Source organism: Vicugna pacos, unplaced genomic scaffold, assembly GCF_048564905.1.
Source record: "Vicugna pacos unplaced genomic scaffold, VicPac4 scaffold_14, whole genome shotgun sequence".
NCBI classification, from domain to species: domain Eukaryota; kingdom Metazoa; phylum Chordata; class Mammalia; order Artiodactyla; family Camelidae; genus Vicugna; species Vicugna pacos.
Genome location: NW_027328735.1, coordinates 5,159,010 through 5,230,040, shown reverse-complemented (window position 1 = coordinate 5,230,040; position 71,031 = coordinate 5,159,010). Strand labels below are relative to the sequence as shown.

Sequence of the window (71,031 nt, the reverse complement as noted above, 5' to 3'; positions counted from 1 at the left end):
ATTGTTCCTGTAATATGGGCACACCCGCAATACATAGCCGTCGGTTGATTTCTGCTGAAACACCCGCATTCACGGGACATCTATCCATTTGTTTCAAGGGGGCTGAAATTCCTAGGAATGATACAATCCCCAATGTGCACTTTACTGCCTGTCTCTTTTGATCTTAGTACACTTTTGCGGAGCTACTTTTCCTTGTTATAGGCTTGTGCCATTTCTTCTCGACGTAGTGTAGAATATGGCATTCATTCATCCTGTTGGAAGACTTGCAAGTCTATATCACGGACTAGGAATCCATTGGATTCCAAATCGGCATTTGGGTTAGGTCACGATATGCTCATATGAATCAATATTTACGAATATAAATGCACGCCTCTGATTTCCGAATACAGGTGTGCTGAGTACATTCAAGCCGCGATACTGGGTCGATGCGTACTGAATGATCCTTGACATCACCTTGAGTAATTTCTTTTGAATATTCATGTTACCCTACCCTTTTTGTGTTGTTTGTTTGTTTGATTCTTTCTTGGTCTGCTTCTCGTTTGCTTTGCAAACACGTCAGGCCATGCATCTCTCCGTTTGCTTCCAACAGAGAGTCATATAAGCTGACTCCCTTAAGATAGTGCTTCCAATCCCCTATGATTTCCTGCTTCCCTCTCCCATCTTTAGGGTTTTGATGTCCTCCTTGCCTTCTTCTTGTTTCTTCTTTTCCACTCATGCTCTTCTTGCATTTCCAATAAGGGTTTTCTTCTTTCCATTTCATCTTGCTGCTTATCCCTTCAGGGGAGAATTCTCAACCTTTCTTTTAGGATAAGTTTCGAACTGCTGAATTCTTTTAAGATTTGCAGGTCTGTGGCATTCTCTAGCTCTGCTGTTATTAGAAATGGTGGTCATGTGGCATAGGCTACCCTAGATGGCAGCATTTTGCCATTCAAGCTATGGTCTATGTCCTGGCACTCCTCCCTGTCCTGCAATATTGCTGCTGAGATAGCAGCTGAAACCCCTCTGGAGGTTCTCTTGTGACTATGTTGCTTTCCTCCAGGCGCATTTTAAATCACTGGGATGCTCATGAACTTTGTTGATTTGGATCATACAGCTGCTGCTAAGTCTATTGGCATTCCACCTCTTTTGGACGCTGTGTACTTCCTGAATTCGCCTAGATGATTCTATCTTGGCTTTCAGCAAGTTTCAGTCTGATTTTTCTACACATAACTTTTCAAACATTGTTTGTTTCTTTATCTCTTGCTTTTCCATCTGGGACTCTTTCGAATTTTAGTCTTTCATGCCTTGTCTTCAACCAGGATTCAACAGCAATGTTTTCATTGGTTTGCACTTGCTTTCCTATGTGTGCTTCTGACCGAGGGATTTCTGTTCCCCTGTCTTCAAAGTCATTCACGCGTCCCTCTGCAATATCTCGTCTGCTTAGGACGGAACGTTAGCCCTGATATTTTCTCATCCACTGAGTTTTCTGAGATTATTTGGCTCGTCTTTAGGCTTTCTCTTCCCCTTTTCTGGTATTCTGCCTTTTGTGATTCTGAGACACTGCTGTTCTTCAGTGTTTCCCTCACCTCCATTTTCAATACTTGCTCTGGAGAGCGTTTTGCAGTCTACTTGTCTGAAAGCTTATCTTTAGGGCCTTCAATCTCTTTGGAACTGAAAATGGTACTTCCTTTTCCTTTTACTGTATTTCTTCATCTCTACTGGTCAGGTAATTTCAGGTATCTAATGTAGACTTCTAGGGCTTGGTTAAGTGAAAACTTTAGACACTTGGCTCTACACAATTGCATGGGATTTCTGTGAGGACAAATTTTCCTAGACATTGATGCCATGTCCTGTTCCTGTGTGTGTTGTCTGGTCTATCTCCAATTGCTGGTGTTGCCTTTGTTGTGATGAACCCCCCATACTATTTCGATTAGGATAACCTCATTTTGATTACGCTTATCTCACAAATCTGAAAGAGCACAGGACACTTCCTCTGGTGGAAATGGAGCTTCTAAAGGTTCTCAGATCTGCATTCTACTCTCTGTTATTTTGGAGTGTTTCCAGAAGAGCAGAGTGTGAGTGCGCTTGTGCTTTGTAGTGCCACGGGAATGTCCCACTGAAACCAGTTCTTCCAAGAGCTTCTCTGTCTATAGAAACACCAGTGGAAGCATATCTATGGATGTCACACATCAGGGCCTGCTGGAATGATCCCACAGCCCGAACTTGGTGTCCTCGCTGCCGAACCGTGCCGGTGCCATCCAAAATGTAGCATCCGCTTTTGAGAGATAAACTGAAGGAAATCCTTCCTCTTCTCACGCTGTGGTCTTGGACCACACTTCCTTGTCCTCTCATCCTTGTGGCACGGGTGCACGAAGCCAACCACAGAGCTGTTGCACATCCGGTGCCTCAAACCAAACCATAATCACAGCCCAGGTTATGAATGTAGCAGATCCTAAGGCTTTTCATTCTGAATTCAAACCCAAGGCCCCCTGGATCCCTCAGACCCGATGCACAATATCTCTGATTCAGCCCCACACATGCTCTATTGGCAAAATGACAAATTGGTCTCTGGTCCTGCAGATGCACTGGGTGTGGCCATGGGACATATCGATAATTTCAACTGCGCGCGCCAGGGTGGTTTCTTGCTCATTGGGGTCCCAGGTCGGTTTGCTCTCTTGATAGGACCCACCACATCCCACAACGCACTCCAGATCCCTGAGACTCAGCGTGTGCCACCATCCGTAGCCCTATCCCTCCCTGAACGCTGCCTCTGCTACCTCAAATTTGGCAGCTCGGAGCTTGGTCTCAGAATCAACTGTGGGGATATTTTGCACTGGATTCTTTGAGTTCTGTCAGCCAAGCATCTGCTGTGCACTCTTCTAACACTCAGCACATCACCTTCAATCCCATGTCTCCTGTCCGCTTGAGAGTGTGCGTCCAAGTTAAAGAGAGTTTCACCTTTACTGCTCCATCAACAGGGCTCAGACCATGCACTGGTATCCATTCCCTGCTTTTCCTTCTCCTGCTTCCAGGTGTTCTGAGGCCTCATCCTGTCTTTGGAAGTAACAGACCTCTCTTCGGCAAGTGTCCGGTGCCAAGGGCTGGGTGAGTGGATGTTTCCATTGCTGTGTTCATGGGAGCGAGTGAGCGCAGGTTGCACTGCTTCTCTGTCAACTGGGCATCGATGAATCAACACTTTCCAGATACATTTCACAGAAATGTGATTTTTTTTTATCTCTTTGTTTCTATACAGCCGTGGTGGGAGGGATTGTCCGAAGACTCCAGTTTTGACATTGTGTTGATATCTCATTTGCAGTCTTTAAAAATTTAATAGAATTGATATAAATGTTTTGGGAGTTATACGAAAATGAAGTTAGTTTCTGAAACATACTAAATCGACCTAGAAGCCAGACTTGTCAATTTCGGTAACATTTTGTCAGCTCTAAGGAAAACATAGACAGATAGAATGCAAACTAGCAGTCCGAACTGTTAAAGGGGTCATGTCAACTCTTTACTGTGGAAGCCTCCGAAACCAACAGGAACCATGAAATAACTAATGGAAACATGAAATAACCCCCAAGCTTGGATTCCCTTGTGCATGTGGTGCCCTTTAGTCCCGATGACACCTACTGGTCAATGTTGGCATTTCAAGGTGTAACATCCCTCTCAAGGAAAATACAAGAGGAAACGAACTAAATATATACATTTAGCTTTGAATCCAAAGAACCTAGAGGCATTATAGCTATGAGAACCCTGCTGCAGCTATGCTAGGCTACTGAGAACCAGGTGTTCTTCTATCAGTGATGAGAACGCTTAATCATCCGATCATGTTGGGTAAAGCACTTGAATGCAACCAAGTCTGCACCCCCATGATAGATTGCCCCCGGGGGCTTGACTCAATTGAAAGACGGTCCACATAAGCTGTGTCTTTCATGTCATTGGCGACTTTTACAGTTCCGTTCACTATCTGACTTCTAATATTTACCTAGACTGTCTTGAAAAACGGAGGCCTAATACAGATTCAAGTTCAGTCAAAGATTCCCCTCACTTACCACACTCCCTTCACCCCAGAGAGGACATAATCCCAGCATTTGCTGAATCTAGCGGAAGGCCATCGTTTCTTTGTGGGAGCTAAGTATTCAATTCCTATCTATTTCATACGAGAGTATTTGACCTTTATGGGGTTCCCTGTTGTTCACAGAGGATGAAGCTAGAGGAACTCTGATTCTAGGAGGGGCTTGCTCTTCTCTTACTGGCTTCATTGCAGCTCAGGTACTGATCCCTCAAAATGGATGCCTGAGTGGAGGGGAGGGAAGAGCAAGTGCTTGATAGCTAGGCCCAAACCTGGGAAAAGGCTTACCTGGGCTTGGTGCACTTTGATCTGAATGGCTTGGAATTGCCCCTTGGGTCGTGTGGATTATCTGACCTCTTTCAAGAACATGAGCGTTTTTATCATCTCTGCCATCTCTTCTCTTTAGACGTCAGGGATCTTGGACCCGTTCTTGGAGCAGAGAATTGAGGAACTTCCTCCAGTCCACGGTGGCCCTCCGTAGGTTTCTGCTAGTATCAGCGAGGTTCAATATGTCTCATGAATGCCTTTCGAGCCTGCTATCCTCTACAGCTGTCTCCAGGCCAGTATTCTCTATTGTAGCAGAACATCTCTCATCAATGTGTTCGCATCTCTCCTCAATCCGTGCAGCCATGTTTTCGGCCAGCTTCTCTTCGTGTCTCCCATAAAGTCGACTTCAACAGGACTGGGCAAGTCTGAAAGGACCTCGGAGCCTCTCCAGTAAGCTGAAGACAGGCAGATCTTCCACTGTCTGCCCTTTCAGGTTCTTGAAACTGACCCGTGAACTCAGGTCTTTGGGCAGCAGCAGTATCTCGAACTGACACAGCTTCCCGGACCAAAGACCTAAGCCAAGCTCCACAGAGGGCGGCAGCCCCTCCATCGCACTGATCCACCCACAGAACTCTGCCCGGTTACCTAGGATCCACCAGCCACAACAAGCCTCGCGGTACACACCAACATTCCACCTGGAATCCAACCGCTAACTGCCATCCCCAATGGCTGCTGCATCTTGTCAGTGTTGGGGGAGGGGCTGCATCCGACGAGAGGTTCCTAAGGTAAATGTGATTCTACCCACTAGCGTCCCATGGGCCTTTGTTCTTCCCTCTTTCCTTTTGTTCAGATCTGTATGCACTGTAGCAACGGAGGGAAGTGTGTCCATTTTCAGTTGAATGTTTCACACGTCTTTAAACTTTCTAACAGTTCACAGTACACAGAGACCCACTAAGGGAAACTATTGTTCCTGTAATATGGGCACACCCGCAATACATAGCCGTCGGTTGATTTCTGCTGAAACACCCGCATTCACGGGACATCTATCCATTTGTTTCAAGGGGGCTGAAATTCCTAGGAATGATACAATCCCCAATGTGCACTTTACTGCCTGTCTCTTTTGATCTTAGTACACTTTTGCGGAGCTACTTTTCCTTGTTATAGGCTTGTGCCATTTCTTCTCGACGTAGTGTAGAATATGGCATTCATTCATCCTGTTGGAAGACTTGCAAGTCTATATCACGGACTAGGAATCCATTGGATTCCAAATCGGCATTTGGGTTAGGTCACGATATGCTCATATGAATCAATATTTACGAATATAAATGCACGCCTCTGATTTCCGAATACAGGTGTGCTGAGTACATTCAAGCCGCGATACTGGGTCGATGCGTACTGAATGATCCTTGACATCACCTTGAGTAATTTCTTTTGAATATTCATGTTACCCTACCCTTTTTGTGTTGTTTGTTTGTTTGATTCTTTCTTGGTCTGCTTCTCGTTTGCTTTGCAAACACGTCAGGCCATGCATCTCTCCGTTTGCTTCCAACAGAGAGTCATATAAGCTGACTCCCTTAAGATAGTGCTTCCAATCCCCTATGATTTCCTGCTTCCCTCTCCCATCTTTAGGGTTTTGATGTCCTCCTTGCCTTCTTCTTGTTTCTTCTTTTCCACTCATGCTCTTCTTGCATTTCCAATAAGGGTTTTCTTCTTTCCATTTCATCTTGCTGCTTATCCCTTCAGGGGAGAATTCTCAACCTTTCTTTTAGGATAAGTTTCGAACTGCTGAATTCTTTTAAGATTTGCAGGTCTGTGGCATTCTCTAGCTCTGCTGTTATTAGAAATGGTGGTCATGTGGCATAGGCTACCCTAGATGGCAGCATTTTGCCATTCAAGCTATGGTCTATGTCCTGGCACTCCTCCCTGTCCTGCAATATTGCTGCTGAGATAGCAGCTGGAACCCCTCTGGAGGTTCTCTTGTGACTATGTTGCTTTCCTCCAGGCGCATTTTAAATCACTGGGATGCTCATGAACTTTGTTGATTTGGATCATACAGCTGCTGCTAAGTCTATTGGCATTCCACCTCTTTTGGACGCTGTGTACTTCCTGAATTCGCCTAGATGATTCTATCTTGGCTTTCAGCAAGTTTCAGTCTGATTTTTCTACACATAACTTTTCAAACATTGTTTGTTTCTTTATCTCTTGCTTTTCCATCTGGGACTCTTTCGAATTTTAGTCTTTCATGCCTTGTCTTCAACCAGGATTCAACAGCAATGTTTTCATTGGTTTGCACTTGCTTTCCTATGTGTGCTTCTGACCGAGGGATTTCTGTTCCCCTGTCTTCAAAGTCATTCACGCGTCCCTCTGCAATATCTCGTCTGCTTAGGACGGAACGTTAGCCCTGATATTTTCTCATCCACTGAGTTTTCTGAGATTATTTGGCTCGTCTTTAGGCTTTCTCTTCCCCTTTTCTGGTATTCTGCCTTTTGTGATTCTGAGACACTGCTGTTCTTCAGTGTTTCCCTCACCTCCATTTTCAATACTTGCTCTGGAGAGCGTTTTGCAGTCTAGTTGTCTGAAAGCTTATCTTTAGGGCCTTCAATCTCTTTGGAACTGAAAATGGTACTTCCTTTTCCTTTTACTGTATTTCTTCATCTCTACTGGTCAGGTAATTTCAGGTATCTAATGTAGACTTCTAGGGCTTGGTTAAGTGAAAACTTTAGACACTTGGCTCTACACAATTGCATGGGATTTCTGTGAGGACAAATTTTCCTAGACATTGATGCCATGTCCTGTTCCTGTGTGTGTTGTCTGGTCTATCTCCAATTGCTGGTGTTGCCTTTGTTGTGATGAACCCCCCATACTATTTCGATTAGGATAACCTCATTTTGATTACGCTTATCTCACAAATCTGAAAGAGCACAGGACACTTCCTCTGGTGGAAATGGAGCTTCTAAAGGTTCTCAGCTCTGCATTCTACTCTCTGTTATTTTGGAGTGTTTCCAGAAGAGCAGAGTGTGAGTGCGCTTGTGCTTTGTAGTGCCACGGGAATGTCCCACTGAAACCAGTTCTTCCAAGAGCTTCTCTGTCTACAGAAACACCAGTGGAAGCATATCTATGGATGTCACACATCAGGGCCTGCTGGAATGATCCCGCAGCCCGAACTTGGTGTCCTCGCTGCCGAACCGTGCCGGTGCCATCCAAAATGTAGCATCCGCTTTTGAGAGATAAACTGAAGGAAATCCTTCCTCTTCTCACGCTGTGGTCTTGGACCACACTTCCTTGTCCTCTCATCCTTGTGGCACGGGTGCACGAAGCCAACCACAGAGCTGTTGCACATCCGGTGCCTCAAACCAAACCATAATCACAGCCCAGGTTATGAATGTAGCAGATCCTAAGGCTTTTCATTCTGAATTCAAACCCAAGGCCCCCTGGATCCCTCAGACCCGATGCACAATATCTCTGATTCAGCCCCACACATGCTCTATTGGCAAAATGACAAATTGGTCTCTGGTCCTGCAGATGCACTGGGTGTGGCCATGGGACATATCGATAATTTCAACTGCGCGCGCCAGGGTGGTTGCTTGCTCATTGGGGTCCCAGGTCGGTTTGCTCTCTTGATAGGACCCACCACATCCCACAACGCACTCCAGATCCCTGAGACTCAGCGTGTGCCACCATCCGTAGCCCTATCCCTCCCTGAACGCTGCCTCTGCTACCTCAAATTTGGCAGCTCGGAGCTTGGTCTCAGAATCAACTGTGGGGATATTTTGCACTGGATTCTTTGAGTTCTGTCAGCCAAGCATCTGCTGTGCACTCTTCTAACACTCAGCGCATCACCTTCAATCCCATGTCTCCTGTCCACTTGAGAGTGTGCGTCCAAGTTAAAGAGAGTTTCACCTTTACTGCTCCATCAACAGGGCTCAGACCATGCACTGGTATCCATTCCCTGCTTTTCCTTCTCCTGCTTCCAGGTGTTCTGAGGCCTCATCCTGTCTTTGGAAGTAACAGACCTCTCTTCGGCAAGTGTCCTGTGCCAAGGGCTGGGTGAGTGGATGTTTCCATTTCTGTGTTCATGGGAGCGAGTGAGCGCAGGTTGCACTGCTTCTCTGTCAACTGGGCATCGATGAATCAACACTTTCCAGATACATTTCACAGAAATGTGATTTCTTTTTATCTCTTTGTTTCTATACAGCCGTGGTGGGAGGGATTGTCCGAAGACTCCAGTTTTGACATTGTGTTGATATCTCATTTGCAGTCTTTAAAAATTTAATAGAATTGATATAAATGTTTTGGGAGTTATACGAAAATGAAGTTAGTTTCTGAAACATACTAAATCGACCTAGAAGCCAGACTTGTCAATTTCGGTAACATTTGGTCAGCTCTAAGGAAAACATAGACAGATAGAATGCAAACTAGCAGTCCGAACTGTTAAAGGGGTCATGTCAGCTCTTTACTGTTGAAGCCTCCGAAACCAACAGGAACCATGAAATAACTAATGGAAACATGAAATAACCCCCAAGCTTGGATTCCCTTGTGCATGTGGTGCCCTTTACTCCCGATGACACCTACTGGTCAATGTTGGCATTTCAAGGTGTAACATCCCTCTCAAGGAAAATACAAGAGGAAACGAACTAAATATATACATTTAGCTTTGAATCCAAAGAACCTAGAGGCATTATAGCTATGAGAACCCTGCTGCAGCTATGCTAGGCTACTGAGAACCAGGTGTTCTTCTATCAGTGATGAGAACGCTTAATCATCCGATCATGTTGGGTAAAGCACTTGAATGCAACCAAGTCTGCACCCCCATGATAGATTGCCCCCGGGGGCTTGACTCAATTGAAAGACGGTCCACATAAGCTGTGTCTTTCATGTCATTGGCGACTTTTACAGTTCCGTTCACTATCTGACTTCTAATATTTACCTAGACTGTCTTGAAAAACGGAGGCCTAATACAGATTCAAGTTCAGTCAAAGATTCCCCTCACTTACCACACTCCCTTCACCCCAGAGAGGACATAATCCCAGCATTTGCTGAATCTAGCGGAAGGCCATCGTTTCTTTGTGGGAGCTAAGTATTCAATTCCTATCTATTTCATACGAGAGTATTTGACCTTTATGGGGTTCCCTGTTGTTCACAGAGGATGAAGCTAGAGGAACTCTGTTTCTAGGAGGGGCTTGCTCTTCTCTTACTGGCTTCATTGCAGCTCAGGTACTGATCCCTCAAAATGGATGCCTGAGTGGAGGGGAGGGAAGAGCAAGTGCTTGATAGCTAGGCCCAAACCTGGGAAAAGGCTTACCTGGGCTTGGTGCACTTTGATCTGAATGGCTTGGAATTGCCCCTTGGGTCGTGTGGATTATCTGACCTCTTTCAAGAACATGAGCGTTTTTATCATCTCTGCCATCTCTTCTCTTTAGACGTCAGGGATCTTGGACCCGTTCTTGGAGCAGAGAATTGAGGAACTTCCTCCAGTCCACGGTGGCCCTCCGTAGGTTTCTGCTAGTATCAGCGAGGTTCAATATGTCTCATGAATGCCTTTCGAGCCTGCTATCCTCTACAGCTGTCTCCAGGCCAGTATTCTCTATTGTAGCAGAACATCTCTCATCAATGTGTTCGCATCTCTCCTCAATCCGTGCAGCCATGTTTTCGGCCAGCTTCTCTTCGTGTCTCCCATAAAGTCGACTTCAACAGGACTGGGCAAGTCTGAAAGGACCTCGGAGCCTCTCCAGTAAGCTGAAGACAGGCAGATCTTCCACTGTCTGCCCTTTCAGGTTCTGGAAACTGACCCGTGAACTCAGGTCTTTGGGCAGCAGCAGTATCTCGAACTGACACAGCTTCCCGGACCAAAGACCTAAGCCAAGCTCCACAGAGGGCGGCAGCCCCTCCATCGCACTGATCCACCCACAGAACTCTGCCCGGTTACCTAGGATCCACCAGCCACAACAAGCCTCGCGGTACACACCAACATTCCACCTGGAATCCAACCGCTAACTGCCATCCCCAATGGCTGCTGCATCTTGTCAGTGTTGGGGGAGGGGCTGCATCCGACGAGAGGTTCCTAAGGTAAATGTGATTCTACCCACTAGCGTCCCATGGGCCTTTGTTCTTCCCTCTTTCCTTTTGTTCAGATCTGTATGCACTGTAGCAACGGAGGGAAGTGTGTCCATTTTCAGTTGAATGTTTCACACGTCTTTAAACTTTCTAACAGTTCACAGTACACAGAGACCCACTAAGGGAAACTATTGTTCCTGTAATATGGGCACACCCGCAATACATAGCCGTCGGTTGATTTCTGCTGAAACACCCGCATTCACGGGACATCTATCCATTTGTTTCAAGGGGGCTGAAATTCCTAGGAATGATACAATCCCCAATGTGCACTTTACTGCCTGTCTCTTTTGATCTTAGTACACTTTTGCGGAGCTACTTTTCCTTGTTATAGGCTTGTGCCATTTCTTCTCGACGTAGTGTAGAATATGGCATTCATTCATCCTGTTGGAAGACTTGCAAGTCTATATCACGGACTAGGAATCCATTGGATTCCAAATCGGCATTTGGGTTAGGTCACGATATGCTCATATGAATCAATATTTACGAATATAAATGCACGCCTCTGATTTCCGAATACAGGTGTGCTGAGTACATTCAAGCCGCGATACTGGGTCGATGCGTACTGAATGATCCTTGACATCACCTTGAGTAATTTCTTTTGAATATTCATGTTACCCTACCCTTTTTGTGTTGTTTGTTTGTTTGATTCTTTCTTGGTCTGCTTCTCGTTTGCTTTGCAAACACGTCAGGCCATGCATCTCTCCGTTTGCTTCCAACAGAGAGTCATATAAGCTGACTCCCTTAAGATAGTGCTTCCAATCCCCTATGATTTCCTGCTTCCCTCTCCCATCTTTAGGGTTTTGATGTCCTCCTTGCCTTCTTCTTGTTTCTTCTTTTCCACTCATGCTCTTCTTGCATTTCCAATAAGGGTTTTCTTCTTTCCATTTCATCTTGCTGCTTATCCCTTCAGGGGAGAATTCTCAACCTTTCTTTTAGGATAAGTTTCGAACTGCTGAATTCTTTTAAGATTTGCAGGTCTGTGGCATTCTCTAGCTCTGCTGTTATTAGAAATGGTGGTCATGTGGCATAGGCTACCCTAGATGGCAGCATTTTGCCATTCAAGCTATGGTCTATGTCCTGGCACTCCTCCCTGTCCTGCAATATTGCTGCTGAGATAGCAGCTGAAACCCCTCTGGAGGTTCTCTTGTGACTATGTTGCTTTCCTCCAGGCGCATTTTAAATCACTGGGATGCTCATGAACTTTGTTGATTTGGATCATACAGCTGCTGCTAAGTCTATTGGCATTCCACCTCTTTTGGACGCTGTGTACTTCCTGAATTCGCCTAGATGATTCTATCTTGGCTTTCAGCAAGTTTCAGTCTGATTTTTCTACACATAACTTTTCAAACATTGTTTGTTTCTTTATCTCTTGCTTTTCCATCTGGGACTCTTTCGAATTTTAGTCTTTCATGCCTTGTCTTCAACCAGGATTCAACAGCAATGTTTTCATTGGTTTGCACTTGCTTTCCTATGTGTGCTTCTGACCGAGGGATTTCTGTTCCCCTGTCTTCAAAGTCATTCACGCGTCCCTCTGCAATATCTCGTCTGCTTAGGACGGAACGTTAGCCCTGATATTTTCTCATCCACTGAGTTTTCTGAGATTATTTGGCTCGTCTTTAGGCTTTCTCTTCCCCTTTTCTGGTATTCTGCCTTTTGTGATTCTGAGACACTGCTGTTCTTCAGTGTTTCCCTCACCTCCATTTTCAATACTTGCTCTGGAGAGCGTTTTGCAGTCTAGTTGTCTGAAAGCTTATCTTTAGGGCCTTCAATCTCTTTGGAACTGAAAATGGTACTTCCTTTTCCTTTTACTGTATTTCTTCATCTCTACTGGTCAGGTAATTTCAGGTATCTAATGTAGACTTCTAGGGCTTGGTTAAGTGAAAACTTTAGACACTTGGCTCTACACAATTGCATGGGATTTCTGTGAGGACAAGTTTTCCTAGACATTGATGCCATGTCCTGTTCCTGTGTGTGTTGTCTGGTCTATCTCCAATTGCTGTTGTTGCCTTTGTTGTGATGAACCCCCCATACTATTTCGATTAGGATAACCTCATTTTGATTACGCTTATCTCACAAATCTGAAAGAGCACAGGACACTTCCTCTGGTGGAAATGGAGCTTCTAAAGGTTCTCAGCTCTGCATTCTACTCTCTGTTATTTTGGAGTGTTTCCAGAAGAGCAGAGTGTGAGTGCGCTTGTGCTTTGTAGTGCCACGGGAATGTCCCACTGAAACCAGTTCTTCCAAGAGCTTCTCTGTCTACAGAAACACCAGTGGAAGCATATCTATGGATGTCACACATCAGGGCCTGCTGGAATGATCCCGCAGCCCGAACTTGGTGTCCTCGCTGCCGAACCGTGCCGGTGCCATCCAAAATGTAGCATCCGCTTTTGAGAGATAAACTGAAGGAAATCCTTCCTCTTCTCACGCTGTGGTCTTGGACCACACTTCCTTGTCCTCTCATCCTTGTGGCACGGGTGCACGAAGCCAACCACAGAGCTGTTGCACATCCGGTGCCTCAAACCAAACCATAATCACAGCCCAGGTTATGAATGTAGCAGATCCTAAGGCTTTTCATTCTGAATTCAAACCCAAGGCCCCCTGGATCCCTCAGACCCGATGCACAATATCTCTGATTCAGCCCCACACATGCTCTATTGGCAAAATGACAAATTGGTCTCTGGTCCTGCAGATGCACTGGGTGTGGCCATGGGACATATCGATAAATTCAACTGCGCGCGCCAGGGTGGTTGCTTGCTCATTGGGGTCCCAGGTCGGTTTGCTCTCTTGATAGGACCCACCACATCCCACAACGCACTCCAGATCCCTGAGACTCAGCGTGTGCCACCATCCGTAGCCCTATCCCTCCCTGAACGCTGCCTCTGCTACCTCAAATTTGGCAGCTCGGTGCTTGGTCTCAGAATCAACTGTGGGGATATTTTGCACTGGATTCTTTGAGTTCTGTCAGCCAAGCATCTGCTGTGCACTCTTCTAACACTCAGCGCATCACCTTCAATCCCATGTCTCCTGTCCGCTTGAGAGTGTGCGTCCAAGTTAAAGAGAGTTTCACCTTTACTGCTCCATCAACAGGGCTCAGACCATGCACTGGTATCCATTCCCTGCTTTTCCTTCTCCTGCTTCCAGGTGTTCTGAGGCCTCATCCTGTCTTTGGAAGTAACAGACCTCTCTTCGGCAAGTGTCCTGTGCCAAGGGCTGGGTGAGTGGATGTTTCCATTGCTGTGTTCATGGGAGCGAGTGAGCGCAGGTTGCACTGCTTCTCTGTCAACTGGGCATCGATGAATCAACACTTTCCAGATACATTTCACAGAAATGTGATTTCTTTTTATCTCTTTGTTTCTATACAGCCGTGGTGGGAGGGATTGTCCGAAGACTCCAGTTTTGACATTGTGTTGATATCTCATTTGCAGTCTTTAAAAATTTAATAGAATTCATATAAATGTTTTGGGAGTTATACGAAAATGAAGTTAGTTTCTGAAACATACTAAATCGACCTAGAAGCCAGACTTGTCAATTTCGGTAACATTTGGTCAGCTCTAAGGAAAACATAGACAGATAGAATGCAAACTAGCAGTCCGAACTGTTAAAGGGGTCATGTCAGCTCTTTACTGTTGAAGCCTCCGAAACCAACAGGAACCATGAAATAACTAATGCAAACATGAAATAACCCCCAAGATTGGATTCCCTTGTGCATGTGGTGCTCTTTAGTCCCGATGACATCTACTGGCCAATGTTGGCATTTCAAGGGGTAACATCCCTCTCTAGGAAAATACAAGAGGAAACAAACCAAATATATACATTTATGTTTGAATCCAAAAGGACCTAGAGGCATTATAGCTAGGAGAACCCTGTTGCAGTTATGCTAGTCTATTGAGAGCCAGGTGTTCTTCTATCAGTGATGAGAACGCTTAATCATTCGATCATGTTGGGTAAAGCCATTTAACGCAACCAAGTCTGCACCCGCATGATATAGAGCCCCCGGGGGCTTGACTCAAGTGAAAGACGATCCACATAAACTGTGTCTTTAATATAATTGGCGAGTTTTACTGTACAGTTCACTTTCTGACTTGTGCTATTTACCTATACTGTCTGGAAAAACTGAGGCCTAATACAGATTCAAGTTCAGTCAAAGATTCCCCTCACTTACCACACTCCCTTCACCCCAGGGAAGACATAAACACAATATTTGCTGAATCTAGCGGAAGGACATCGTTTCTAGGTGTGAGCTAAGTATTCAATTTTATCTATTTCAACCGAGACTATTTGACCTTTAAGGTGTTCACTGTTGTTCACAGAGAGTGAAGCTGGAGGAACTCTGATTCTACGAGGGGCTTGCTCTTCTCGTAATGGCTTCATTGCAGCTCAGGTACTGATCCTTCAAAATGGATGCCTGAGTGGAGGGGAGGCAAGGGCAAGTGCTCACTAGCTAGGCCCAAACCTGGGAAAAGGCTTACCTGGGCTTGTTGAATTTTGGTCTGAATGGCTTGGGAATGCCCCTTGGGACGTGTGGATTCTCACGACCTCTTCCAAGAACAGGAGCGTTTTGATCATCTCTGCCATTTCTTCTCCTTCAGACGTCAGGGACCTTGGACCCGTTATTGGAGAAGAGAATTGAGGAACTTCCTCAAGTCCACGTTGGCACTCCGTATGTTTCTGCCTGTATCAGTGAGTTTCAATATGTCTCATGAATGTCTTTTGAGCCTGGTATCCTCTACAGCTGTCTCCACGCCAGTATTCTCCATTGTAGCAGAACATCTCTCATCCATGTGTTCGCATCTCTCCTCAATCCGTGCAGCCAGCTTATCGGCCAGCTTCTCTTCGTGTCTCCCCTAAAGTTGACTTCACCAGGACTGGGCAAGTCTGAAAGTACCTCGGAGCCTGACCAGTAAGCTGATGACAGGCAGATCTTCCACTGTCTGCCCTTTCAGGTTCTGGAAACTGACCTGTGACCTCAGGTCTTTGGGCAGCAGCAGTATCTCGAACTTACACAGCTTCCCGGACCAAACACCTAAGCCAAGCTCCACAGAGGGCGGCAGCCCCTCCATCACACTGATCCACCCACAGAACTCTGCCCGGTTACCTAGGATCCAACAGCCACAACAAGCCTCGCGGTAAACACCAACATTCCACCTGGAATCCAACCGCTAACTGCCATCCCCAATGGCTGCTGCATCTTGTCAGTGTTGGGGGAGGGGCTGCATCCGACGAGAGGTTCCTAAGGTAAATGTGATTCTACCCACTAGCGTCCCATGGGCCTTTCTTCTTCCCTCTTTCCTTTGGTTCAGAGCTCTATGCACCGTACCAATGGAGGGAAGTGTGTCCCTTTTCAGTTGATGGTTTCACACGTCTTTAAACTTTCTAACAGTTCACAGTACACAGGGACCCACTAAAGGAGACTTATGTTCCTATAATATCCGTACACCCGGAATACATATGCGTCGCCTGATTTCTGCTGAAACACCCACACTCTCAGGACATGGATCCATTGGATTCATGGGGGCTGAAATTTCAAGAAATGAAACCAACCCCAATGTGCACTTTGCTGTCGGTCTCTTTTGCACTTAGTACACTTTGGCAGAGCTACTTGCCTTTGTTATAGGCTTCTTACATTTCTTCTCTACGTAGCCTAGAATATGGCATTCCTTCATCCTGTTGGAAGACATACAAGTCTACATCACGGACTAGGAAACCATTTGATTCCAAATCGGCATTAGTGTTAGGTCACGATATGCTCTTATGAATCAAAATTTACGAATATGAATGCACGCTTCTGATTTCCGAATACAAGTGTGCTGAGTACATGCAAGCCACGATACTGGGTCGATGCGTTCTGAATGACCCTTGACCTCACCTTGAGTATTTTCTTTTGAATAATCATGGTTCCCTTTGTATATGTCAGCCAACCATACCATTTTGGTGCTTGTTTGTTGGTTTGATTCTTTGTTGGTCTTCTTCTCGCTTGTTTTGCAAACACGTCAGGCCATGCATCTCTCCTTTCGCTTCAAACAGAGTCAAATAAGCTGATTCACTTAAGAGAGTGCTTCCAATCACCTATGATTTCCTGCTTCCCTCTCCCATCTTTAGGGTTTTGATGTCCTCCTTAAGTTCTTCTTCTTTCTTCTCTGCCACACATGCTCTTCTTGCATTTCCAATAATGGTTTCTTCTTTCCATTCCATCTTGCTGCTTTTCTATTCAGGGGAGTTTTCTCAACCTTTCTTTTAGAAAAACTTTTGAACTGCTGAATTCTTTTAAGATTTGCCGGTCTGTAGAATTCTCTAGCTCTGCCGTTATTTGAAATGGTGTTCATGTGGCATAGGCTACCCTAGGTGGCAGCATTTGGCCATTCAGGATATGGTCTGTGTCCTGGCACTCCTCCCTGTCCTGCAATATTGCTGCCGAGATATCAGCTGAAAGCCCTCTGGAGGTTTCCTTGTGACTATGTTGTTTCCTCCAGGTGCATTTTAAATCACTCGGATATTCGTGAACTTTGTTGATTTGAATCATACAGCTGCTGGTAGGTCTATTGGGATTCCACCTCCTTCGGATGCTGTGTAATTCCTGAATTCGCATAGATGATTCTTTCTTGGCTTTCAGCAAGTTTCAGTCTGATTTTTCTACAGATAAATTTTCAGACATTTTTTGTTTCTTTATCTCTTGCTTTTCCATCTGGGACTCATGATTTCTATTCTTTCATGCCCTGTCTAAACCCAGGGTTCAACTGCAATGTTTTCATTTGTTTGCACTTGCTTTCCTATGTCTGCTTCTGACCGAGGTTTTTCTCTTCCCCTGTCTTCACAGTCATTCACGCGTCCCTCTGCATTATCTAGTCTGCTAAGGACTGAATTTTAGCCCTGATATTATCACAACCATTGAGTTTCCTGATATTTTTGGCTCGTGTTGAGACTTTCTCTTCCCCTTTTCTGGTATTCTGCCTTTTGTGATTCTGAGACACTGGTGTTCTTCAGTGTTTTCCTGACCTTCATTTTCAACACTTGTTCTGGATAGCGTTTTGCAGACTAGTTGTTTGAAAGCTTATCTTTTGCGCCTTCAATATCTTTGGAACTGAAAATGGTACTTCCTGTTTCTTTTACTGTTCTTCTTCATCTCTACTGGTCAGGTAATATCAGGTATCTAATGTAGACTTCTAGGGCTTTGTTAATTGAAAATTTTAGACTCTTGTCTCTACGCAATTCCATGGGATTTCTGTGAGGACAATTTCTCCTAGGCATTGATGCCATAACCTGTACCTGTGTGTGTTGTTTGGTATATCTCCAATTGCTGGTGTTGCATTAGTTGTGATGAACAACCCATTCTACTTCGATTAGCATAACTTCATTTTGATTATACTTATCTCACACTTCTGAAAGTGCACAGGACACTTCCTCTTGTGGAAATGAAGCTTCTAAAAGTTCTCAGCTCTGCATTCTTCTCTATGTCATTTTGGAGTGTTTCCAAAACAGCAAACTGAGAGTGCTCTTCTGCTTTTTATTGCCACGGGAATGTCCCAATGAAATCAGTTCTTTCCAGAGCTTCTCTGTCTACAGAAACAGCAGTGGAAGCATATCTATGGATGTCACATATCAGGGCCTGCTGGAATGATCCCGCAGACCTTCCTTGTTGTCCTAGGTGCCGTACCGTGCCGGTGCCATCCAAAATGTAGCATCCGCTTTTGGGAGATAGTGCTGAAGGGAATGCTTCCTCTTCTTGCGCTGTGGACTTGGACCACTCTTCCTTGTCCTCTCATCCTTGTGGCACGGGTGCACGAAGGCAACCACAGAGTTGTTGCGCATCCTGTGACTCAAACCAAACCATAATCCCAGCCCAGGTTATGAATGTAGCATATCCTAAGGCTTTTCATTCTGATTTCAAATTCAAGGCCCCCTGGATCCCTCAGACCAGATGCACGATATCTCTGATTCAGCCCCACACGTGCTCTATTGGCAAAATTCCCAATTGGTCCCTGGTCCTGCAGATGTACTGGGTGTGGCCATGGGACATATCGGTAATCGCAACCGCGCGAACAGTGTGGTTGATTTATTATTGGTACACAGTTCGGTTTGCTCTCTTGATTCGACCCACCACATCCCACAACGCACTCCAGATCCCTGAGACTCAGCGTGTGCCATCATCCGTAGCTCTATGCCTCACTGACCATTGCCTCTGCTACCTCAAATTTGGCAGCTGGGATCTTGGTCTCAGAATTAACTGTGGGGATAATTTGCGCTGGTTTCTTTGAGTTCTCTCAGCCAAGCATCTGCTGTGCACTCTTGTAAATCTCAGCACATCACCTTCAAACCCATGTCTCCTGTCCGCTTGAGAGTGTGCGTCCAAGTTAAACAGAGTTTCACCCTTGTTGCTCCATCACCAGGGGCCGAACCTGCACTGGTTTCCATTCCCTGCTTTGCATTCTCCTGCTTCCAGGTGTCCTGAGGCCTCATCCTGTCTTTGGGAGTAACAGACCTCTCTTCGGCCAGTGTCCTATGCTAAGGGCTGGGTGAGTGGATGTTTCCATTGCTCTGTACATGGGAGCGAGTGAGTGCAGGTTGCACTTCTTCTCTGCCAACTGGGCATCGATGAATCAACACTATCCAGATACATTTCACAGAAATGTGATATTTGCTTAGCTCTTTGTTTCTATACAGCCGTGGTGGGAGGGATTGTCCGAAGACAACTATTTTGACATTGTGTTGATATCCCATTTGCAGTCTTTAAGAAGTTTAACAGAACTCATTTACATGTTTTGGGAGTTATACGAAAATGGAGTTATTTTTTGAAACACACTCAATCGACCTAGAAGACAGACTTGTCAATTTTGGTAACATTGTGTCAGCTCGACGGAAAAGCTAGACAGATAGAATGCAAACTAGCAGTCCAAAGTGTTCAAGGGGTCATGTCAGCTCTTTAAGGTTGAAGCCTCCGAAACCAACAGGAACCATGAAATAACTTTTGGAAACATGGAATAACCCCCAACCTTGGATACACTTGTGCATGTGGTGCCCTGTATCCCAATGACACCTACTGGCCAATGTTGGCATTTCAAGGGGTAACATCCCTCTCTAGGAAAATACAAGAGGAAACAAACCAAATATATACATTTAGGTTTGAATCCAAAAGCACCTAGAGGCATTCTAGCTAGGAGAATCCTGCTGCAGTTATGCTAGTCTATTGAGAACCAGGTGTTTTTCTATCAGTGTTGAGAACGCTTAATCATCCGATCCTGTAGTTTAAAGCCATTTAACGCAACCAAGTCTGCACCCCCATGATATAGTGCCCCCGGGGGCTTGACTCAAGTGAAAGACGATCCACATAAGCTGTGTCTTTAATGTCATTGGCGACTTTTACAGTTCAGTTCACTTTCTGACTTGTACTATTTACCTTCACTGTCTTGAAAAACTGAAGCCTAATACAGATTCATGTTCAGTCAAAGATTCCCCTCACTTACCACACTCCCTTCACCCCAGGGAAGACATAAACACAACATTTGCTGAATCTAGCGGAAGGACATCATTTCTAGGTGTGAGCTAAGTATTCAATTTTATCTATTTCAGCCGAGACTATTTGACCTTTAAGGTGTTCACTGTTGTTCACAGAGAGTGAAGCTGGAGGAACTCTGATTCTACGAGGGGCTTGCTCTTCTCGTAATGGCTTCATTGCAGCTCAGGTACTGATCCTTCAAAATGGATGCCTGAGTGGAGGGGAGGCAAGGGCAAGTGCTCACTAGCTAGGCCCAAACCTGGGAAAAGGCTTACCTGGGCTTGTTGAATTTTGGTCTGAATGGCTTGGGAATGCCCCTTGGGACGTGTGGATTCTCACGACCTCTTCCAAGAACAGGAGCGTTTTGATCATCTCTGCCATTTCTTCTCCTTCAGACGTCAGGGACCTTGGACCCGTTATTGGAGAAGAGAATTGAGGAACTTCCTCAAGTCCACGTTGGCACTCCGTATGTTTCTGCCTGTATCAGTGAGTTTCAATATGTCTCATGAATGTCTTTTGAGCCTGGTATCCTCTACAGCTGTCTCCACGCCAGTATTCTCCATTGTAGCAGAACATCTCTCATCCATGTGTTCGCATCTCTCCTCAATCCGTGCAGCCAGCTTATCGGCCAGCTTCTCTTCGTGTCTCCCCTAAAGTCGACTTCACCAGGACTGGGCAAGTCTGAAAGTACCTCGGAGCCTGACCAGTAAGCTGATGACAGGCAGATCTTCCACTGTCTGCCCTTTCAGGTTCTGGAAACTGACCTGTGACCTCAGGTCTTTGGGCAGCAGCAGTATCTCGAACTTACACAGCTTCCCGGACCAAACACCTAAGCCAAGCTCCACAGAGGGCGGCAGCCCCTCCATCACACTGATCCACCCACAGAACTCTGCCCGGTTACCTAGGATCCAACAGCCACAACAAGCCTCGCGGTAAACACCAACATTCCACCTGGAATCCAACCGCTAACTGCCATCCCCAATGGCTGCTGCATCTTGTCAGTGTTGGGGGAGGGGCTGCATCCGACGAGAGGTTCCTAAGGTAAATGTGATTCTACCCACTAGCGTCCCATGGGCCTTTCTTCTTCCCTCTTTACTTTTGTTCAGAGCTCTATGCACCGTACCAATGGAGGGAAGTGTGTCCCTTTTCAGTTGATGGTTTCACACGTCTTTAAACTTTCTAACAGTTCACAGTACACAGGGACCCACTAAAGGAGACTTATGTTCCTATAATATCCGTACACCCGGAATACATATGCGTCGCCTGATTTCTGCTGAAACACCCACACTCTCAGGACATGGATCCATTGGATTCATGGGGGCTGAAATTTCAAGAAATGAAACCAACCCCAATGTGCACTTTGCTGTCGGTCTCTTTTGCACTTAGTACACTTTGGCAGAGCTACTTGCCTTTGTTATAGGCTTCTTACATTTCTTCTCTACGTAGCCTAGAATATGGCATTCCTTCATCCTGTTGGAAGACATACAAGTCTACATCACGGACTAGGAAACCATTTGATTCCAAATCGGCATTAGTGTTAGGTCACGATATGCTCTTATGAATCAAAATTTACGAATATGAATGCACGCTTCTGATTTCCGAATACAAGTGTGCTGAGTACATGCAAGCCACGATACTGGGTCGATGCGTTCTGAATGACCCTTGACCTCACCTTGAGTATTTTCTTTTGAATAATCATGGTTCCCTTTGTATATGTCAGCCAACCATACCATTTTGGTGCTTGTTTGTTGGTTTGATTCTTTGTTGGTCTTCTTCTCGCTTGTTTTGCAAACACGTCAGGCCATGCATCTCTCCTTTCGCTTCAAACAGAGTCAAATAAGCTGATTCACTTAAGAGAGTGCTTCCAATCACCTATGATTTCCTGCTTCCCTCTCCCATCTTTAGGGTTTTGATGTCCTCCTTAAGTTCTTCTTCTTTCTTCTCTGCCACACATGCTCTTCTTGCATTTCCAATAATGGTTTCTTCTTTCCATTCCATCTTGCTGCTTTTCTATTCAGGGGAGTTTTCTCAACCTTTCTTTTAGAAAAACTTTTGAACTGCTGAATTCTTTTAAGATTTGCCGGTCTGTAGAATTCTCTAGCTCTGCCGTTATTTGAAATGGTGTTCATGTGGCATAGGCTACCCTAGGTGGCAGCATTTGGCCATTCAGGATATGGTCTGTGTCCTGGCACTCCTCCCTGTCCTGCAATATTGCTGCCGAGATATCAGCTGAAAGCCCTCTGGAGGTTTCCTTGTGACTATGTTGTTTCCTCCAGGTGCATTTTAAATCACTTGGATATTCGTGAACTTTGTTGATTTGAATCATACAGCTGCTGGTAGGTCTATTGGGATTCCACCTCCTTCGGATGCTGTGTAATTCCTGAATTCGCATAGATGATTCTTTCTTGGCTTTCAGCAAGTTTCAGTCTGATTTTTCTACAGATAAATTTTCAGACACTTTTTGTTTCTTTATCTCTTGCTTTTCCATCTGGGACTCATGATTTCTATTCTTTCATGCCCTGTCTTAACCCAGGGTTCAACTGCAATGTTTTCATTTGTTTGCACTTGCTTTCCTATGTCTGCTTCTGACCGAGGTTTTTCTCTTCCCCTGTCTTCACAGTCATTCACGCGTCCCTCTGCATTATCTAGTCTGCTAAGGACTGAATTTTAGCCCTGATATTATCACAACAATTGAGTTTCCTGATATTTTTGGCTCGTGTTGAGACTTTCTCTTCCCCTTTTCTGGTATTCTGCCTTTTGTGATTCTGAGACACTGGTGTTCTTCAGTGTTTTCCTGACCTTCATTTTCAACACTTGTTCTGGATAGCGTTTTGCAGACTAGTTGTTTGAAAGCTTATCTTTTGCGCCTTCAATATCTTTGGAACTGAAAATGGTACTTCCTGTTTCTTTTACTGTTCTTCTTCATCTCTACTGGTCAGGTAATATCAGGTATCTAATGTAGACTTCTAGGGCTTTGTTAATTGAAAATTTTAGACTCTTGTCTCTACGCAATTCCATGGGATTTCTGTGAGGACAATTTCTCCTAGGCATTGATGCCATAACCTGTACCTGTGTGTGTTGTTTGGTATATCTCCAATTGCTGGTGTTGCATTAGTTGTGATGAACAACCCATTCTACTTCGATTAGCATAACTTCATTTTGATTATACTTATCTCACACTTCTGAAAGTGCACAGGACACTTCCTCTTGTGGAAATGAAGCTTCTAAAAGTTCTCAGCTCTGCATTCTTCTCTATGTCATTTTGGAGTGTTTCCAAAACAGCAAACTGAGAGTGCTCTTCTGCTTTTTATTGCCACGGGAATGTCCCAATGAAATCAGTTCTTTCCAGAGCTTCTCTGTCTACAGAAACAGCAGTGGAAGCATATCTATGGATGTCACATATCAGGGCCTGCTGGAATGATCCCGCAGACCTTCCTTGTTGTCCTAGGTGCCGTACCGTGCCGGTGCCATCCAAAATGTAGCATCCGCTTTTGGGAGATAGTGCTGAAGGGAATGCTTCCTCTTCTCGCGCTGTGGACTTGGACCACTCTTCCTTGTCCTCTCATCCTTGTGGCACGGGTGCACGAAGGCAACCACAGAGTTGTTGCACATCCTGTGACTCAAACCAAACCATAATCCCAGCCCAGGTTATGAATGTAGCATATCCTAAGGCTTTTCATTCTGATTTCAAATTCAAGGCCCCCTGGATCCCTCAGACCAGATGCACGATATCTCTGATTCAGCCCCACACGTGCTCTATTGGCAAAATTCCCAATTGGTCCCTGGTCCTGCAGATGTACTGGGTGTGGCCATGGGACATATCGGTAATCGCAACCGCGCGAACAGTGTGGTTGATTTATTATTGGTACACAGTTCGGTTTGCTCTCTTGATTCGACCCACCACATCCCACAACGCACTCCAGATCCCTGAGACTCAGCGTGTGCCATCATCCGTAGCTCTATGCCTCACTGACCATTGCCTCTGCTACCTCAAATTTGGCAGCTGGGATCTTGGTCTCAGAATTAACTGTGGGGATAATTTGCGCTGGTTTCTTTGAGTTCTCTCAGCCAAGCATCTGCTGTGCACTCTTGTAAATCTCAGCACATCACCTTCAAACCCATGTCTCCTGTCCGCTTGAGAGTGTGCGTCCAAGTTAAACAGAGTTTCACCCTTGTTGCTCCATCACCAGGGGCCGAACCTGCACTGGTTTCCATTCCCTGCTTTGCATTCTCCTGCTTCCAGGTGTCCTGAGGCCTCATCCTGTCTTTGGGAGTAACAGACCTCTCTTCGGCCAGTGTCCTATGCTAAGGGCTGGGTGAGTGGATGTTTCCATTGCTCTGTACATGGGAGCGAGTGAGTGCAGGTTGCACTTCTTCTCTGCCAACTGGGCATCGATGAATCAACACTATCCAGATACATTTCACAGAAATGTGATATTTGCTTAGCTCTTTGTTTCTATACAGCCGTGGTGGGAGGGATTGTCCGAAGACAACTATTTTGACATTGTGTTGATATCCCATTTGCAGTCTTTAAGAAGTTTAACAGAACTCATTTACATGTTTTGGGAGTTATACGAAAATGGAGTTATTTTTTGAAACACACTCAATCGACCTAGAAGCCAGACTTGTCAATTTTGGTAACATTGTGTCAGCTCGACGGAAAAGCTAGACAGATAGAATGCAAACTAGCAGTCCAAAGTGTTCAAGGGGTCATGTCAGCTCTTTAAGGTTGAAGCCTCCGAAACCAACAGGAACCATGAAATAACTTTTGGAAACATGGAATAACCCCCAACCTTGGATACACTTGTGCATGTGGTGCCCTGTATCCCAATGACACCTACTGGCCAATGTTGGCATTTCAAGGGGTAACATCCCTCTCTAGGAAAATACAAGAGGAAACAAACCAAATATATACATTTAGGTTTGAATCCAAAAGCACCTAGAGGCATTCTAGCTAGGAGAATCCTGCTGCAGTTATGCTAGTCTATTGAGAACCAGGTGTTTTTCTATCAGTGTTGAGAACGCTTAATCATCCGATCCTGTAGTTTAAAGCCATTTAACGCAACCAAGTCTGCACCCCCATGATATAGTGCCCCCGGGGGCTTGACTCAAGTGAAAGACGATCCACATAAGCTGTGTCTTTAATGTCATTGGCGACTTTTACAGTTCAGTTCACTTTCTGACTTGTACTATTTACCTTCACTGTCTTGAAAAACTGAAGCCTAATACAGATTCATGTTCAGTCAAAGATTCCCCTCACTTACCACACTCCCTTCACCCCAGGGAAGACAGAAACACAACATTTGCTGAATCTAGCGGAAGGACATCGTTTCTAGGTGTGAGCTAAGTATTCAATTTTATCTATTTCAGCCGAGACTATTTGACCTTTAAGGTGTTCACTGTTGTTCACAGAGAGTGAAGCTGGAGGAACTCTGATTCTACGAGGGGCTTGCTCTTCTCGTAATGGCTTCATTGCAGCTCAGGTACTGATCCTTCAAAATGGATGCCTGAGTGGAGGGGAGGCAAGGGCAAGTGCTCACTAGCTAGGCCCAAACCTGGGAAAAGGCTTACCTGGGCTTGTTGAATTTTGGTCTGAATGGCTTGGGAATGCCCCTTGGGACGTGTGGATTCTCACGACCTCTTCCAAGAACAGGAGCGTTTTGATCATCTCTGCCATTTCTTCTCCTTCAGACGTCAGGGACCTTGGACCCGTTATTGGAGAAGAGAATTGAGGAACTTCCTCAAGTCCACGTTGGCACTCCGTATGTTTCTGCCTGTATCAGTGAGTTTCAATAGGTCTCATGAATGTCTTTTGAGCCTGGTATCCTCTACAGCTGTCTCCACGCCAGTATTCTCCATTGTAGCAGAACATCTCTCATCCATGTGTTCGCATCTCTCCTCAATCCGTGCAGCCAGCTTATCGGCCAGCTTCTCTTCGTGTCTCCCCTAAAGTCGACTTCACCAGGACTGGGCAAGTCTGAAAGTACCTCGGAGCCTGACCAGTAAGCTGATGACAGGCAGATCTTCCACTGTCTGCCCTTTCAGGTTCTGGAAACTGACCTGTGACCTCAGGTCTTTGGGCAGCAGCAGTATCTCGAACTTACACAGCTTCCCGGACCAAACACCTAAGCCAAGCTCCACAGAGGGCGGCAGCCCCTCCATCACACTGATCCACCCACAGAACTCTGCCCGGTTACCTAGGATCCAACAGCCACAACAAGCCTCGCGGTAAACACCAACATTCCACCTGGAATCCAACCGCTAACTGCCATCCCCAATGGCTGCTGCATCTTGTCAGTGTTGGGGGAGGGGCTGCATCCGACGAGAGGTTCCTAAGGTAAATGTGATTCTACCCACTAGCGTCCCATGGGCCTTTCTTCTTCCCTCTTTACTTTTGTTCAGAGCTCTATGCACCGTACCAATGGAGGGAAGTGTGTCCCTTTTCAGTTGATGGTTTCACACGTCTTTAAACTTTCTAACAGTTCACAGTACACAGGGACCCACTAAAGGAGACTTATGTTCCTATAATATCCGTACACCCGGAATACATATGCGTCGCCTGATTTCTGCTGAAACACCCACACTCTCAGGACATGGATCCATTGGATTCATGGGGGCTGAAATTTCAAGAAATGAAACCAACCCCAATGTGCACTTTGCTGTCGGTCTCTTTTGCACTTAGTACACTTTGGCAGAGCTACTTGCCTTTGTTATAGGCTTCTTACATTTCTTCTCTACGTAGCCTAGAATATGGCATTCCTTCATCCTGTTGGAAGACATACAAGTCTACATCACGGACTAGGAAACCATTTGATTCCAAATCGGCATTAGTGTTAGGTCACGATATGCTCTTATGAATCAAAATTTACGAATATGAATGCACGCTTCTGATTTCCGAATACAAGTTTGCTGAGTACATGCAAGCCACGATACTGGGTCGATGCGTTCTGAATGACCCTTGACCTCACCTTGAGTATTTTCTTTTGAATAATCATGGTTCCCTTTGTATATGTCAGCCAACCATACCATTTTGGTGCTTGTTTGTTGGTTTGATTCTTTGTTGGTCTTCTTCTCGCTTGTTTTGCAAACACGTCAGGCCATGCATCTCTCCTTTCGCTTCAAACAGAGTCAAATAAGCTGATTCACTTAAGAGAGTGCTTCCAATCACCTATGATTTCCTGCTTCCCTCTCCCATCTTTAGGGTTTTGATGTCCTCCTTAAGTTCTTCTTCTTTCTTCTCTGCCACACATGCTCTTCTTGCATTTCCAATAATGGTTTCTTCTTTCCATTCCATCTTGCTGCTTTTCTATTCAGGGGAGTTTTCTCAACCTTTCTTTTAGAAAAACTTTTGAACTGCTGAATTCTTTTAAGATTTGCCGGTCTGTAGAATTCTCTAGCTCTGCCGTTATTTGAAATGGTGTTCATGTGGCATAGGCTACCCTAGGTGGCAGCATTTGGCCATTCAGGATATGGTCTGTGTCCTGGCACTCCTCCCTGTCCTGCAATATTGCTGCCGAGATATCAGCTGAAAGCCCTCTGGAGGTTTCCTTGTGACTATGTTGTTTCCTCCAGGTGCATTTTAAATCACTTGGATATTCGTGAACTTTGTTGATTTGAATCATACAGCTGCTGGTAGGTCTATTGGGATTCCACCTCCTTCGGATGCTGTGTAATTCCTGAATTCGCATAGATGATTCTTTCTTGGCTTTCAGCAAGTTTCAGTCTGATTTTTCTACAGATAAATTTTCAGACATTTTTTGTTTCTTTATCTCTTGCTTTTCCATCTGGGACTCATGATTTCTATTCTTTCATGCCCTGTCTTAACCCAGGGTTCAACTGCAATGTTTTCATTTGTTTGCACTTGCTTTCCTATGTCTGCTTCTGACCGAGGTTTTTCTCTTCCCCTGTCTTCACAGTCATTCACGCGTCCCTCTGCATTATCTAGTCTGCTAAGGACTGAATTTTAGCCCTGATATTATCACAACCATTGAGTTTCCTGATATTTTTGGCTCGTGTTGAGACTTTCTCTTCCCCTTTTCTGGTATTCTGCCTTTTGTGATTCTGAGACACTGGTGTTCTTCAGTGTTTTCCTGACCTTCATTTTCAACACTTGTTCTGGATAGCGTTTTGCAGACTAGTTGTTTGAAAGCTTATCTTTTGCGCCTTCAATATCTTTGGAACTGAAAATGGTACTTCCTGTTTCTTTTACTGTTCTTCTTCATCTCTACTGGTCAGGTAATATCAGGTATCTAATGTAGACTTCTAGGGCTTTGTTAATTGAAAATTTTAGACTCTTGTCTCTACGCAATTCCATGGGATTTCTGTGAGGACAATTTCTCCTAGGCATTGATGCCATAACCTGTACCTGTGTGTGTTGTTTGGTATATCTCCAATTGCTGGTGTTGCATTAGTTGTGATGAACAACCCATTCTACTTCGATTAGCATAACTTCATTTTGATTATACTTATCTCACACTTCTGAAAGTGCACAGGACACTTCCTCTTGTGGAAATGAAGCTTCTAAAAGTTCTCAGCTCTGCATTCTTCTCTATGTCATTTTGGAGTGTTTCCAAAACAGCAAACTGAGAGTGCTCTTCTGCTTTTTATTGCCACGGGAATGTCCCAATGAAATCAGTTCTTTCCAGAGCTTCTCTGTCTACAGAAACAGCAGTGGAAGCATATCTATGGATGTCACATATCAGGGCCTGCTGGAATGATCCCGCAGACCTTCCTTGTTGTCCTAGGTGCCGTACCGTGCCGGTGCCATCCAAAATGTAGCATCCGCTTTTGGGAGATAGTGCTGAAGGGAATGCTTCCTCTTCTCGCGCTGTGGACTTGGACCACTCTTCCTTGTCCTCTCATCCTTGTGGCACGGGTGCACGAAGGCAACCACAGAGTTGTTGCGCATCCTGTGACTCAAACCAAACCATAATCCCAGCCCAGGTTATGAATGTAGCATATCCTAAGGCTTTTCATTCTGATTTCAAATTCAAGGCCCCCTGGATCCCTCAGACCAGATGCACGATATCTCTGATTCAGCCCCACACGTGCTCTATTGGCAAAATTCCCAATTGGTCCCTGGTCCTGCAGATGTACTGGGTGTGGCCATGGGACATATCGGTAATCGCAACCGCGCGAACAGTGTGGTTGATTTATTATTGGTACACAGTTCGGTTTGCTCTCTTGATTCGACCCACCACATCCCACAACGCACTCCAGATCCCTGAGACTCAGCGTGTGCCATCATCCGTAGCTCTATGCCTCACTGACCATTGCCTCTGCTACCTCAAATTTGGCAGCTGGGATCTTGGTCTCAGAATTAACTGTGGGGATAATTTGCGCTGGTTTCTTTGAGTTCTCTCAGCCAAGCATCTGCTGTGCACTCTTGTAAATCTCAGCACATCACCTTCAAACCCATGTCTCCTGTCCGCTTGAGAGTGTGCGTCCAAGTTAAACAGAGTTTCACCCTTGTTGCTCCATCACCAGGGGTCCGAACCTGCACTGGTTTCCATTCCCTGCTTTGCATTCTCCTGCTTCCAGGTGTCCTGAGGCCTCATCCTGTCTTTGGGAGTAACAGACCTCTCTTCGGCCAGTGTCCTATGCTAAGGGCTGGGTGAGTGGATGTTTCCATTGCTCTGTACATGGGAGCGAGTGAGTGCAGGTTGCACTTCTTCTCTGCCAACTGGGCATCGATGAATCAACACTATCCAGATACATTTCACAGAAATGTGATATTTGCTTAGCTCTTTGTTTCTATACAGCCGTGGTGGGAGGGATTGTCCGAAGACAACTATTTTGACATTGTGTTGATATCCCATTTGCAGTCTTTAAGAAGTTTAACAGAACTCATTTACATGTTTTGGGAGTTATACGAAAATGGAGTTATTTTTTGAAACACACTCAATCGACCTAGAAGCCAGACTTGTCAATTTTGGTAACATTGTGTCAGCTCGACGGAAAAGCTAGACAGATAGAATGCAAACTAGCAGTCCAAAGTGTTCAAGGGGTCATGTCAGCTCTTTAAGGTTGAAGCCTCCGAAACCAACAGGAACCATGAAATAACTTTTGGAAACATGGAATAACCCCCAACCTTGGATACACTTGTGCATGTGGTGCCCTGTATCCCAATGACACCTACTGGCCAATGTTGGCATTTCAAGGGGTAACATCCCTCTCTAGGAAAATACAAGAGGAAACAAACCAAATATATACATTTAGGTTTGAATCCAAAAGCACCTAGAGGCATTCTAGCTAGGAGAATCCTGCTGCAGTTATGCTAGTCTATTGAGAACCAGGTGTTTTTCTATCAGTGTTGAGAACGCTTAATCATCCGATCCTGTAGTTTAAAGCCATTTAACGCAACCAAGTCTGCACCCCCATGATATAGTGCCCCCGGGGGCTTGACTCAAGTGAAAGACGATCCACATAAGCTGTGTCTTTAATGTCATTGGCGACTTTTACAGTTCAGTTCACTTTCTGACTTGTACTATTTACCTTCACTGTCTTGAAAAACTGAAGCCTAATACAGATTCATGTTCAGTCAAAGATTCCCCTCACTTACCACACTCCCTTCACCCCAGGGAAGACAGAAACACAACATTTGCTGAATCTAGCGGAAGGACATCGTTTCTAGGTGTGAGCTAAGTATTCAATTTTATCTATTTCAGCCGAGACTATTTGACCTTTAAGGTGTTCACTGTTGTTCACAGAGAGTGAAGCTGGAGGAACTCTGATTCTAGGAGGGGCTTGCTCTTCTCGTAATGGCTTCATTGCAGCTCAGGTACTGATCCTTCAAAATGGATGCCTGAGTGGAGGGGAGGCAAGGGCAAGTGCTCACTAGCTAGGCCCAAACCTGGGAAAAGGCTTACCTGGGCTTGTTGAATTTTGGTCTGAATGGCTTGGGAATGCCCCTTGGGACGTGTGGATTCTCACGACCTCTTCCAAGAACAGGAGCGTTTTGATCATCTCTGCCATTTCTTCTCCTTCAGACGTCAGGGACCTTGGACCCGTTATTGGAGAAGAGAATTGAGGAACTTCCTCAAGTCCACGTTGGCACTCCGTATGTTTCTGCCTGTATCAGTGAGTTTCAATAGGTCTCATGAATGTCTTTTGAGCCTGGTATCCTCTACAGCTGTCTCCACGCCAGTATTCTCCATTGTAGCAGAACATCTCTCATCCATGTGTTCGCATCTCTCCTCAATCCGTGCAGCCAGCTTATCGGCCAGCTTCTCTTCGTGTCTCCCCTAAAGTCGACTTCACCAGGACTGGGCAAGTCTGAAAGTACCTCGGAGCCTGACCAGTAAGCTGATGACAGGCAGATCTTCCACTGTCTGCCCTTTCAGGTTCTGGAAACTGACCTGTGACCTCAGGTCTTTGGGCAGCAGCAGTATCTCGAACTTACACAGCTTCCCGGACCAAACACCTAAGCCAAGCTCCACAGAGGGCGGCAGCCCCTCCATCACACTGATCCACCCACAGAACTCTGCCCGGTTACCTAGGATCCAACAGCCACAACAAGCCTCGCGGTAAACACCAACATTCCACCTGGAATCCAACCGCTAACTGCCATCCCCAATGGCTGCTGCATCTTGTCAGTGTTGGGGGAGGGGCTGCATCCGACGAGAGGTTCCTAAGGTAAATGTGATTCTACCCACTAGCGTCCCATGGGCCTTTCTTCTTCCCTCTTTCCTTTGGTTCAGAGCTCTATGCACCGTACCAATGGAGGGAAGTGTGTCCCTTTTCAGTTGATGGTTTCACACGTCTTTAAACTTTCTAACAGTTCACAGTACACAGGGACCCACTAAAGGAGACTTATGTTCCTATAATATCCGTACACCCGGAATACATATGCGTCGCCTGATTTCTGCTGAAACACCCACACTCTCAGGACATGGATCCATTGGATTCATGGGGGCTGAAATTCCAAGAAATGAAACCAACCCCAATGTGCACTTTGCTGTCGGTCTCTTTTGCACTTAGTACACTTTGGCAGAGCTACTTGCCTTTGTTATAGGCTTCTTACATTTCTTCTCTACGTAGCCTAGAATATGGCATTCCTTCATCCTGTTGGAAGACATACAAGTCTACATCACGGACTAGGAAACCATTTGATTCCAAATCGGCATTAGTGTTAGGTCACGATATGCTCTTATGAATCAAAATTTACGAATATGAATGCACGCTTCTGATTTCCGAATACAAGTGTGCTGAGTACATGCAAGCCACGATACTGGGTCGATGCGTTCTGAATGACCCTTGACCTCACCTTGAGTATTTTCTTTTGAATAATCATGGTTCCCTTTGTATATGTCAGCCAACCATACCATTTTGGTGCTTGTTTGTTGGTTTGATTCTTTGTTGGTCTTCTTCTCGCTTGTTTTGCAAACACGTCAGGCCATGCATCTCTCCTTTCGCTTCAAACAGAGTCAAATAAGCTGATTCACTTAAGAGAGTGCTTCCAATCACCTATGATTTCCTGCTTCCCTCTCCCATCTTTAGGGTTTTGATGTCCTCCTTAAGTTCTTCTTCTTTCTTCTCTGCCACACATGCTCTTCTTGCATTTCCAATAATGGTTTCTTCTTTCCATTCCATCTTGCTGCTTTTCTATTCAGGGGAGTTTTCTCAACCTTTCTTTTAGAAAAACTTTTGAACTGCTGAATTCTTTTAAGATTTGCCGGTCTGTAGAATTCTCTAGCTCTGCCGTTATTTGAAATGGTGTTCATGTGGCATAGGCTACCCTAGGTGGCAGCATTTGGCCATTCAGGATATGTTCTGTGTCCTGGCACTCCTCCCTGTCCTGCAATATTGCTGCCGAGATATCAGCTGAAACCCCTCTGGAGGTTTCCTTGTGACTATGTTGTTTCCTCCAGGTGCATTTTAAATCACTCGGATATTCGTGAACTTTGTTGATTTGAATCATACAGCTGCTGGTAGGTCTATTGGGATTCCACCTCCTTCGGATGCTGTGTAATTCCTGAATTCGCATAGATGATTCTTTCTTGGCTTTCAGCAAGTTTCAGTCTGATTTTTCTACAGATAAATTTTCAGACACTTTTTGTTTCTTTATCTCTTGCTTTTCCATCTGGGACTCATGATTTCTATTCTTTCATGCCCTGTCTTAACCCAGGGTTCAACTGCAATGTTTTCATTTGTTTGCACTTGCTTTCCTATGTCTGCTTCTGACCGAGGTTTTTCTCTTCCCCTGTCTTCACAGTCATTCACGCGTCCCTCTGCATTATCTAGTCTGCTAAGGACTGAATTCTAGCCCTGATATTATCACAACCATTGAGTTTCCTGATATTTTTGGCTCGTGTTGAGACTTTCTCTTCCCCTTTTCTGGTATTCTGCCTTTTGTGATTCTGAGACACTGGTGTTCTTCAGTGTTTTCCTGACCTTCATTTTCAACACTTGTTCTGGATAGCGTTTTGCAGACTAGTTGTTTGAAAGCTTATCTTTTGCGCCTTCAATATCTTTGGAACTGAAAATGGTACTTCCTGTTTCTTTTACTGTTCTTCTTCATCTCTACTGGTCAGGTAATATCAGGTATCTAATGTAGACTTCTAGGGCTTTGTTAATTGAAAATTTTAGACTCTTGTCTCTACGCAATTCCATGGGATTTCTGTGAGGACAATTTCTCCTAGGCATTGATGCCATAACCTGTACCTGTGTGTGTTGTTTGGTATATCTCCAATTGCTGGTGTTGCATTAGTTGTGATGAACAACCCATTCTACTTCGATTAGCATAACTTCATTTTGATTATACTTATCTCACACTTCTGAAAGTGCACAGGACACTTCCTCTTGTGGAAATGAAGCTTCTAAAAGTTCTCAGCTCTGCATTCTTCTCTATGTCATTTTGGAGTGTTTCCAAAACAGCAAACTGAGAGTGCTCTTCTGCTTTTTATTGCCACGGGAATGTCCCAATGAAATCAGTTCTTTCCAGAGCTTCTCTGTCTACAGAAACAGCAGTGGAAGCATATCTATGGATGTCACATATCAGGGCCTGCTGGAATGATCCCGCAGACCTTCCTTGTTGTCCTAGGTGCCGTACCGTGCCGGTGCCATCCAAAATGTAGCATCCGCTTTTGGGAGATAGTGCTGAAGGGAATGCTTCCTCTTCTCACGCTGTGGACTTGGACCACTCTCCCTTGTCCTCTCATCCTTGTGGCACGGGTGCACGAAGGCAACCACAGAGTTGTTGCGCATCCTGTGACTCAAACCAATCCATAATCCCAGCCCAGGTTATGAATGTAGCATATCCTAAGGCTTTTCATTCTGATTTCAAATTCAAGGCCCCCTGGATCCCTCAGACCAGATGCACGATATCTCTGATTCAGCCCCACACGTGCTCTATTGGCAAAATTCCCAATTGGTCCCTGGTCCTGCAGATGTACTGGGTGTGGCCATGGGACATATCGGTAATCGCAACCGCGCGACCAGTGTGGTTGATTTATTATTGGTACACAGTTCGGTTTGCTCTCTTGATTCGACCCACCACATCCCACAACGCACTCCAGATCCCTGAGACTCAACGTGTGCCATCATCCGTAGCTCTATGCCTCACTGACCGTTGCCTCTGCTACCTCAAATTTGGCAGCTGGGATCTTGGTCTCAGAATTAACTGTGGGGATATTTTGCGCTGGTTTCTTTGAGTTCTCTCAGCCAAGCATCTGCTGTGCACTCTTGTAAATCTCAGCACATCACCTTCAAACCCATGTCTCCTGTCCGCTTGAGAGTGTGCGTCCAAGTTAAACAGAGTTTCACCCTTGTTGCTCCATCACCAGGGGTCCGAACCTGCACTGGTTTCCATTCCCTGCTTTGCATTCTCCTGCTTCCAGGTGTCCTGAGGCCTCATCCTGTCTTTGGGAGTAACAGACCTCTCTTCGGCCAGTGTCCTATGCTAAGGGCTGGGTGAGTGGATGTTTCCATTGCTCTGTACATGGGAGCGAGTGAGTGCAGGTTGCACTTCTTCTCTGCCAACTGGGCATCGATGAATCAACACTATCCAGATACATTTCACAGAAATGTGATATTTGCTTAGCTCTTTGTTTCTATACAGCCGTGGTGGGAGGGATTGTCCGAAGACAACTATTTTGACATTGTGTTGATATCCCATTTGCAGTCTTTAAGAAGTTTAACAGAACTCATTTACATGTTTTGGGAGTTATACGAAAATGGAGTTATTTTTTGAAACACACTCAATCGACCTAGAAGCCAGACTTGTCAATTTTGGTAACATTGTGTCAGCTCTACGGAAAAGCTAGACAGATAGAATGCAAACTAGCAGTCCAAAGTGTTCAAGGGGTCATGTCAGCTCTTTAAGGTTGAAGCCTCCGAAACCAACAGGAACCATGAAATAACTTTTGGAAACATGGAATAACCCCCAACCTTGGATACACTTGTGCATGTGGTGCCCTGTATCCCAATGACACCTACTGGCCAATGTTGGCATTTCAAGGGGTAACATCCCTCTCTAGGAAAATACAAGAGGAAACAAACCAAATATATACATTTAGGTTTGAATCCAAAAGCACCTAGAGGCATTCTAGCTAGGAGAATCCTGCTGCAGTTATGCTAGTCTATTGAGAACCAGGTGTTTTTCTATCAGTGTTGAGAACGCTTAATCATCCGATCCTGTAGTTTAAAGCCATTTAACGCAACCAAGTCTGCACCCCCATGATATAGTGCCCCCGGGGGCTTGACTCAAGTGAAAGACGATCCACATAAGCTGTGTCTTTAATGTCATTGGCGACTTTTACAGTTCAGTTCACTTTCTGACTTGTACTATTTACCTTCACTGTCTTGAAAAACTGAAGCCTAATACAGATTCATGTTCAGTCAAAGATTCCCCTCACTTACCACACTCCCTTCACCCCAGGGAAGACATAAACACAACATTTGCTGAATCTAGCGGAAGGACATCGTTTCTAGGTGTGAGCTAAGTATTCAATTTTATCTATTTCAGCCGAGACTATTTGACCTTTAAGGTGTTCACTGTTGTTCACAGAGAGTGAAGCTGGAGGAACTCTGATTCTAGGAGGGGCTTGCTCTTCTCGTAATGGCTTCATTGCAGCTCAGGTACTGATCCTTCAAAATGGATGCCTGAGTGGAGGGGAGGCAAGGGCAAGTGCTCACTAGCTAGGCCCAAACCTGGGAAAAGGCTTACCTGGGCTTGTTGAATTTTGGTCTGAATGGCTTGGGAATGCCCCTTGGGACGTGTGGATTCTCACGACCTCTTCCAAGAACAGGAGCGTTTTGATCATCTCTGCCATTTCTTCTCCTTCAGACGTCAGGGACCTTGGACCCGTTATTGGAGAAGAGAATTGAGGAACTTCCTCAAGTCCACGTTGGCACTCCGTATGTTTCTGCCTGTATCAGTGAGTTTCGATAGGTCTCATGAATGTCTTTTGAGCCTGGTATCCTCTACAGCTGTCTCCACGCCAGTATTCTCCATTGTAGCAGAACATCTCTCATCCATGTGTTCGCATCTCTCCTCAATCCGTGCAGCCAGCTTATCGGCCAGCTTCTCTTCGTGTCTCCCCTAAAGTCGACTTCACCAGGACTGGGCAAGTCTGAAAGTACCTCGGAGCCTGACCAGTAAGCTGATGACAGGCAGATCTTCCACTGTCTGCCCTTTCAGGTTCTGGAAACTGACCTGTGACCTCAGGTCTTTGGGCAGCAGCAGTATCTCGAACTTACACAGCTTCCCGGACCAAACACCTAAGCCAAGCTCCACAGAGGGCGGCAGCCCCTCCATCACACTGATCCACCCACAGAACTCTGCCCGGTTACCTAGGATCCAACAGCCACAACAAGCCTCGCGGTAAACACCAACATTCCACCTGGAATCCAACCGCTAACTGCCATCCCCAATGGCTGCTGCATCTTGTCAGTGTTGGGGGAGGGGCTGCATCCGACGAGAGGTTCCTAAGGTAAATGTGATTCTACCCACTAGCGTCCCATGGGCCTTTCTTCTTCCCTCTTTCCTTTGGTTCAGAGCTCTATGCACCGTACCAATGGAGGGAAGTGTGTCCCTTTTCAGTTGATGGTTTCACACGTCTTTAAACTTTCTAACAGTTCACAGTACACAGGGACCCACTAAAGGAGACTTATGTTCCTATAATATCCGTACACCCGGAATACATATGCGTCGCCTGATTTCTGCTGAAACACCCACACTCTCAGGACATGGATCCATTGGATTCATGGGGGCTGAAATTCCAAGAAATGAAACCAACCCCAATGTGCACTTTGCTGTCGGTCTCTTTTGCACTTAGTACACTTTGGCAGAGCTACTTGCCTTTGTTATAGGCTTCTTACATTTCTTCTCTACGTAGCCTAGAATATGGCATTCCTTCATCCTGTTGGAAGACATACAAGTCTACATCACGGACTAGGAAACCATTTGATTCCAAATCGGCATTAGTGTTAGGTCACGATATGCTCTTATGAATCAAAATTTACGAATATGAATGCACGCTTCTGATTTCCGAATACAAGTGTGCTGAGTACATGCAAGCCACGATACTGGGTCGATGCGTTCTGAATGACCCTTGACCTCACCTTGAGTATTTTCTTTTGAATAATCATGGTTCCCTTTGTATATGTCAGCCAACCATACCATTTTGGTGCTTGTTTGTTGGTTTGATTCTTTGTTGGTCTTCTTCTCGCTTGTTTTGCAAACACGTCAGGCCATGCATCTCTCCTTTCGCTTCAAACAGAGTCAAATAAGCTGATTCACTTAAGAGAGTGCTTCCAATCACCTATGATTTCCTGCTTCCCTCTCCCATCTTTAGGGTTTTGATGTCCTCCTTAAGTTCTTCTTCTTTCTTCTCTGCCACACATGCTCTTCTTGCATTTCCAATAATGGTTTCTTCTTTCCATTCCATCTTGCTGCTTTTCTATTCAGGGGAGTTTTCTCAACCTTTCTTTTAGAAAAACTTTTGAACTGCTGAATTCTTTTAAGATTTGCCGGTCTGTAGAATTCTCTAGCTCTGCCGTTATTTGAAATGGTGTTCATGTGGCATAGGCTACCCTAGGTGGCAGCATTTGGCCATTCAGGATATGGTCTGTGTCCTGGCACTCCTCCCTGTCCTGCAATATTGCTGCCGAGATATCAGCTGAAAGCCCTCTGGAGGTTTCCTTGTGACTATGTTGTTTCCTCCAGGTGCATTTTAAATCACTCGGATATTCGTGAACTTTGTTGATTTGAATCATACAGCTGCTGGTAGGTCTATTGGGATTCCACCTCCTTCGGATGCTGTGTAATTCCTGAATTCGCATAGATGATTCTTTCTTGGCTTTCAGCAAGTTTCAGTCTGATTTTTCTACAGATAAATTTTCAGACATTTTTTGTTTCTTTATCTCTTGCTTTTCCATCTGGGACTCATGATTTCTATTCTTTCATGCCCTGTCTTAACCCAGGGTTCAACTGCAATGTTTTCATTTGTTTGCACTTGCTTTCCTATGTCTGCTTCTGACCGAGGTTTTTCTCTTCCCCTGTCTTCACAGTCATTCACGCGTCCCTCTGCATTATCTAGTCTGCTAAGGACTGAATTTTAGCCCTGATATTATCACAACCATTGAGTTTCCTGATATTTTTGGCTCGTGTTGAGACTTTCTCTTCCCCTTTTCTGGTATTCTGCCTTTTGTGATTCTGAGACACTGGTGTTCTTCAGTGTTTTCCTGACCTTCATTTTCAACACTTGTTCTGGATAGCGTTTTGCAGACTAGTTGTTTGAAAGCTTATCTTTTGCGCCTTCAATATCTTTGGAACTGAAAATGGTACTTCCTGTTTCTTTTACTGTTCTTCTTCATCTCTACTGGTCAGGTAATATCAGGTATCTAATGTAGACTTCTAGGGCTTTGTTAATTGAAAATTTTAGACTCTTGTCTCTACGCAATTCCATGGGATTTCTGTGAGGACAATTTCTCCTAGGCATTGATGCCATAACCTGTACCTGTGTGTGTTGTTTGGTATATCTCCAATTGCTGGTGTTGCATTAGTTGTGATGAACAACCCATTCTACTTCGATTAGCATAACTTCATTTTGATTATACTTATCTCACACTTCTGAAAGTGCACAGGACACTTCCTCTTGTGGAAATGAAGCTTCTAAAAGTTCTCAGCTCTGCATTCTTCTCTATGTCATTTTGGAGTGTTTCCAAAACAGCAAACTGAGAGTGCTCTTCTGCTTTTTATTGCCACGGGAATGTCCCAATGAAATCAGTTCTTTCCAGAGCTTCTCTGTCTACAGAAACAGCAGTGGAAGCATATCTATGGATGTCACATATCAGGGCCTGCTGGAATGATCCCGCAGACCTTCCTTGTTGTCCTAGGTGCCGTACCGTGCCGGTGCCATCCAAAATGTAGCATCCGCTTTTGGGAGATAGTGCTGAAGGGAATGCTTCCTCTTCTCGCGCTGTGGACTTGGACCACTCTTCCTTGTCCTCTCATCCTTGTGGCACGGGTGCACGAAGGCAACCACAGAGTTGTTGCGCATCCTGTGACTCAAACCAAACCATAATCCCAGCCCAGGTTATGAATGTAGCATATCCTAAGGCTTTTCATTCTGATTTCAAATTCAAGGCCCCCTGGATCCCTCAGACCAGATGCACGATATCTCTGATTCAGCCCCACACGTGCTCTATTGGCAAAATTCCCAATTGGTCCCTGGTCCTGCAGATGTACTGGGTGTGGCCATGGGACATATCGGTAATCGCAACCGCGCGAACAGTGTGGTTGATTTATTATTGGTACACAGTTCGGTTTGCTCTCTTGATTCGACCCACCACATCCCACAACGCACTCCAGATCCCTGAGACTCAGCGTGTGCCATCATCCGTAGCTCTATGCCTCACTGACCATTGCCTCTGCTACCTCAAATTTGGCAGCTGGGATCTTGGTCTCAGAATTAACTGTGGGGATAATTTGCGCTGGTTTCTTTGAGTTCTCTCAGCCAAGCATCTGCTGTGCACTCTTGTAAATCTCAGCACATCACCTTCAAACCCATGTCTCCTGTCCGCTTGAGAGTGTGCGTCCAAGTTAAACAGAGTTTCACCCTTGTTGCTCCATCACCAGGGGCCGAACCTGCACTGGTTTCCATTCCCTGCTTTGCATTCTCCTGCTTCCAGGTGTCCTGAGGCCTCATCCTGTCTTTGGGAGTAACAGACCTCTCTTCGGCCAGTGTCCTATGCTAAGGGCTGGGTGAGTGGATGTTTCCATTGCTCTGTACATGGGAGCGAGTGAGTGCAGGTTGCACTTCTTCTCTGCCAACTGGGCATCGATGAATCAACACTATCCAGATACATTTCACAGAAATGTGATATTTGCTTAGCTCTTTGTTTCTATACAGCCGTGGTGGGAGGGATTGTCCGAAGACAACTATTTTGACATTGTGTTGATATCCCATTTGCAGTCTTTAAGAAGTTTAACAGAACTCATTTACATGTTTTGGGAGTTATACGAAAATGGAGTTATTTTTTGAAACACACTCAATCGACCTAGAAGACAGACTTGTCAATTTTGGTAACATTGTGTCAGCTCGACGGAAAAGCTAGACAGATAGAATGCAAACTAGCAGTCCAAAGTGTTCAAGGGGTCATGTCAGCTCTTTAAGGTTGAAGCCTCCGAAACCAACAGGAACCATGAAATAACTTTTGGAAACATGGAATAACCCCCAACCTTGGATACACTTGTGCATGTGGTGCCCTGTATCCCAATGACACCTACTGGCCAATGTTGGCATTTCAAGGGGTAACATCCCTCTCTAGGAAAATACAAGAGGAAACAAACCAAATATATACATTTAGGTTTGAATCCAAAAGCACCTAGAGGCATTCTAGCTAGGAGAATCCTGCTGCAGTTATGCTAGTCTATTGAGAACCAGGTGTTTTTCTATCAGTGTTGAGAACGCTTAATCATCCGATCCTGTAGTTTAAAGCCATTTAACGCAACCAAGTCTGCACCCCCATGATATAGTGCCCCCGGGGGCTTGACTCAAGTGAAAGACGATCCACATAAGCTGTGTCTTTAATGTCATTGGCGACTTTTACAGTTCAGTTCACTTTCTGACTTGTACTATTTACCTTCACTGTCTTGAAAAACTGAAGCCTAATACAGATTCATGTTCAGTCAAAGATTCCCCTCACTTACCACACTCCCTTCACCCCAGGGAAGACATAAACACAACATTTGCTGAATCTAGCGGAAGGACATCATTTCTAGGTGTGAGCTAAGTATTCAATTTTATCTATTTCAGCCGAGACTATTTGACCTTTAAGGTGTTCACTGTTGTTCACAGAGAGTGAAGCTGGAGGAACTCTGATTCTACGAGGGGCTTGCTCTTCTCGTAATGGCTTCATTGCAGCTCAGGTACTGATCCTTCAAAATGGATGCCTGAGTGGAGGGGAGGCAAGGGCAAGTGCTCACTAGCTAGGCCCAAACCTGGGAAAAGGCTTACCTGGGCTTGTTGAATTTTGGTCTGAATGGCTTGGGAATGCCCCTTGGGACGTGTGGATTCTCACGACCTCTTCCAAGAACAGGAGCGTTTTGATCATCTCTGCCATTTCTTCTCCTTCAGACGTCAGGGACCTTGGACCCGTTATTGGAGAAGAGAATTGAGGAACTTCCTCAAGTCCACGTTGGCACTCCGTATGTTTCTGCCTGTATCAGTGAGTTTCAATATGTCTCATGAATGTCTTTTGAGCCTGGTATCCTCTACAGCTGTCTCCACGCCAGTATTCTCCATTGTAGCAGAACATCTCTCATCCATGTGTTCGCATCTCTCCTCAATCCGTGCAGCCAGCTTATCGGCCAGCTTCTCTTCGTGTCTCCCCTAAAGTCGACTTCACCAGGACTGGGCAAGTCTGAAAGTACCTCGGAGCCTGACCAGTAAGCTGATGACAGGCAGATCTTCCACTGTCTGCCCTTTCAGGTTCTGGAAACTGACCTGTGACCTCAGGTCTTTGGGCAGCAGCAGTATCTCGAACTTACACAGCTTCCCGGACCAAACACCTAAGCCAAGCTCCACAGAGGGCGGCAGCCCCTCCATCACACTGATCCACCCACAGAACTCTGCCCGGTTACCTAGGATCCAACAGCCACAACAAGCCTCGCGGTAAACACCAACATTCCACCTGGAATCCAACCGCTAACTGCCATCCCCAATGGCTGCTGCATCTTGTCAGTGTTGGGGGAGGGGCTGCATCCGACGAGAGGTTCCTAAGGTAAATGTGATTCTACCCACTAGCGTCCCATGGGCCTTTCTTCTTCCCTCTTTCCTTTTGTTCAGAGCTCTATGCACCGTACCAATGGAGGGAAGTGTGTCCCTTTTCAGTTGATGGTTTCACACGTCTTTAAACTTTCTAACAGTTCACAGTACACAGGGACCCACTAAAGGAGACTTATGTTCCTATAATATCCGTACACCCGGAATACATATGCGTCGCCTGATTTCTGCTGAAACACCCACACTCTCAGGACATGGATCCATTGGATTCATGGGGGCTGAAATTCCAAGAAATGAAACCAACCCCAATGTGCACTTTGCTGTCGGTCTCTTTTGCACTTAGTACACTTTGGCAGAGCTACTTGCCTTTGTTATAGGCTTCTTACATTTCTTCTCTACGTAGCCTAGAATATGGCATTCCTTCATCCTGTTGGAAGACATACAAGTCTACATCACGGACTAGGAAACCATTTGATTCCAAATCGGCATTAGTGTTAGGTCACGATATGCTCTTATGAATCAAAATTTACGAATATGAATGCACGCTTCTGATTTCCGAATACAAGTGTGCTGAGTACATGCAAGCCACGATACTGGGTCGATGCGTTCTGAATGACCCTTGACCTCACCTTGAGTATTTTCTTTTGAATAATCATGGTTCCCTTTGTATATGTCAGCCAACCATACCATTTTGGTGCTTGTTTGTTGGTTTGATTCTTTGTTGGTCTTCTTCTCGCTTGTTTTGCAAACACGTCAGGCCATGCATCTCTCCTTTCGCTTCAAACAGAGTCAAATAAGCTGATTCACTTAAGAGAGTGCTTCCAATCACCTATGATTTCCTGCTTCCCTCTCCCATCTTTAGGGTTTTGATGTCCTCCTTAAGTTCTTCTTCTTTCTTCTCTGCCACACATGCTCTTCTTGCATTTCCAATAATGGTTTCTTCTTTCCATTCCATCTTGCTGCTTTTCTATTCAGGGGAGTTTTCTCAACCTTTCTTTTAGAAAAACTTTTGAACTGCTGAATTCTTTTAAGATTTGCCGGTCTGTAGAATTCTCTAGCTCTGCCGTTATTTGAAATGGTGTTCATGTGGCATAGGCTACCCTAGGTGGCAGCATTTGGCCATTCAGGATATGGTCTGTGTCCTGGCACTCCTCCCTGTCCTGCAATATTGCTGCCGAGATATCAGCTGAAAGCCCTCTGGAGGTTTCCTTGTGACTATGTTGTTTCCTCCAGGTGCATTTTAAATCACTCGGATATTCGTGAACTTTGTTGATTTGAATCATACAGCTGCTGGTAGGTCTATTGGGATTCCACCTCCTTCGGATGCTGTGTAATTCCTGAATTCGCATAGATGATTCTTTCTTGGCTTTCAGCAAGTTTCAGTCTGATTTTTCTACAGATAAATTTTCAGACATTTTTTGTTTCTTTATCTCTTGCTTTTCCATCTGGGACTCATGATTTCTATTCTTTCATGCCCTGTCTTAACCCAGGGTTCAACTGCAATGTTTTCATTTGTTTGCACTTGCTTTCCTATGTCTGCTTCTGACCGAGGTTTTTCTCTTCCCCTGTCTTCACAGTCATTCACGCGTCCCTCTGCATTATCTAGTCTGCTAAGGACTGAATTTTAGCCCTGATATTATCACAACCATTGAGTTTCCTGATATTTTTGGCTCGTGTTGAGACTTTCTCTTCCCCTTTTCTGGTATTCTGCCTTTTGTGATTCTGAGACACTGGTGTTCTTCAGTGTTTTCCTGACCTTCATTTTCAACACTTGTTCTGGATAGCGTTTTGCAGACTAGTTGTTTGAAAGCTTATCTTTTGCGCCTTCAATATCTTTGGAACTGAAAATGGTACTTCCTGTTTCTTTTACTGTTCTTCTTCATCTCTACTGGTCAGGTAATATCAGGTATCTAATGTAGACTTCTAGGGCTTTGTTAATTGAAAATTTTAGACTCTTGTCTCTACGCAATTCCATGGGATTTCTGTGAGGACAATTTCTCCTAGGCATTGATGCCATAACCTGTACCTGTGTGTGTTGTTTGGTATATCTCCAATTGCTGGTGTTGCATTAGTTGTGATGAACAACCCATTCTACTTCGATTAGCATAACTTCATTTTGATTATACTTATCTCACACTTCTGAAAGTGCACAGGACACTTCCTCTTGTGGAAATGAAGCTTCTAAAAGTTCTCAGCTCTGCATTCTTCTCTATGTCATTTTGGAGTGTTTCCAAAACAGCAAACTGAGAGTGCTCTTCTGCTTTTTATTGCCACGGGAATGTCCCAATGAAATCAGTTCTTTCCAGAGCTTCTCTGTCTACAGAAACAGCAGTGGAAGCATATCTATGGATGTCACATATCAGGGCCTGCTGGAATGATCCCGCAGACCTTCCTTGTTGTCCTAGGTGCCGTACCGTGCCGGTGCCATCCAAAATGTAGCATCCGCTTTTGGGAGATAGTGCTGAAGGGAATGCTTCCTCTTCTCGCGCTGTGGACTTGGACCACCCTTCCTTGTCCTCTCATCCTTGTGGCACGGGTGCACGAAGGCAACCACAGAGTTGTTGCGCATCCTGTGACTCAAACCAAACCATAATCCCAGCCCAGGTTATGAATGTAGCATATCCTAAGGCTTTTCATTCTGATTTCAAATTCAAGGCCCCCTGGATCCCTCAGACCAGATGCACGATATCTCTGATTCAGCCCCACACGTGCTCTATTGGCAAAATTCCCAATTGGTCCCTGGTCCTGCAGATGTACTGGGTGTGGCCATGGGACATATCGGTAATCGCAACCGCGCGAACAGTGTGGTTGATTTATTATTGGTACACAGTTCGGTTTGCTCTCTTGATTCGACCCACCACATCCCACAACGCACTCCAGATCCCTGAGACTCAGCGTGTGCCATCATCCGTAGCTCTATGCCTCACTGACCATTGCCTCTGCTACCTCAAATTTGGCAGCTGGGATCTTGGTCTCAGAATTAACTGTGGGGATAATTTGCGCTGGTTTCTTTGAGTTCTCTCAGCCAAGCATCTGCTGTGCACTCTTGTAAATCTCAGCACATCACCTTCAAACCCATGTCTCCTGTCCGCTTGAGAGTGTGCGTCCAAGTTAAACAGAGTTTCACCCTTGTTGCTCCATCACCAGGGGTCCGAACCTGCACTGGTTTCCATTCCCTGCTTTGCATTCTCCTGCTTCCAGGTGTCCTGAGGCCTCATCCTGTCTTTGGGAGTAACAGACCTCTCTTCGGCCAGTGTCCTATGCTAAGGGCTGGGTGAGTGGATGTTTCCATTGCTCTGTACATGGGAGCGAGTGAGTGCAGGTTGCACTTCTTCTCTGCCAACTGGGCATCGATGAATCAACACTATCCAGATACATTTCACAGAAATGTGATATTTGCTTAGCTCTTTGTTTCTATACAGCCGTGGTGGGAGGGATTGTCCGAAGACAACTATTTTGACATTGTGTTGATATCCCATTTGCAGTCTTTAAGAAGTTTAACAGAACTCATTTACATGTTTTGGGAGTTATACGAAAATGGAGTTACTTTTTGAAACACACTCAATCGACCTAGAAGCCAGACTTGTCAATTTTGGTAACATTGTGTCAGCTCGACGGAAAAGCTAGACAGATAGAATGCAAACTAGCAGTCCAAAGTGTTCAAGGGGTCATGTCAGCTCTTTAAGGTTGAAGCCTCCGAAACCAACAGGAACCATGAAATAACTTTTGGAAACATGGAATAACCCCCAACCTTGGATACACTTGTGCATGTGGTGCCCTGTATCCCAATGACACCTACTGGCCAATGTTGGCATTTCAAGGGGTAACATCCCTCTCTAGGAAAATACAAGAGGAAACAAACCAAATATATACATTTAGGTTTGAATCCAAAAGCACCTAGAGGCATTCTAGCTAGGAGAATCCTGCTGCAGTTATGCTAGTCTATTGAGAACCAGGTGTTTTTCTATCAGTGTTGAGAACGCTTAATCATCCGATCCTGTAGTTTAAAGCCATTTAACGCAACCAAGTCTGCACCCCCATGATATAGTGCCCCCGGGGGCTTGACTCAAGTGAAAGACGATCCACATAAGCTGTGTCTTTAATGTCATTGGCGACTTTTACAGTTCAGTTCACTTTCTGACTTGTACTATTTACCTTCACTGTCTTGAAAAACTGAAGCCTAATACAGATTCATGTTCAGTCAAAGATTCCCCTCACTTACCACACTCCCTTCACCCCAGGGAAGACATAAACACAACATTTGCTGAATCTAGCGGAAGGACATCATTTCTAGGTGTGAGCTAAGTATTCAATTTTATCTATTTCAGCCGAGACTATTTGACCTTTAAGGTGTTCACTGTTGTTCACAGAGAGTGAAGCTGGAGGAACTCTGATTCTACGAGGGGCTTGCTCTTCTCGTAATGGCTTCATTGCAGCTCAGGTACTGATCCTTCAAAATGGATGCCTGAGTGGAGGGGAGGCAAGGGCAAGTGCTCACTAGCTAGGCCCAAACCTGGGAAAAGGCTTACCTGGGCTTGTTGAATTTTGGTCTGAATGGCTTGGGAATGCCCCTTGGGACGTGTGGATTCTCACGACCTCTTCCAAGAACAGGAGCGTTTTGATCATCTCTGCCATTTCTTCTCCTTCAGACGTCAGGGACCTTGGACCCGTTATTGGAGAAGAGAATTGAGGAACTTCCTCAAGTCCACGTTGGCACTCCGTATGTTTCTGCCTGTATCAGTGAGTTTCAATATGTCTCATGAATGTCTTTTGAGCCTGGTATCCTCTACAGCTGTCTCCACGCCAGTATTCTCCATTGTAGCAGAACATCTCTCATCCATGTGTTCGCATCTCTCCTCAATCCGTGCAGCCAGCTTATCGGCCAGCTTCTCTTCGTGTCTCCCCTAAAGTCGACTTCACCAGGACTGGGCAAGTCTGAAAGTACCTCGGAGCCTGACCAGTAAGCTGATGACAGGCAGATCTTCCACTGTCTGCCCTTTCAGGTTCTGGAAACTGACCTGTGACCTCAGGTCTTTGGGCAGCAGCAGTATCTCGAACTTACACAGCTTCCCGGACCAAACACCTAAGCCAAGCTCCACAGAGGGCGGCAGCCCCTCCATCACACTGATCCACCCACAGAACTCTGCCCGGTTACCTAGGATCCAACAGCCACAACAAGCCTCGCGGTAAACACCAACATTCCACCTGGAATCCAACCGCTAACTGCCATCCCCAATGGCTGCTGCATCTTGTCAGTGTTGGGGGAGGGGCTGCATCCGACGAGAGGTTCCTAAGGTAAATGTGATTCTACCCACTAGCGTCCCATGGGCCTTTCTTCTTCCCTCTTTCCTTTGGTTCAGAGCTCTATGCACCGTACCAATGGAGGGAAGTGTGTCCCTTTTCAGTTGATGGTTTCACACGTCTTTAAACTTTCTAACAGTTCACAGTACACAGGGACCCACTAAAGGAGACTTATGTTCCTATAATATCCGTACACCCGGAATACATATGCGTCGCCTGATTTCTGCTGAAACACCCACACTCTCAGGACATGGATCCATTGGATTCATGGGGGCTGAAATTCCAAGAAATGAAACCAACCCCAATGTGCACTTTGCTGTCGGTCTCTTTTGCACTTAGTACACTTTGGCAGAGCTACTTGCCTTTGTTATAGGCTTCTTACATTTCTTCTCTACGTAGCCTAGAATATGGCATTCCTTCATCCTGTTGGAAGACATACAAGTCTACATCACGGACTAGGAAACCATTTGATTCCAAATCGGCATTAGTGTTAGGTCACGATATGCTCTTATGAATCAAAATTTACGAATATGAATGCACGCTTCTGATTTCCGAATACAAGTGTGCTGAGTACATGCAAGCCACGATACTGGGTCGATGCGTTCTGAATGACCCTTGACCTCACCTTGAGTATTTTCTTTTGAATAATCATGGTTCCCTTTGTATATGTCAGCCAACCATACCATTTTGGTGCTTGTTTGTTGGTTTGATTCTTTGTTGGTCTTCTTCTCGCTTGTTTTGCAAACACGTCAGGCCATGCATCTCTCCTTTCGCTTCAAACAGAGTCAAATAAGCTGATTCACTTAAGAGAGTGCTTCCAATCACCTATGATTTCCTGCTTCCCTCTCCCATCTTTAGGGTTTTGATGTCCTCCTTAAGTTCTTCTTCTTTCTTCTCTGCCACACATGCTCTTCTTGCATTTCCAATAATGGTTTCTTCTTTCCATTCCATCTTGCTGCTTTTCTATTCAGGGGAGTTTTCTCAACCTTTCTTTTAGAAAAACTTTTGAACTGCTGAATTCTTTTAAGATTTGCCGGTCTGTAGAATTCTCTAGCTCTGCCGTTATTTGAAATGGTGTTCATGTGGCATAGGCTACCCTAGGTGGCAGCATTTGGCCATTCAGGATATGGTCTGTGTCCTGGCACTCCTCCCTGTCCTGCAATATTGCTGCCGAGATATCAGCTGAAAGCCCTCTGGAGGTTTCCTTGTGACTATGTTGTTTCCTCCAGGTGCATTTTAAATCACTCGGATATTCGTGAACTTTGTTGATTTGAATCATACAGCTGCTGGTAGGTCTATTGGGATTCCACCTCCTTCGGATGCTGTGTAATTCCTGAATTCGCATAGATGATTCTTTCTTGGCTTTCAGCAAGTTTCAGTCTGATTTTTCTACAGATAAATTTTCAGACATTTTTTGTTTCTTTATCTCTTGCTTTTCCATCTGGGACTCATGATTTCTATTCTTTCATGCCCTGTCTTAACCCAGGGTTCAACTGCAATGTTTTCATTTGTTTGCACTTGCTTTCCTATGTCTGCTTCTGACCGAGGTTTTTCTCTTCCCCTGTCTTCACAGTCATTCACGCGTCCCTCTGCATTATCTAGTCTGCTAAGGACTGAATTTTAGCCCTGATATTATCACAACCATTGAGTTTCCTGATATTTTTGGCTCGTGTTGAGACTTTCTCTTCCCCTTTTCTGGTATTCTGCCTTTTGTGATTCTGAGACACTGGTGTTCTTCAGTGTTTTCCTGACCTTCATTTTCAACACTTGTTCTGGATAGCGTTTTGCAGACTAGTTGTTTGAAAGCTTATCTTTTGCGCCTTCAATATCTTTGGAACTGAAAATGGTACTTCCTGTTTCTTTTACTGTTCTTCTTCATCTCTACTGGTCAGGTAATATCAGGTATCTAATGTAGACTTCTAGGGCTTTGTTAATTGAAAATTTTAGACTCTTGTCTCTACGCAATTCCATGGGATTTCTGTGAGGACAATTTCTCCTAGGCATTGATGCCATAACCTGTACCTGTGTGTGTTGTTTGGTATATCTCCAATTGCTGGTGTTGCATTAGTTGTGATGAACAACCCATTCTACTTCGATTAGCATAACTTCATTTTGATTATACTTATCTCACACTTCTGAAAGTGCACAGGACACTTCCTCTTGTGGAAATGAAGCTTCTAAAAGTTCTCAGCTCTGCATTCTTCTCTATGTCATTTTGGAGTGTTTCCAAAACAGCAAACTGAGAGTGCTCTTCTGCTTTTTATTGCCACGGGAATGTCCCAATGAAATCAGTTCTTTCCAGAGCTTCTCTGTCTACAGAAACAGCAGTGGAAGCATATCTATGGATGTCACATATCAGGGCCTGCTGGAATGATCCCGCAGACCTTCCTTGTTGTCCTAGGTGCCGTACCGTGCCGGTGCCATCCAAAATGTAGCATCCGCTTTTGGGAGATAGTGCTGAAGGGAATGCTTCCTCTTCTCGCGCTGTGGACTTGGACCACTCTTCCTTGTCCTCTCATCCTTGTGGCACGGGTGCACGAAGGCAACCACAGAGTTGTTGCGCATCCTGTGACTCAAACCAAACCATAATCCCAGCCCAGGTTATGAATGTAGCATATCCTAAGGCTTTTCATTCTGATTTCAAATTCAAGGCCCCCTGGATCCCTCAGACCAGATGCACGATATCTCTGATTCAGCCCCACACGTGCTCTATTGGCAAAATTCCCAATTGGTCCCTGGTCCTGCAGATGTACTGGGTGTGGCCATGGGACATATCGGTAATCGCAACCGCGCGAACAGTGTGGTTGATTTATTATTGGTACACAGTTCGGTTTGCTCTCTTGATTCGACCCACCACATCCCACAACGCACTCCAGATCCCTGAGACTCAGCGTGTGCCATCATCCGTAGCTCTATGCCTCACTGACCATTGCCTCTGCTACCTCAAATTTGGCAGCTGGGATCTTGGTCTCAGAATTAACTGTGGGGATAATTTGCGCTGGTTTCTTTGAGTTCTCTCAGCCAAGCATCTGCTGTGCACTCTTGTAAATCTCAGCACATCACCTTCAAACCCATGTCTCCTGTCCGCTTGAGAGTGTGCGTCCAAGTTAAACAGAGTTTCACCCTTGTTGCTCCATCACCAGGGGCCGAACCTGCACTGGTTTCCATTCCCTGCTTTGCATTCTCCTGCTTCCAGGTGTCCTGAGGCCTCATCCTGTCTTTGGGAGTAACAGACCTCTCTTCGGCCAGTGTCCTATGCTAAGGGCTGGGTGAGTGGATGTTTCCATTGCTCTGTACATGGGAGCGAGTGAGTGCAGGTTGCACTTCTTCTCTGCCAACTGGGCATCGATGAATCAACACTATCCAGATACATTTCACAGAAATGTGATATTTGCTTAGCTCTTTGTTTCTATACAGCCGTGGTGGGAGGGATTGTCCGAAGACAACTATTTTGACATTGTGTTGATATCCCATTTGCAGTCTTTAAGAAGTTTAACAGAACTCATTTACATGTTTTGGGAGTTATACGAAAATGGAGTTATTTTTTGAAACACACTCAATCGACCTAGAAGCCAGACTTGTCAATTTTGGTAACATTGTGTCAGCTCGACGGAAAAGCTAGACAGATAGAATGCAAACTAGCAGTCCAAAGTGTTCAAGGGGTCATGTCAGCTCTTTAAGGTTGAAGCCTCCGAAACCAACAGGAACCATGAAATAACTTTTGGAAACATGGAATAACCCCCAACCTTGGATACACTTGTGCATGTGGTGCCCTGTATCCCAATGACACCTACTGGCCAATGTTGGCATTTCAAGGGGTAACATCCCTCTCTAGGAAAATACAAGAGGAAACAAACCAAATATATACATTTAGGTTTGAATCCAAAAGCACCTAGAGGCATTCTAGCTAGGAGAATCCTGCTGCAGTTATGCTAGTCTATTGAGAACCAGGTGTTTTTCTATCAGTGTTGAGAACGCTTAATCATCCGATCCTGTAGTTTAAAGCCATTTAACGCAACCAAGTCTGCACCCCCATGATATAGTGCCCCCGGGGGCTTGACTCAAGTGAAAGACGATCCACATAAGCTGTGTCTTTAATGTCATTGGCGACTTTTACAGTTCAGTTCACTTTCTGACTTGTACTATTTACCTTCACTGTCTTGAAAAACTGAAGCCTAATACAGATTCATGTTCAGTCAAAGATTCCCCTCACTTACCACACTCCCTTCACCCCAGGGAAGACATAAACACAACATTTGCTGAATCTAGCGGAAGGACATCATTTCTAGGTGTGAGCTAAGTATTCAATTTTATCTATTTCAGCCGAGACTATTTGACCTTTAAGGTGTTCACTGTTGTTCACAGAGAGTGAAGCTGGAGGAACTCTGATTCTACGAGGGGCTTGCTCTTCTCGTAATGGCTTCATTGCAGCTCAGGTACTGATCCTTCAAAATGGATGCCTGAGTGGAGGGGAGGCAAGGGCAAGTGCTCACTAGCTAGGCCCAAACCTGGGAAAAGGCTTACCTGGGCTTGTTGAATTTTGGTCTGAATGGCTTGGGAATGCCCCTTGGGACGTGTGGATTCTCACGACCTCTTCCAAGAACAGGAGCGTTTTGATCATCTCTGCCATTTCTTCTCCTTCAGACGTCAGGGACCTTGGACCTGTTATTGGAGAAGAGAATTGAGGAACTTCCTCAAGTCCACGTTGGCACTCCGTATGTTTCTGCCTGTATCAGTGAGTTTCAATATGTCTCATGAATGTCTTTTGAGCCTGGTATCCTCTACAGCTGTCTCCACGCCAGTATTCTCCATTGTAGCAGAACATCTCTCATCCATGTGTTCGCATCTCTCCTCAATCCATGCAGCCAGCTTATCGGCCAGCTTCTCTTCGTGTCTCCCCTAAAGTCGACTTCACCAGGACTGGGCAAGTCTGAAAGTACCTCGGAGCCTGACCAGTAAGCTGATGACAGGCAGATCTTCCACTGTCTGCCCTTTCAGGTTCTGGAAACTGACCTGTGACCTCAGGTCTTTGGGCAGCAGCAGTATCTCGAACTTACACAGCTTCCCGGACCAAACACCTAAGCCAAGCTCCACAGAGGGCGGCAGCCCCTCCATCACACTGATCCACCCACAGAACTCTGCCCGGTTACCTAGGATCCAACAGCCACAACAAGCCTCGCGGTAAACACCAACATTCCACCTGGAATCCAACCGCTAACTGCCATCCCCAATGGCTGCTGCATCTTGTCAGTGTTGGGGGAGGGGCTGCATCCGACGAGAGGTTCCTAAGGTAAATGTGATTCTACCCACTAGCGTCCCATGGGCCTTTCTTCTTCCCTCTTTCCTTTGGTTCAGAGCTCTATGCACCGTACCAATGGAGGGAAGTGTGTCCCTTTTCAGTTGATGGTTTCACACGTCTTTAAACTTTCTAACAGTTCACAGTACACAGGGACCCACTAAAGGAGACTTATGTTCCTATAATATCCGTACACCCGGAATACATATGCGTCGCCTGATTTCTGCTGAAACACCCACACTCTCAGGACATGGATCCATTGGATTCATGGGGGCTGAAATTCCAAGAAATGAAACCAACCCCAATGTGCACTTTGCTGTCGGTCTCTTTTGCACTTAGTACACTTTGGCAGAGCTACTTGCCTTTGTTATAGGCTTCTTACATTTCTTCTCTACGTAGCCTAGAATATGGCATTCCTTCATCCTGTTGGAAGACATACAAGTCTACATCACGGACTAGGAAACCATTTGATTCCAAATCGGCATTAGTGTTAGGTCACGATATGCTCTTATGAATCAAAATTTACGAATATGAATGCACGCTTCTGATTTCCGAATACAAGTGTGCTGAGTACATGCAAGCCACGATACTGGGTCGATGCGTTCTGAATGACCCTTGACCTCACCTTGAGTATTTTCTTTTGAATAATCATGGTTCCCTTTGTATATGTCAGCCAACCATACCATTTTGGTGCTTGTTTGTTGGTTTGATTCTTTGTTGGTCTTCTTCTCGCTTGTTTTGCAAACACGTCAGGCCATGCATCTCTCCTTTCGCTTCAAACAGAGTCAAATAAGCTGATTCACTTAAGAGAGTGCTTCCAATCACCTATGATTTCCTGCTTCCCTCTCCCATCTTTAGGGTTTTGATGTCCTCCTTAAGTTCTTCTTCTTTCTTCTCTGCCACACATGCTCTTCTTGCATTTCCAATAATGGTTTCTTCTTTCCATTCCATCTTGCTGCTTTTCTATTCAGGGGAGTTTTCTCAACCTTTCTTTTAGAAAAACTTTTGAACTGCTGAATTCTTTTAAGATTTGCCGGTCTGTAGAATTCTCTAGCTCTGCCGTTATTTGAAATGGTGTTCATGTGGCATAGGCTACCCTAGGTGGCAGCATTTGGCCATTCAGGATATGGTCTGTGTCCTGGCACTCCTCCCTGTCCTGCAATATTGCTGCCGAGATATCAGCTGAAAGCCCTCTGGAGGTTTCCTTGTGACTATGTTGTTTCCTCCAGGTGCATTTTAAATCACTCGGATATTCGTGAACTTTGTTGATTTGAATCATACAGCTGCTGGTAGGTCTATTGGGATTCCACCTCCTTCGGATGCTGTGTAATTCCTGAATTCGCATAGATGATTCTTTCTTGGCTTTCAGCAAGTTTCAGTCTGATTTTTCTACAGATAAATTTTCAGACATTTTTTGTTTCTTTATCTCTTGCTTTTCCATCTGGGACTCATGATTTCTATTCTTTCATGCCCTGTCTTAACCCAGGGTTCAACTGCAATGTTTTCATTTGTTTGCACTTGCTTTCCTATGTCTGCTTCTGACCGAGGTTTTTCTCTTCCCCTGTCTTCACAGTCATTCACGCGTCCCTCTGCATTATCTAGTCTGCTAAGGACTGAATTTTAGCCCTGATATTATCACAACCATTGAGTTTCCTGATATTTTTGGCTCGTGTTGAGACTTTCTCTTCCCCTTTTCTGGTATTCTGCCTTTTGTGATTCTGAGACACTGGTGTTCTTCAGTGTTTTCCTGACCTTCATTTTCAACACTTGTTCTGGATAGCGTTTTGCAGACTAGTTGTTTGAAAGCTTATCTTTTGCGCCTTCAATATCTTTGGAACTGAAAATGGTACTTCCTGTTTCTTTTACTGTTCTTCTTCATCTCTACTGGTCAGGTAATATCAGGTATCTAATGTAGACTTCTAGGGCTTTGTTAATTGAAAATTTTAGACTCTTGTCTCTACGCAATTCCATGGGATTTCTGTGAGGACAATTTCTCCTAGGCATTGATGCCATAACCTGTACCTGTGTGTGTTGTTTGGTATATCTCCAATTGCTGGTGTTGCATTAGTTGTGATGAACAACCCATTCTACTTCGATTAGCATAACTTCATTTTGATTATACTTATCTCACACTTCTGAAAGTGCACAGGACACTTCCTCTTGTGGAAATGAAGCTTCTAAAAGTTCTCAGCTCTGCATTCTTCTCTATGTCATTTTGGAGTGTTTCCAAAACAGCAAACTGAGAGTGCTCTTCTGCTTTTTATTGCCACGGGAATGTCCCAATGAAATCAGTTCTTTCCAGAGCTTCTCTGTCTACAGAAACAGCAGTGGAAGCATATCTATGGATGTCACATATCAGGGCCTGCTGGAATGATCCCGCAGACCTTCCTTGTTGTCCTAGGTGCCGTACCGTGCCGGTGCCATCCAAAATGTAGCATCCGCTTTTGGGAGATAGTGCTGAAGGGAATGCTTCCTCTTCTCGCGCTGTGGACTTGGACCACTCTTCCTTGTCCTCTCATCCTTGTGGCACGGGTGCACGAAGGCAACCACAGAGTTGTTGCGCATCCTGTGACTCAAACCAAACCATAATCCCAGCCCAGGTTATGAATGTAGCATATCCTAAGGCTTTTCATTCTGATTTCAAATTCAAGGCCCCCTGGATCCCTCAGACCAGATGCACGATATCTCTGATTCAGCCCCACACGTGCTCTATTGGCAAAATTCCCAATTGGTCCCTGGTCCTGCAGATGTACTGGGTGTGGCCATGGGACATATCGGTAATCGCAACCGCGCGAACAGTGTGGTTGATTTATTATTGGTACACAGTTCGGTTTGCTCTCTTGATTCGACCCACCACATCCCACAACGCACTCCAGATCCCTGAGACTCAGCGTGTGCCATCATCCGTAGCTCTATGCCTCACTGACCATTGCCTCTGCTACCTCAAATTTGGCAGCTGGGATCTTGGTCTCAGAATTAACTGTGGGGATAATTTGCGCTGGTTTCTTTGAGTTCTCTCAGCCAAGCATCTGCTGTGCACTCTTGTAAATCTCAGCACATCACCTTCAAACCCATGTCTCCTGTCCGCTTGAGAGTGTGCGTCCAAGTTAAACAGAGTTTCACCCTTGTTGCTCCATCACCAGGGGCCGAACCTGCACTGGTTTCCATTCCCTGCTTTGCATTCTCCTGCTTCCAGGTGTCCTGAGGCCTCATCCTGTCTTTGGGAGTAACAGACCTCTCTTCGGCCAGTGTCCTATGCTAAGGGCTGGGTGAGTGGATGTTTCCATTGCTCTGTACATGGGAGCGAGTGAGTGCAGGTTGCACTTCTTCTCTGCCAACTGGGCATCGATGAATCAACACTATCCAGATACATTTCACAGAAATGTGATATTTGCTTAGCTCTTTGTTTCTATACAGCCGTGGTGGGAGGGATTGTCCGAAGACAACTATTTTGACATTGTGTTGATATCCCATTTGCAGTCTTTAAGAAGTTTAACAGAACTCATTTACATGTTTTGGGAGTTATACGAAAATGGAGTTATTTTTTGAAACACACTCAATCGACCTAGAAGCCAGACTTGTCAATTTTGGTAACATTGTGTCAGCTCGACGGAAAAGCTAGACAGATAGAATGCAAACTAGCAGTCCAAAGTGTTCAAGGGGTCATGTCAGCTCTTTAAGGTTGAAGCCTCCGAAACCAACAGGAACCATGAAATAACTTTTGGAAACATGGAATAACCCCCAACCTTGGATACACTTGTGCATGTGGTGCCCTGTATCCCAATGACACCTACTGGCCAATGTTGGCATTTCAAGGGGTAACATCCCTCTCTAGGAAAATACAAGAGGAAACAAACCAAATATATACATTTAGGTTTGAATCCAAAAGCACCTAGAGGCATTCTAGCTAGGAGAATCCTGCTGCAGTTATGCTAGTCTATTGAGAACCAGGTGTTTTTCTATCAGTGTTGAGAACGCTTAATCATCCGATCCTGTAGTTTAAAGCCATTTAACGCAACCAAGTCTGCACCCCCATGATATAGTGCCCCCGGGGTCTTGACTCAAGTGAAAGACGATCCACATAAGCTGTGTCTTTAATGTCATTGGCGACTTTTACAGTTCAGTTCACTTTCTGACTTGTACTATTTACCTTCACTGTCTTGAAAAACTGAAGCCTAATACAGATTCATGTTCAGTCAAAGATTCCCCTCACTTACCACACTCCCTTCACCCCAGGGAAGACATAAACACAACATTTGCTGAATCTAGCGGAAGGACATCATTTCTAGGTGTGAGCTAAGTATTCAATTTTATCTATTTCAGCCGAGACTATTTGACCTTTAAGGTGTTCACTGTTGTTCACAGAGAGTGAAGCTGGAGGAACTCTGATTCTACGAGGGGCTTGCTCTTCTCGTAATGGCTTCATTGCAGCTCAGGTACTGATCCTTCAAAATGGATGCCTGAGTGGAGGGGAGGCAAGGGCAAGTGCTCACTAGCTAGGCCCAAACCTGGGAAAAGGCTTACCTGGGCTTGTTGAATTTTGGTCTGAATGGCTTGGGAATGCCCCTTGGGACGTGTGGATTCTCACGACCTCTTCCAAGAACAGGAGCGTTTTGATCATCTCTGCCATTTCTTCTCCTTCAGACGTCAGGGACCTTGGACCCGTTATTGGAGAAGAGAATTGAGGAACTTCCTCAAGTCCACGTTGGCACTCCGTATGTTTCTGCCTGTATCAGTGAGTTTCAATATGTCTCATGAATGTCTTTTGAGCCTGGTATCCTCTACAGCTGTCTCCACGCCAGTATTCTCCATTGTAGCAGAACATCTCTCATCCATGTGTTCGCATCTCTCCTCAATCCGTGCAGCCAGCTTATCGGCCAGCTTCTCTTCGTGTCTCCCCTAAAGTCGACTTCACCAGGACTGGGCAAGTCTGAAAGTACCTCGGAGCCTGACCAGTAAGCTGATGACAGGCAGATCTTCCACTGTCTGCCCTTTCAGGTTCTGGAAACTGACCTGTGACCTCAGGTCTTTGGGCAGCAGCAGTATCTCGAACTTACACAGCTTCCCGGACCAAACACCTAAGCCAAGCTCCACAGAGGGCGGCAGCCCCTCCATCACACTGATCCACCCACAGAACTCTGCCCGGTTACCTAGGATCCAACAGCCACAACAAGCCTCGCGGTAAACACCAACATTCCACCTGGAATCCAACCGCTAACTGCCATCCCCAATGGCTGCTGCATCTTGTCAGTGTTGGGGGAGGGGCTGCATCCGACGAGAGGTTCCTAAGGTAAATGTGATTCTACCCACTAGCGTCCCATGGGCCTTTCTTCTTCCCTCTTTCCTTTGGTTCAGAGCTCTATGCACCGTACCAATGGAGGGAAGTGTGTCCCTTTTCAGTTGATGGTTTCACACGTCTTTAAACTTTCTAACAGTTCACAGTACACAGGGACCCACTAAAGGAGACTTATGTTCCTATAATATCCGTACACCCGGAATACATATGCGTCGCCTGATTTCTGCTGAAACACCCACACTCTCAGGACATGGATCCATTGGATTCATGGGGGCTGAAATTCCAAGAAATGAAACCAACCCCAATGTGCACTTTGCTGTCGGTCTCTTTTGCACTTAGTACACTTTGGCAGAGCTACTTGCCTTTGTTATAGGCTTCTTACATTTCTTCTCTACGTAGCCTAGAATATGGCATTCCTTCATCCTGTTGGAAGACATACAAGTCTACATCACGGACTAGGAAACCATTTGATTCCAAATCGGCATTAGTGTTAGGTCACGATATGCTCTTATGAATCAAAATTTACGAATATGAATGCACGCTTCTGATTTCCGAATACAAGTGTGCTGAGTACATGCAAGCCACGATACTGGGTCGATGCGTTCTGAATGACCCTTGACCTCACCTTGAGTATTTTCTTTTGAATAATCATGGTTCCCTTTGTATATGTCAGCCAACCATACCATTTTGGTGCTTGTTTGTTGGTTTGATTCTTTGTTGGTCTTCTTCTCGCTTGTTTTGCAAACACGTCAGGCCATGCATCTCTCCTTTCGCTTCAAACAGAGTCAAATAAGCTGATTCACTTAAGAGAGTGCTTCCAATCACCTATGATTTCCTGCTTCCCTCTCCCATCTTTAGGGTTTTGATGTCCTCCTTAAGTTCTTCTTCTTTCTTCTCTGCCACACATGCTCTTCTTGCATTTCCAATAATGGTTTCTTCTTTCCATTCCATCTTGCTGCTTTTCTATTCAGGGGAGTTTTCTCAACCTTTCTTTTAGAAAAACTTTTGAACTGCTGAATTCTTTTAAGATTTGCCGGTCTGTAGAATTCTCTAGCTCTGCCGTTATTTGAAATGGTGTTCATGTGGCATAGGCTACCCTAGGTGGCAGCATTTGGCCATTCAGGATATGGTCTGTGTCCTGGCACTCCTCCCTGTCCTGCAATATTGCTGCCGAGATATCAGCTGAAAGCCCTCTGGAGGTTTCCTTGTGACTATGTTGTTTCCTCCAGGTGCATTTTAAATCACTCGGATATTCGTGAACTTTGTTGATTTGAATCATACAGCTGCTGGTAGGTCTATTGGGATTCCACCTCCTTCGGATGCTGTGTAATTCCTGAATTCGCATAGATGATTCTTTCTTGGCTTTCAGCAAGTTTCAGTCTGATTTTTCTACAGATAAATTTTCAGACATTTTTTGTTTCTTTATCTCTTGCTTTTCCATCTGGGACTCATGATTTCTATTCTTTCATGCCCTGTCTTAACCCAGGGTTCAACTGCAATGTTTTCATTTGTTTGCACTTGCTTTCCTATGTCTGCTTCTGACCGAGGTTTTTCTCTTCCCCTGTCTTCACAGTCATTCACGCGTCCCTCTGCATTATCTAGTCTGCTAAGGACTGAATTTTAGCCCTGATATTATCACAACCATTGAGTTTCCTGATATTTTTGGCTCGTGTTGAGACTTTCTCTTCCCCTTTTCTGGTATTCTGCCTTTTGTGATTCTGAGACACTGGTGTTCTTCAGTGTTTTCCTGACCTTCATTTTCAACACTTGTTCTGGATAGCGTTTTGCAGACTAGTTGTTTGAAAGCTTATCTTTTGCGCCTTCAATATCTTTGGAACTGAAAATGGTACTTCCTGTTTCTTTTACTGTTCTTCTTCATCTCTACTGGTCAGGTAATATCAGGTATCTAATGTAGACTTCTAGGGCTTTGTTAATTGAAAATTTTAGACTCTTGTCTCTACGCAATTCCATGGGATTTCTGTGAGGACAATTTCTCCTAGGCATTGATGCCATAACCTGTACCTGTGTGTGTTGTTTGGTATATCTCCAATTGCTGGTGTTGCATTAGTTGTGATGAACAACCCATTCTACTTCGATTAGCATAACTTCATTTTGATTATACTTATCTCACACTTCTGAAAGTGCACAGGACACTTCCTCTTGTGGAAATGAAGCTTCTAAAAGTTCTCAGCTCTGCATTCTTCTCTATGTCATTTTGGAGTGTTTCCAAAACAGCAAACTGAGAGTGCTCTTCTGCTTTTTATTGCCACGGGAATGTCCCAATGAAATCAGTTCTTTCCAGAGCTTCTCTGTCTACAGAAACAGCAGTGGAAGCATATCTATGGATGTCACATATCAGGGCCTGCTGGAATGATCCCGCAGACCTTCCTTGTTGTCCTAGGTGCCGTACCGTGCCGGTGCCATCCAAAATGTAGCATCCGCTTTTGGGAGATAGTGCTGAAGGGAATGCTTCCTCTTCTTGCGCTGTGGACTTGGACCACTCTTCCTTGTCCTCTCATCCTTGTGGCACGGGTGCACGAAGGCAACCACAGAGTTGTTGCGCATCCTGTGACTCAAACCAAACCATAATCCCAGCCCAGGTTATGAATGTAGCATATCCTAAGGCTTTTCATTCTGATTTCAAATTCAAGGCCCCCTGGATCCCTCAGACCAGATGCACGATATCTCTGATTCAGCCCCACACGTGCTCTATTGGCAAAATTCCCAATTGGTCCCTGGTCCTGCAGATGTACTGGGTGTGGCCATGGGACATATCGGTAATCGCAACCGCGCGAACAGTGTGGTTGATTTATTATTGGTACACAGTTCGGTTTGCTCTCTTGATTCGACCCACCACATCCCACAACGCACTCCAGATCCCTGAGACTCAGCGTGTGCCATCATCCGTAGCTCTATGCCTCACTGACCATTGCCTCTGCTACCTCAAATTTGGCAGCTGGGATCTTGGTCTCAGAATTAACTGTGGGGATATTTTGCGCTGGTTTCTTTGAGTTCTCTCAGCCAAGCATCTGCTGTGCACTCTTGTAAATCTCAGCACATCACCTTCAAACCCATGTCTCCTGTCCGCTTGAGAGTGTGCGTCCAAGTTAAACAGAGTTTCACCCTCGTTGCTCCATCACCAGGGGTCCGAACCTGCACTGGTTTCCATTCCCTGCTTTGCATTCTCCTGCTTCCAGGTGTCCTGAGGCCTCATCCTGTCTTTGGGAGTAACAGACCTCTCTTCGGCCAGTGTCCTATGCTAAGGGCTGGGTGAGTGGATGTTTCCATTGCTCTGTACATGGGAGCGAGTGAGTGCAGGTTGCACTTCTTCTCTGCCAACTGGGCATCGATGAATCAACACTATCCAGATACATTTCACAGAAATGTGATATTTGCTTAGCTCTTTGTTTCTATACAGCCGTGGTGGGAGGGATTGTCCGAAGACAACTATTTTGACATTGTGTTGATATCCCATTTGCAGTCTTTAAGAAGTTTAACAGAACTCATTTACATGTTTTGGGAGTTATACGAAAATGGAGTTATTTTTTGAAACACACTCAATCGACCTAGAAGCCAGACTTGTCAATTTTGGTAACATTGTGTCAGCTCGACGGAAAAGCTAGACAGTTAGAATGCAAACTAGCAGTCCAAAGTGTTCAAGGGGTCATGTCAGCTCTTTAAGGTTGAAGCCTCCGAAACCAACAGGAACCATGAAATAACTTTTGGAAACATGGAATAACCCCCAACCTTGGATACACTTGTGCATGTGGTGCCCTGTATCCCAATGACACCTACTGGCCAATGTTGGCATTTCAAGGGGTAACATCCCTCTCTAGGAAAATACAAGAGGAAACAAACCAAATATATACATTTAGGTTTGAATCCAAAAGCACCTAGAGGCATTCTAGCTAGGAGAATCCTGCTGCAGTTATGCTAGTCTATTGAGAACCAGGTGTTTTTCTATCAGTGTTGAGAACGCTTAATCATCCGATCCTGTAGTTTAAAGCCATTTAACGCAACCAAGTCTGCACCCCCATGATATAGTGCCCCCGGGGTCTTGACTCAAGTGAAAGACGATCCACATAAGCTGTGTCTTTAATGTCATTGGCGACTTTTACAGTTCAGTTCACTTTCTGACTTGTACTATTTACCTTCACTGTCTTGAAAAACTGAAGCCTAATACAGATTCATGTTCAGTCAAAGATTCCCCTCACTTACCACACTCCCTTCACCCCAGGGAAGACATAAACACAACATTTGCTGAATCTAGCGGAAGGACATCGTTTCTAGGTGTGAGCTAAGTATTCAATTTTATCTATTTCAGCCGAGACTATTTGACCTTTAAGGTGTTCACTGTTGTTCACAGAGAGTGAAGCTGGAGGAACTCTGATTCTACGAGGGGCTTGCTCTTCTCGTAATGGCTTCATTGCAGCTCAGGTACTGATCCTTCAAAATGGATGCCTGAGTGGAGGGGAGGCAAGGGCAAGTGCTCACTAGCTAGGCCCAAACCTGGGAAAAGGCTTACCTGGGCTTGTTGAATTTTGGTCTGAATGGCTTGGGAATGCCCCTTGGGACGTGTGGATTCTCACGACCTCTTCCAAGAACAGGAGCGTTTTGATCATCTCTGCCATTTCTTCTCCTTCAGACGTCAGGGACCTTGGACCCGTTATTGGAGAAGAGAATTGAGGAACTTCCTCAAGTCCACGTTGGCACTCCGTATGTTTCTGCCTGTATCAGTGAGTTTCAATATGTCTCATGAATGTCTTTTGAGCCTGGTATCCTCTACAGCTGTCTCCACGCCAGTATTCTCCATTGTAGCAGAACATCTCTCATCCATGTGTTCGCATCTCTCCTCAATCCGTGCAGCCAGCTTATCGGCCAGCTTCTCTTCGTGTCTCCCCTAAAGTCGACTTCACCAGGACTGGGCAAGTCTGAAAGTACCTCGGAGCCTGACCAGTAAGCTGATGACAGGCAGATCTTCCACTGTCTGCCCTTTCAGGTTCTGGAAACTGACCTGTGACCTCAGGTCTTTGGGCAGCAGCAGTATCTCGAACTTACACAGCTTCCCGGACCAAACACCTAAGCCAAGCTCCACAGAGGGCGGCAGCCCCTCCATCACACTGATCCACCCACAGAACTCTGCCCGGTTACCTAGGATCCAACAGCCACAACAAGCCTCGCGGTAAACACCAACATTCCACCTGGAATCCAACCGCTAACTGCCATCCCCAATGGCTGCTGCATCTTGTCAGTGTTGGGGGAGGGGCTGCATCCGACGAGAGGTTCCTAAGGTAAATGTGATTCTACCCACTAGCGTCCCATGGGCCTTTCTTCTTCCCTCTTTCCTTTGGTTCAGAGCTCTATGCACCGTACCAATGGAGGGAAGTGTGTCCCTTTTCAGTTGATGGTTTCACACGTCTTTAAACTTTCTAACAGTTCACAGTACACAGGGACCCACTAAAGGAGACTTATGTTCCTATAATATCCGTACACCCGGAATACATATGCGTCGCCTGATTTCTGCTGAAACACCCACACTCTCAGGACATGGATCCATTGGATTCATGGGGGCTGAAATTCCAAGAAATGAAACCAACCCCAATGTGCACTTTGCTGTCGGTCTCTTTTGCACTTAGTACACTTTGGCAGAGCTACTTGCCTTTGTTATAGGCTTCTTACATTTCTTCTCTACGTAGCCTAGAATATGGCATTCCTTCATCCTGTTGGAAGACATACAAGTCTACATCACGGACTAGGAAACCATTTGATTCCAAATCGGCATTAGTGTTAGGTCACGATATGCTCTTATGAATCAAAATTTACGAATATGAATGCACGCTTCTGATTTCCGAATACAAGTGTGCTGAGTACATGCAAGCCACGATACTGGGTCGATGCGTTCTGAATGACCCTTGACCTCACCTTGAGTATTTTCTTTTGAATAATCATGGTTCCCTTTGTATATGTCAGCCAACCATACCATTTTGGTGCTTGTTTGTTGGTTTGATTCTTTGTTGGTCTTCTTCTCGCTTGTTTTGCAAACACGTCAGGCCATGCATCTCTCCTTTCGCTTCAAACAGAGTCAAATAAGCTGATTCACTTAAGAGAGTGCTTCCAATCACCTATGATTTCCTGCTTCCCTCTCCCATCTTTAGGGTTTTGATGTCCTCCTTAAGTTCTTCTTCTTTCTTCTCTGCCACACATGCTCTTCTTGCATTTCCAATAATGGTTTCTTCTTTCCATTCCATCTTGCTGCTTTTCTATTCAGGGGAGTTTTCTCAACCTTTCTTTTAGAAAAACTTTTGAACTGCTGAATTCTTTTAAGATTTGCCGGTCTGTAGAATTCTCTAGCTCTGCCGTTATTTGAAATGGTGTTCATGTGGCATAGGCTACCCTAGGTGGCAGCATTTGGCCATTCAGGATATGGTCTGTGTCCTGGCACTCCTCCCTGTCCTGCAATATTGCTGCCGAGATATCAGCTGAAAGCCCTCTGGAGGTTTCCTTGTGACTATGTTGTTTCCTCCAGGTGCATTTTAAATCACTCGGATATTCGTGAACTTTGTTGATTTGAATCATACAGCTGCTGGTAGGTCTATTGGGATTCCACCTCCTTCGGATGCTGTGTAATTCCTGAATTCGCATAGATGATTCTTTCTTGGCTTTCAGCAAGTTTCAGTCTGATTTTTCTACAGATAAATTTTCAGACATTTTTTGTTTCTTTATCTCTTGCTTTTCCATCTGGGACTCATGATTTCTATTCTTTCATGCCCTGTCTTAACCCAGGGTTCAACTGCAATGTTTTCATTTGTTTGCACTTGCTTTCCTATGTCTGCTTCTGACCGAGGTTTTTCTCTTCCCCTGTCTTCACAGTCATTCACGCGTCCCTCTGCATTATCTAGTCTGCTAAGGACTGAATTTTAGCCCTGATATTATCACAACCATTGAGTTTCCTGATATTTTTGGCTCGTGTTGAGACTTTCTCTTCCCCTTTTCTGGTATTCTGCCTTTTGTGATTCTGAGACACTGGTGTTCTTCAGTGTTTTCCTGACCTTCATTTTCAACACTTGTTCTGGATAGCGTTTTGCAGACTAGTTGTTTGAAAGCTTATCTTTTGCGCCTTCAATATCTTTGGAACTGAAAATGGTACTTCCTGTTTCTTTTACTGTTCTTCTTCATCTCTACTGGTCAGGTAATATCAGGTATCTAATGTAGACTTCTAGGGCTTTGTTAATTGAAAATTTTAGACTCTTGTCTCTACGCAATTCCATGGGATTTCTGTGAGGACAATTTCTCCTAGGCATTGATGCCATAACCTGTACCTGTGTGTGTTGTTTGGTATATCTCCAATTGCTGGTGTTGCATTAGTTGTGATGAACAACCCATTCTACTTCGATTAGCATAACTTCATTTTGATTATACTTATCTCACACTTCTGAAAGTGCACAGGACACTTCCTCTTGTGGAAATGAAGCTTCTAAAAGTTCTCAGCTCTGCATTCTTCTCTATGTCATTTTGGAGTGTTTCCAAAACAGCAAACTGAGAGTGCTCTTCTGCTTTTTATTGCCACGGGAATGTCCCAATGAAATGAGTTCTTTCCAGAGCTTCTCTGTCTACAGAAACAGCAGTGGAAGCATATCTATGGATGTCACATATCAGGGCCTGCTGGAATGATCCCGCAGACCTTCCTTGTTGTCCTAGGTGCCGTACCGTGCCGGTGCCATCCAAAATGTAGCATCCGCTTTTGGGAGATAGTGCTGAAGGGAATGCTTCCTCTTCTTGCGCTGTGGACTTGGACCACTCTTCCTTGTCCTCTCATCCTTGTGGCACGGGTGCACGAAGGCAACCACAGAGTTGTTGCGCATCCTGTGACTCAAACCAAACCATAATCCCAGCCCAGGTTATGAATGTAGCATATCCTAAGGCTTTTCATTCTGATTTCAAATTCAAGGCCCCCTGGATCCCTCAGACCAGATGCACGATATCTCTGATTCAGCCCCACACGTGCTCTATTGGCAAAATTCCCAATTGGTCCCTGGTCCTGCAGATGTACTGGGTGTGGCCATGGGACATATCGGTAATCGCAACCGCGCGAACAGTGTGGTTGATTTATTATTGGTACACAGTTCGGTTTGCTCTCTTGATTCGACCCACCACATCCCACAACGCACTCCAGATCCCTGAGACTCAGCGTGTGCCATCATCCGTAGCTCTATGCCTCACTGACCATTGCCTCTGCTACCTCAAATTTGGCAGCTGGGATCTTGGTCTCAGAATTAACTGTGGGGATATTTTGCGCTGGTTTCTTTGAGTTCTCTCAGCCAAGCATCTGCTGTGCACTCTTGTAAATCTCAGCACATCACCTTCAAACCCATGTCTCCTGTCCGCTTGAGAGTGTGCGTCCAAGTTAAACAGAGTTTCACCCTCGTTGCTCCATCACCAGGGGTCCGAACCTGCACTGGTTTCCATTCCCTGCTTTGCATTCTCCTGCTTCCAGGTGTCCTGAGGCCTCATCCTGTCTTTGGGAGTAACAGACCTCTCTTCGGCCAGTGTCCTATGCTAAGGGCTGGGTGAGTGGATGTTTCCATTGCTCTGTACATGGGAGCGAGTGAGTGCAGGTTGCACTTCTTCTCTGCCAACTGGGCATCGATGAATCAACACTATCCAGATACATTTCACAGAAATGTGATATTTGCTTAGCTCTTTGTTTCTATACAGCCGTGGTGGGAGGGATTGTCCGAAGACAACTATTTTGACATTGTGTTGATATCCCATTTGCAGTCTTTAAGAAGTTTAACAGAACTCATTTACATGTTTTGGGAGTTATACGAAAATGGAGTTATTTTTTGAAACACACTCAATCGACCTAGAAGCCAGACTTGTCAATTTTGGTAACATTGTGTCAGCTCGACGGAAAAGCTAGACAGATAGAATGCAAACTAGCAGTCCAAAGTGTTCAAGGGGTCATGTCAGCTCTTTAAGGTTGAAGCCTCCGAAACCAACAGGAACCATGAAATAACTTTTGGAAACATGGAATAACCCCCAACCTTGGATACACTTGTGCATGTGGTGCCCTGTATCCCAATGACACCTACTGGCCAATGTTGGCATTTCAAGGGGTAACATCCCTCTCTAGGAAAATACAAGAGGAAACAAACCAAATATATACATTTAGGTTTGAATCCAAAAGCACCTAGAGGCATTCTAGCTAGGAGAATCCTGCTGCAGTTATGCTAGTCTATTGAGAACCAGGTGTTTTTCTATCAGTGTTGAGAACGCTTAATCATCCGATCCTGTAGTTTAAAGCCATTTAACGCAACCAAGTCTGCACCCCCATGATATAGTGCCCCCGGGGGCTTGACTCAAGTGAAAGACGATCCACATAAGCTGTGTCTTTAATGTCATTGGCGACTTTTACAGTTCAGTTCACTTTCTGACTTGTACTATTTACCTTCACTGTCTTGAAAAACTGAAGCCTAATACAGATTCATGTTCAGTCAAAGATTCCCCTCACTTACCACACTCCCTTCACCCCAGGGAAGACATAAACACAACATTTGCTGAATCTAGCGGAAGGACATCATTTCTAGGTGTGAGCTAAGTATTCAATTTTATCTATTTCAGCCGAGACTATTTGACCTTTAAGGTGTTCACTGTTGTTCACAGAGAGTGAAGCTGGAGGAACTCTGATTCTACGAGGGGCTTGCTCTTCTCGTAATGGCTTCATTGCAGCTCAGGTACTGATCCTTCAAAATGGATGCCTGAGTGGAGGGGAGGCAAGGGCAAGTGCTCACTAGCTAGGTCCAAACCTGGGAAAAGGCTTACCTGGGCTTGTTGAATTTTGGTCTGAATGGCTTGGGAATGCCCCTTGGGACGTGTGGATTCTCACGACCTCTTCCAAGAACAGGAGCGTTTTGATCATCTCTGCCATTTCTTCTCCTTCAGACGTCAGGGACCTTGGACCCGTTATTGGAGAAGAGAATTGAGGAACTTCCTCAAGTCCACGTTGGCACTCCGTATGTTTCTGCCTGTATCAGTGAGTTTCAATATGTCTCATGAATGTCTTTTGAGCCTGGTATCCTCTACAGCTGTCTCCACGCCAGTATTCTCCATTGTAGCAGAACATCTCTCATCCATGTGTTCGCATCTCTCCTCAATCCGTGCAGCCAGCTTATCGGCCAGCTTCTCTTCGTGTCTCCCCTAAAGTCGACTTCACCAGGACTGGGCAAGTCTGAAAGTACCTCGGAGCCTGACCAGTAAGCTGATGACAGGCAGATCTTCCACTGTCTGCCCTTTCAGGTTCTGGAAACTGACCTGTGACCTCAGGTCTTTGGGCAGCAGCAGTATCTCGAACTTACACAGCTTCCCGGACCAAACACCTAAGCCAAGCTCCACAGAGGGCGGCAGCCCCTCCATCACACTGATCCACCCACAGAACTCTGCCCGGTTACCTAGGATCCAACAGCCACAACAAGCCTCGCGGTAAACACCAACATTCCACCTGGAATCCAACCGCTAACTGCCATCCCCAATGGCTGCTGCATCTTGTCAGTGTTGGGGGAGGGGCTGCATCCGACGAGAGGTTCCTAAGGTAAATGTGATTCTACCCACTAGCGTCCCATGGGCCTTTCTTCTTCCCTCTTTCCTTTTGTTCAGAGCTCTATGCACCGTACCAATGGAGGGAAGTGTGTCCCTTTTCAGTTGATGGTTTCACACGTCTTTAAACTTTCTAACAGTTCACAGTACACAGGGACCCACTAAAGGAGACTTATGTTCCTATAATATCCGTACACCCGGAATACATATGCGTCGCCTGATTTCTGCTGAAACACCCACACTCTCAGGACATGGATCCATTGGATTCATGGGGGCTGAAATTCCAAGAAATGAAACCAACCCCAATGTGCACTTTGCTGTCGGTCTCTTTTGCACTTAGTACACTTTGGCAGAGCTACTTGCCTTTGTTATAGGCTTCTTACATTTCTTCTCTACGTAGCCTAGAATATGGCATTCCTTCATCCTGTTGGAAGACATACAAGTCTACATCACGGACTAGGAAACCATTTGATTCCAAATCGGCATTAGTGTTAGGTCACGATATGCTCTTATGAATCAAAATTTACGAATATGAATGCACGCTTCTGATTTCCGAATACAAGTGTGCTGAGTACATGCAAGCCACGATACTGGGTCGATGCGTTCTGAATGACCCTTGACCTCACCTTGAGTATTTTCTTTTGAATAATCATGGTTCCCTTTGTATATGTCAGCCAACCATACCATTTTGGTGCTTGTTTGTTGGTTTGATTCTTTGTTGGTCTTCTTCTCGCTTGTTTTGCAAACACGTCAGGCCATGCATCTCTCCTTTCGCTTCAAACAGAGTCAAATAAGCTGATTCACTTAAGAGAGTGCTTCCAATCACCTATGATTTCCTGCTTCCCTCTCCCATCTTTAGGGTTTTGATGTCCTCCTTAAGTTCTTCTTCTTTCTTCTCTGCCACACATGCTCTTCTTGCATTTCCAATAATGGTTTCTTCTTTCCATTCCATCTTGCTGCTTTTCTATTCAGGGGAGTTTTCTCAACCTTTCTTTTAGAAAAACTTTTGAACTGCTGAATTCTTTTAAGATTTGCCGGTCTGTAGAATTCTCTAGCTCTGCCGTTATTTGAAATGGTGTTCATGTGGCATAGGCTACCCTAGGTGGCAGCATTTGGCCATTCAGGATATGGTCTGTGTCCTGGCACTCCTCCCTGTCCTGCAATATTGCTGCCGAGATATCAGCTGAAAGCCCTCTGGAGGTTTCCTTGTGACTATGTTGTTTCCTCCAGGTGCATTTTAAATCACTCGGATATTCGTGAACTTTGTTGATTTGAATCATACAGCTGCTGGTAGGTCTATTGGGATTCCACCTCCTTCGGATGCTGTGTAATTCCTGAATTCGCATAGATGATTCTTTCTTGGCTTTCAGCAAGTTTCAGTCTGATTTTTCTACAGATAAATTTTCAGACATTTTTTGTTTCTTTATCTCTTGCTTTTCCATCTGGGACTCATGATTTCTATTCTTTCATGCCCTGTCTTAACCCAGGGTTCAACTGCAATGTTTTCATTTGTTTGCACTTGCTTTCCTATGTCTGCTTCTGACCGAGGTTTTTCTCTTCCCCTGTCTTCACAGTCATTCACGCGTCCCTCTGCATTATCTAGTCTGCTAAGGACTGAATTTTAGCCCTGATATTATCACAACCATTGAGTTTCCTGATATTTTTGGCTCGTGTTGAGACTTTCTCTTCCCCTTTTCTGGTATTCTGCCTTTTGTGATTCTGAGACACTGGTGTTCTTCAGTGTTTTCCTGACCTTCATTTTCAACACTTGTTCTGGATAGCGTTTTGCAGACTAGTTGTTTGAAAGCTTATCTTTTGCGCCTTCAATATCTTTGGAACTGAAAATGGTACTTCCTGTTTCTTTTACTGTTCTTCTTCATCTCTACTGGTCAGGTAATATCAGGTATCTAATGTAGACTTCTAGGGCTTTGTTAATTGAAAATTTTAGACTCTTGTCTCTACGCAATTCCATGGGATTTCTGTGAGGACAATTTCTCCTAGGCATTGATGCCATAACCTGTACCTGTGTGTGTTGTTTGGTATATCTCCAATTGCTGGTGTTGCATTAGTTGTGATGAACAACCCATTCTACTTCGATTAGCATAACTTCATTTTGATTATACTTATCTCACACTTCTGAAAGTGCACAGGACACTTCCTCTTGTGGAAATGAAGCTTCTAAAAGTTCTCAGCTCTGCATTCTTCTCTATGTCATTTTGGAGTGTTTCCAAAACAGCAAACTGAGAGTGCTCTTCTGCTTTTTATTGCCACGGGAATGTCCCAATGAAATCAGTTCTTTCCAGAGCTTCTCTGTCTACAGAAACAGCAGTGGAAGCATATCTATGGATGTCACATATCAGGGCCTGCTGGAATGATCCCGCAGACCTTCCTTGT

General features: G+C 45.1%; 9 long non-coding RNA genes across 12 annotated transcripts in view; all 9 read left to right on the top strand.

The window, feature by feature from the left end:
* Positions 1-15,535: 15,535 nt before the first annotated feature.
* Positions 15,536-20,690, top strand: LOC140692674 (uncharacterized). The gene is made up of 4 exons (XR_012068257.1): positions 15,536-15,667; positions 19,997-20,109; positions 20,318-20,408; positions 20,491-20,690. It is a non-coding gene; the product is annotated as an uncharacterized lncRNA (long non-coding RNA).
* A 4,493-nt stretch (positions 20,691-25,183) lies between these two features.
* LOC140692679 (uncharacterized) lies at positions 25,184-25,998 on the top strand. Of its 2 annotated transcripts, none has more exons than XR_012068263.1 (3): positions 25,184-25,405; positions 25,614-25,704; positions 25,787-25,998. It is a non-coding gene; the product is annotated as an uncharacterized lncRNA (long non-coding RNA). The 2 variants fall into 2 exon arrangements; XR_012068264.1 differs by having other exon boundaries at positions 25,835-25,984.
* Positions 25,999-26,078: 80 nt separating this feature from the next.
* Positions 26,079-31,092, top strand: LOC140692687 (uncharacterized). Its single transcript, XR_012068278.1, has 3 exons — positions 26,079-26,259; positions 30,632-30,702; positions 30,911-31,092. It is a non-coding gene; the product is annotated as an uncharacterized lncRNA (long non-coding RNA).
* A 291-nt stretch (positions 31,093-31,383) lies between these two features.
* On the top strand, positions 31,384-36,592 carry LOC140692688 (uncharacterized). The gene is made up of 4 exons (XR_012068279.1): positions 31,384-31,556; positions 35,929-35,999; positions 36,208-36,298; positions 36,381-36,592. It is a non-coding gene; the product is annotated as an uncharacterized lncRNA (long non-coding RNA).
* A 129-nt stretch (positions 36,593-36,721) lies between these two features.
* LOC140692682 (uncharacterized) lies at positions 36,722-41,842 on the top strand. 2 transcript variants are annotated; one of them, XR_012068269.1, is made up of 4 exons: positions 36,722-36,853; positions 41,183-41,295; positions 41,504-41,594; positions 41,677-41,842. It is a non-coding gene; the product is annotated as an uncharacterized lncRNA (long non-coding RNA). The 2 variants fall into 2 exon arrangements; XR_012068268.1 differs by having other exon boundaries at positions 41,504-41,679.
* A 175-nt stretch (positions 41,843-42,017) lies between these two features.
* LOC140692683 (uncharacterized) lies at positions 42,018-47,177 on the top strand. Its single transcript, XR_012068270.1, has 4 exons — positions 42,018-42,149; positions 46,480-46,592; positions 46,801-46,891; positions 47,022-47,177. It is a non-coding gene; the product is annotated as an uncharacterized lncRNA (long non-coding RNA).
* Positions 47,178-52,610: 5,433 nt separating this feature from the next.
* On the top strand, positions 52,611-57,763 carry LOC140692678 (uncharacterized). Its single transcript, XR_012068262.1, has 4 exons — positions 52,611-52,742; positions 57,072-57,184; positions 57,393-57,483; positions 57,614-57,763. It is a non-coding gene; the product is annotated as an uncharacterized lncRNA (long non-coding RNA).
* A 4,455-nt stretch (positions 57,764-62,218) lies between these two features.
* Positions 62,219-63,066, top strand: LOC140692681 (uncharacterized). 2 transcript variants are annotated; one of them, XR_012068266.1, is made up of 3 exons: positions 62,219-62,481; positions 62,690-62,780; positions 62,911-63,066. It is a non-coding gene; the product is annotated as an uncharacterized lncRNA (long non-coding RNA). The 2 variants fall into 2 exon arrangements; XR_012068267.1 differs by having other exon boundaries at positions 62,863-62,970.
* Positions 63,067-68,500: 5,434 nt separating this feature from the next.
* The window catches only part of LOC140692677 (uncharacterized), a 5,158-nt gene continuing 2,627 nt past the window's right edge, over positions 68,501-71,031 (top strand). The window contains exon 1 of the long non-coding RNA XR_012068261.1: positions 68,501-68,632. This is a non-coding gene — a long non-coding RNA (uncharacterized lncRNA). The remainder of the gene's footprint in view (positions 68,633-71,031) is intronic.